This window comes from Ipomoea nil, unplaced genomic scaffold (assembly GCF_001879475.1).
Source record: "Ipomoea nil cultivar Tokyo-kokei standard unplaced genomic scaffold, Asagao_1.1 scaffold1568, whole genome shotgun sequence".
NCBI classification, from domain to species: domain Eukaryota; kingdom Viridiplantae; phylum Streptophyta; class Magnoliopsida; order Solanales; family Convolvulaceae; genus Ipomoea; species Ipomoea nil.
Window position 1 is genome coordinate 992,645 of NW_017617996.1, and position 72,089 is coordinate 1,064,733.

At 41.6% G+C, this 72,089-nt stretch overlaps 3 protein-coding genes and 1 long non-coding RNA gene across 8 annotated transcripts; 3 read left to right on the forward strand and 1 right to left on the reverse strand.

The window, feature by feature from the left end:
* Positions 1 to 3,042: 3,042 nt before the first annotated feature.
* On the forward strand, positions 3,043 to 4,403 carry LOC109189915 (protein RETICULATA-RELATED 3, chloroplastic-like). Its single transcript, XM_019340537.1, has one exon. It carries the CDS (start codon positions 3,178 to 3,180, stop codon positions 4,267 to 4,269), a length of 1,092 nt encoding a protein of 363 aa, XP_019196082.1. The 5' UTR covers positions 3,043 to 3,177; the 3' UTR covers positions 4,270 to 4,403.
* Positions 4,404 to 7,891: 3,488 nt separating this feature from the next.
* Positions 7,892 to 8,816, forward strand: LOC109189898 (uncharacterized mitochondrial protein AtMg00810-like). The gene is made up of 2 exons (XM_019340520.1): positions 7,892 to 8,306; positions 8,374 to 8,816. Exons 1-2 carry the CDS (start codon positions 7,892 to 7,894, stop codon positions 8,814 to 8,816), a joined length of 858 nt encoding a protein of 285 aa, XP_019196065.1.
* Positions 8,817 to 16,811: 7,995 nt separating this feature from the next.
* LOC109189914 (probable LRR receptor-like serine/threonine-protein kinase At1g06840) lies at positions 16,812 to 27,583 on the reverse strand. Of its 5 annotated transcripts, XM_019340534.1 has the most exons (22): positions 27,186 to 27,583; positions 26,719 to 26,821; positions 26,417 to 26,570; positions 25,976 to 26,047; positions 25,785 to 25,856; positions 25,101 to 25,244; positions 24,937 to 25,008; positions 24,749 to 24,820; positions 23,963 to 24,037; positions 23,736 to 23,804; positions 23,536 to 23,604; positions 23,355 to 23,426; positions 23,147 to 23,233; positions 22,918 to 22,986; positions 21,801 to 22,312; positions 21,108 to 21,266; positions 20,736 to 21,019; positions 20,356 to 20,407; positions 19,998 to 20,248; positions 18,858 to 18,992; positions 18,557 to 18,765; positions 16,812 to 17,054 (listed from the first exon to the last, which is right to left on the reverse strand). In XM_019340534.1, exons 2-22 carry the CDS (start codon positions 26,810 to 26,812, stop codon positions 16,982 to 16,984), a joined length of 2,796 nt encoding a protein of 931 aa, XP_019196079.1. In that variant the 5' UTR covers positions 26,813 to 26,821; positions 27,186 to 27,583; the 3' UTR covers positions 16,812 to 16,981. The 5 variants fall into 5 exon arrangements, with proteins under 5 accessions (XP_019196079.1, XP_019196077.1, XP_019196076.1 ...); XM_019340532.1 differs by lacking the exon at positions 16,812 to 17,054 and having other exon boundaries at positions 18,245 to 18,765; positions 26,719 to 26,823; positions 27,236 to 27,577; XM_019340531.1 differs by lacking the exon at positions 16,812 to 17,054 and having other exon boundaries at positions 18,245 to 18,765; positions 27,186 to 27,576.
* LOC109189916 lies at positions 21,273 to 21,713 on the forward strand. The gene is made up of 2 exons (XR_002055662.1): positions 21,273 to 21,478; positions 21,654 to 21,713. It is a non-coding gene; the product is annotated as an uncharacterized LOC109189916 (long non-coding RNA).
* Positions 27,584 to 72,089: the final 44,506 nt, after the last annotated feature.

A 72,089-nucleotide genomic window follows, 5' to 3' on the forward strand; every position in this document is an offset into this window, starting at 1 on the left:
TATCATGCTTCCCTCTGTATCTCTTTACATATACACAGAATCCGTCCCTCTCCAAAGTTTATCCACTTGATGACCAAGGAGCTCTATTGCTTCCCGATCAATCTTTCTAGATCCGTATCTTCTCCACAAAAAATAAACAAAAAAAAAATTATATCAACATTTTTTCTTACGAACCACTTTTCTTGTTTAAATATCGGAAAATACAAAAAAAAAAAAAAAACAAAAAAAAAACAAAAAAAAACAAAACAAAACAAAACCCAAAATGAAAAGAAAAAAAACCTAGATAATGAAAACCTACCAATGCAAATCACATATCAGCCTCAACGGTAGAATATCACAGAATGATTAGCAAAAGTCAATGAAATAATTAACTTTAGTTGGGGCAAATTATTGTGTAGACCATGGTCCACACAGTGTTATGTGGACCATAACAAAAAATAAATATACTAAATGTACATTATTTTTGTATTGAAAGTACATTATACAATATAATGCACACTCAGTACAAAAATAATGTACATCCCCTGAATACAATGTAAATTATTTTTTTTTACTGAATGTATATTATTTTTGTACTGAATGTACATTATTTTACAGTATACAAAATATGGTTCACACAACTTGGTCCACACAATAATGATTGCTTAGTTGGGGTTGTGACGTTGATGGGTTGTGTATGATCATATAAGGTGTATTTATATACAATGGATGAGATCAAAAGAGCTTAGTATTGAAATTATAAAATGGTAAGAGATCTCAAGAAAGGTAAAAGCTTTCAATTTTTCAATTAATACAAAAAACGTTATAATCCCAAAAAGGGTATAACTTTAATATTATAAAAAATACCATATTTGTCCAAATATTTGATATTACAAAAATGTCCCTGAATTTGGGCGAAAAAATGACATAGGAGGATTTTTACGCGCGCGCGCGCGCGCACACACACACACACACACTCTCTCTATATATATATATATATATATTGAAGACTTAATTTAATAATAATAATAATATTATAACATTGTCTTTCTTAAACCAAGTCGAAAATGTACGTTAACCATTCCAATCGTCTTCTTCAATTTGAAAAATGATTTTGTCTCCAAAAGCTCCGTAAAACTATAAATGCAACTTGACACTCACCTGAAGAGTACTTAATTTTGATTTATTTTTCAGTAACCAACGCTCTGTTTTTGTGATACTTGATATCAATGTGTTTGCTACGACCATGAAAGGTAAGATTTTTGGATAACGAAATTACAGACTTGTCACCAAAAATTGTTGTAGTGCTTTCTGCTTGTCTTGTAAAAACTCTAAAATTCTCCTCAACGAAACTACTTGAGTAGCACAATTTGCTGTTGTAATGTATTTTGTTTCTGCGGTTGAAAGTGCTTCAATTTGTTGCTTCTTTGAAGATCAATAAAATAGAGCAAAAGAAGACATATCCTAATGTTTTTTTTTTTTTTTTTTTTTTTTTTTTTTTTTTTCTAGTCTCAACATCTCTAACCCAATTACTTTCCAACAAATTCCACAACTTCATTAGTAGAGTAAAATATTCAATCATTACTCGTACCTTTGACATATCTCAACATTCGCTTTGTTGCAACCCACGATGTGAATCTTTTGGTTTCTCCATGAATCTGCTAAGTATTCCAACTCCAAAAGAAATATCTGACCTTGTAATCACTAGATAGCTCAAACTCCCAATTAAGATTTTATAAGTTGTAACAATCACATTCTTACCACACTCATATTTGGGCACTTTCAACTTTTAAGTTACTGGAGTTGAAACTAGTTTAGAGTTTTCCATTTTGAATTTTTTCAAAAATATCAATAGCATATTTCTTTTGTGATATAAAGATTCAACCATCTCTTACTAGCATCATTATGTAATAGTTTTAATGCTGTAAAGAGTTCAGTGGTCAACTTATAAGTCAGTGAGGCTATTTTCTCATATCTTTGGTCTGCTATATACTTCACTAAGTGGGGATAACATATTAAATTAGGATCCACACGCACTACTTCTGTCTCACCATTCAAATATTTGAACCTAGGCTTTTGCGCGAAATTACCACCATGATGAATAATTAATCCCACACTTTCATTCATCATGACAACAGAAATTCAATGCACATTGTATCAATGTATACACACAACTGTCATAAATAAGACTAAAGAAATGCAGGACCACACTTTATACAAACATATTACAACAAAAATGCAGTATAACACGATCCCAATACATGAAAATCAATGCAAAATATAAGCAAAAGCAACAGCAGCAGGACCACACCACATCATATTCAAAGCATATTCGCATATATTTTTCCATTAAGAAAACAGTATAACATATTACAATCACTACACTATTTGCATATAGATTGTTCTACATATAGAGTTCTACATACCTTACTCGTCCTTCGCATATATTCCCTAGGCCTTCCAGACGCTTTTCCTTCGTCGTCCACTGTTAGCTTGAATTGGGTAGTTGGGATGTAGGGATGTCGTCTAGGAGCCGTCGCGCTTAGGGATTTAGGGTTTGAGTGGTCGCAATTTTGGGGGATTCCGATTGGGTACTTGGGTTTATTCATCGCGATTTTGAGCGAATTGGAATTAGGGTTTGCTTTCATATTTCAATTTTGAGTTTATTTGAGCGACGTGATGAAATGGATGTCACCTCTACAAATTAAAACACGTCAACAACAAAACACCTCCACATCAGTAAGTTATAACCTATAACTTGAATGCAACCTATAAAAAAATTCTAGGCGAAAAAAAATTTATAATTTGTGCGAAACAGCAGTTATGAAATATTAGGGTGCGACATGAAAAATCGCTTTTTGGTTCATGGAACAGAATGACACTTGAGCCTTTTCCTACCGATATAACCTTATAAGGAGTAATTATCAAATAGTTTAAAATGTAAATTATTTTCACATAGATAAAATCTTAAGGGTAAATATTATTATCACAAAGTTCAGATTTTCTTGCTTAAAAGGAAACCATTTTAAATTGGGTCGCATATGGCATATATTTAAAGTTTAGATTTTTTCTTTTTTTGCAAACAAGTTCAGATTTTTCTAACTAGGCAAAAAAACAAAAATTGAAAGGCTTACTCGCTTTTTGCTGCTCGTTTTTGTTCTCTCGATTTCATTCTTGATTAGGTCGCCGGACTGGAAGATGTTGGCGGCGGCTCAGTTCACTCTCCCTGTTGGAGTTGGATTCAATGTTGGTCAGACCCCGAATCTCCGTTCCACCCCTCCAAGTCGACACCATTTTTCCAGACGCACTTTCGAATTTTCCGGCGATTCCGCTTTGCCCAATACCATTTACCATTCTTCCAAGCAGTTGGAGTCGGATGCGCCGTTGAGGATTCCTGCCGCTTTGGCCGGCGGCGGCGGAATTGGGCGGGGTAGCGGCGGCGGAAATGATGGGCGGGGGGATGGAGGTGGAGATTCTGAGGGTTTGAATTCTTGGTGGAGCGGGTTTGGGTTCATTGGGGCTTTTATCAATGGCTGGAGAGACCGGGTTGCGGCGGACCCGCAATTCCCCTTCAAGGTTCTCATGGAGGAATTGGTGGGCGTTGGGTCCTCCACTCTGGGCGACATGTCTTCCCGGCCGAATTTCGGGCTCAACGAGCTCGATTTCGTGTTTTCAACCCTAGTCGTAGGTTTAATTCTGAATTTTCTGCTAATGTATCTCCTGGCACCAACAACCTCCTCTTTACCCCAAGTTTTACCCTCCATTTTCGCCAATTGTCCGCCGAGCTACATGTTTCAGCCCGGCCCTTACTCCCTGATCGACCGGCTGGGAACGCTGGTGTACAAGGGGATCGTATTCGCCGCCGTCGGGTTTCCGGCGGGGCTGCTAGGAACCTCCATTACCAACGGGCTGATCAAGATGAGGAAGAAGATGGACCCGAGCTTCGAAACCCCAAACAAGCCGCCCCCGACGCTCCTGAACGCTTCGACCTGGGCACTTCACATGGGCATCAGCAGCAACGTGAGATACCAAACACTGAACGGAATCGAATTCTTGCTGGCAAAGGGGCTTCCTCCGCCGGCGTTCAAGGTGTCGGTGTTTATACTGAGATTGGTAAACAACGTTGTCGGGGGAATGACGTTTGTGATGCTGGCGCGGTTTACTGGTTCGCAGAAGGTGGGAAAAGTGGACGGTGTTGCTGCCGAAGATGGATTGGGTGCAGCGAAAGAGAAGCTGTTGAATAACAGCGAGGATTTACACAAGGAAGAGACTGTTTCCAGTTCCAAGTGAAACAGGTTTAGACTAAGTTTAGTTTATAGGCTCATTAACTTGTTTTCTGGCTGGTACAAAAGGGTATACTCTTTAGTGCTTTTTTGTTTTCAAATGAGAATATATGAAATTATTTAAACTTATGTGTTTATTCATTGTTTTTCTTCATTTAAATTTATAAGTAATTTTAGTGACTTAGTGGTAGTTTGGTAGATGACAATATCATTGAGTAGTGTGGTCATATGTGGGTATTGGATTGAGTCGGTTATATCTAAAAGTTTTAATTCAGTCAATAAGAATATTTTCTATCTGTTAGGACTCTAGTGTTAGTAGTTTAGTAGAACTTTTTATACTTGTCTTTTATCTCTTCTATATTAGTATTGTACAGATGATTATTCGTTCTAGTTAATCAATACAATCCTCATCTGGTATCATATCTAGGTTTCTTTCCATGGCAGCTTTGGGTAGGAATGACGATGGATCTGTTCGTGATTCTTCTGAACGGACCGTCTCCGAAGTTGCCTCCACCCCCATTTATCCGTCTCCGAGCTTATCCAGTGCTCATCACTTTGTGTCGATTAAGCTCACCGCTCATAATTATCTGTTATGGCGCACCCAGATGCTCCCGTTTCTCGAAGGACAGGGAGTGTTGGGATTTGTTGATGGCTCGCTGGAGTGTCCGGAGGCCGCCTCGCCGGAGTCCTCGACGGCGGACAGTGGCGGCACTGCCTCGGCAGTAGGGTCGCCGGTGGTGCAGTGGCGCCGGCAGGACAAAGCTGTCCTGTCTCTCTTGATCTCGTCCCTGTCGGACGAGATGCTCCCATTGGCGGTGGGCCGGCCGACGTCGCATGAGTTGTGGTTGGCAATTGAGCAAGAGCTCGGCTCGGCAACGCGGTCTCGCGCGGTTCGTCTGCTCAGTGAGCTACAGCGTTTATCGCAGGGAGCCTCATCGGTTTCTGATTATTTGAATCGGGCGCGGGTTTTGATTGAAAATTTGGCCCCTGCTGGGCGTCCGGTTCCTCTTGATGAGCAGAATATTTATGTCTTTCGTGGACTGCGGTTGGATCTCCGCCCGCTTGTTGCTCCGTTGACTCGTGGTGACCCGGTAACTCTCTCGGAACTTTCCGATTATTTGATTTCTCAGGAATATATCTGCGCAGGTGATGGTCCGGTTGGTGCGTCGGCGGCCTTGGCTGTTCAACGTGGTGGCCGAGGCGGTCGTGGCGGAGGCCGGTTCTCCCGAGGTGGCTCGGGCAGTGGGGGTTCCGGCGGCAGTGGCTCGGGCAGCGGCAGTCCGGGCAGTGGCAGCCGTGGTCGCGGCGGCCGGGGCCGTGGCCCTGGTCGCTCGGATGTCCGTTGTCAGATTTGTGACAAGGTTGGGCACTCGACGGTGAATTGTTGGCGCCGTTACTCTGAGTCATCCGGTCTTCAGGCTAATGTGGTTTTTTCTGGTAGTGAGGGTGGTTCGGTTGCCTCTCACCAGTGGTTTCCTGATACGGGGACTACAAATCATGCCACTCCTGATTCCTCTCAGTTGATGTCCTCGGCGGGTTATGACGGTCCAGACACTCTACGAGTCGGAAATGGTGAAGGTATGCCTATTTTTAGTGTTGGGTCTACTTCGATAGCCTCGTCTTCTAGGGTGTTTCGTTTAGATGATGTATTGCATGTTCCTGGTTTGTCTTCCTCTTTGATCTCTGTTCAACGCTTTGCTAAAGATAATCGTGTCTTTTTTGAGTTTCATCCTGACTGTTTTCTTGTGAAGGATCTCTTGACCAGGGAGGTGGTTTTTAAGGGGGGTACTTCTGGTGGCTTATATTCCTGGCCCGCGTCTCCTGCTCGTTCTGTTGCTTATGTTGCTGCGCGTGCTTCGTCCTCTACGTGGCACAAGCGGCTTGGTCACCCTCATACTCTGGTTCTTCGTCAGATTTTGCAGTCTTCTGGTGTTAGCAGTTTTAATTCTAGTGATTTATCTCGTTTATGTTCTTCGTGTCAGTTAGGGAAGTCATCCCGTTTTCTATTACCTCGTGTTGAAACTAAAACTACTCGTGTATTAGAATTGGTTTATACTGATATTTGGGGCCCTGCGCCTGTGCACTCTGTGAATGGTTTTCGTTACTTTGTTCTATTTGTGGATGACTTTACCCGTTTTATTTGGTTTTATCCGATGCGCTTAAAAACTGATATATATTCCATATTTGAACGGTTTCGGTCACTTGTTGAGCGCTCGTTTTCTCAGAAAATACTTTCTATTCAGTCTGATTTAGGGGGAGAGTACAAGAAACTTCACTCTACCTTTGAGTCTATTGGCATTCGTCACAGGCAGTCCTGTGCATACACACATGAACAGAATGGGCGGGTAGAACGCCGTAATCGGCATATAGTTGAGACTGGTTTGGCCCTGATGGCTCAAGCGTCTATTCCCTCTCGTTTCTGGGACTATGCGTTTGAGACTGCTGTATACTTGATTAATAAAATGCCTACCAGTGTCTTAAACTATGAGTCTCCTCACTTTCGTTTACACCGGTCCCCTCCGTCCTATTCTTTTTTGCGTGTGTTTGGGTGTCTGTGTTTTCCTTTATTACGTCCCTATAACCGTAATAAATTGGAGTACCGTTCTTCTCCTTGTGTGTTTTTAGGATACCCTGACTCTTTTCGTGGCTATCGTTGTCTGAATCCTATCACTAATAAGGTTTTTATCTGTCGCCATGTGCGATTCGATGAGTCCGTTTTTCCCTTTGCTGGCTCTGTTTCTTCGCAGGTGGTGTCTCGGCCTCCAGTGGTGCCGTGGGGTGTTGCCCCCATCGTTCCTGTTTCTTCTTCTGCTACGGAGCCTGTAGATGATGCGCCGGTTCCGGGTATGTCCTCTGGTCCGGTTGACTCTGTCTCCACTGAACGGACTGTTTCGGCCGTTCCTAAGCCTTCTCGTGGCCGGCCTCGTGGTAGTAAGAACAAGGTGGCAGGTCCGCGCTCTCATGTTTTGGCGACGAGGAGTCAGGGCCCGCAACAGCATGTGGCTCTCGTTTCTGCTACTACTCCTGAGCCGACATGTTACTCTCAGGCTGTGGCGCATCCGGAATGGCGTGAGGCCATGGATGTTGAGTTTAATGCTCTACTTCAAAACCAGACTTGGAGTCTGGTCCCGTACACCCCAGGTATGAATGTTGTGGGTTGCAAGTGGGTGTTTCGGGTGAAACGGAATGCTGATGGGTCTATTGAGCGACATAAGGCTCGTCTGGTGGCCAAAGGTTTTAATCAGGTCGCTGGTAAGGATTTCTTTGAGACTTTCAGTCCGGTGGTTAAGCCAACCACGGTTCGTCTTCTTCTATCACTGGCTCACTCCCGTGGTTGGTCCATTCGTCAGCTGGATGTCCACAACACTTTTCTAAATGGTAACCTGGCGGAGACAGTGTATATGCGTCAACCACCTGGTTATGAGGATAAGTCTGTCCCTGATTATGTCTGCCATCTACAGCGTTCCTTGTATGGACTGAAGTAGGTCCCTCGTGCCTGGTTTACCCTGTTGCATAATTTTCTTATTTCTGTTGGTTTTGTTCCGTCCAAGACTGATGTTTCGCTGTTTATATATTCTGTCAGTGGTGTGCAGCTTTATTTTCTTGTGTATGTTGATGACATTTTAGTCATGGGATCAGACTCGAGTCGTGTTGATGGGCTTGTGGCTCAGCTTGCGCGTACATTCAAGATTCGGGACATGGGACCCCCGTCTTTCTTTCTTGGCATTGAGACGTTGCCTCTACATGATGGTATTCTTCTCTCTCAACGGCGTTATATACAAGATATTCTTAAGCGTGCAGGAATGGTTGACTGTAAGCCGGTTTCTACGCCTATTTCGGTCACTCGGTCTGATGATGATGATTCTACTCCGTTTGCTGATCCTACCCACTACCGTAGTATTGCGGGTGCACTTCAGTACCTGACGGTGACTAGGCCAGATTTGTCATATGCAGTTAACAGGCTTTGTCAGTGCATGCAGTCCCCCACTACTGCTGACTGGGCGGTTATGAAACGTGTTCTGCGGTATGTGAAAGGAACTCTAGGTGGGTCTTTGTATTCGCAAGTTAGAGTCTCTTGCGTTGCATGCGTTCTCGGATTCGGATTGGGCAGGTAATCCGGATGACCGGAAATCTACAAGTGATTTTGCAGTATTCTTGGGCTCCAATTTAGTTGCTTGGTCTTGTCGGAAGCAGCGGACAGTGGCGCGGTCCTCTACTGAAGCCGAATATAAGGCGCTGGCTGATGTGGCAGCGGAGGTCACGTGGTTGGTTTCTTTGCTGCGCGAGATTGGCTTTCCTCCAGACTCTGCGCCGGGACTGTGGTGTGATAATCTTGGGGCAACATACCTCTGTGCTAATCCGGTTTTTCATGCACGAACAAAGCATGTTGAAATTGATTATCACTTTGTTCGCGATAAGGTTGCCAAGAAGGAGTTGCAGGTTCATTTTATCTCCACGAAGGACCAGCTAGCTGATATTTTCACCAAGCCACTTGCATCTGCTCGGTTTTCATTGCTGCGGGACAAGCTCAATGTTTCGAATGCTCCACCTTGAGCTTGAGGGGGAGTGTTAGGACTCTAGTATTAGTAGTCTAGTAGAACTTTTTATACTTGTCTTCTATCTCTTCTATATTAGTATTGTACAGATGATTATTCGTTTTAGTTAATCAATACAATCCTCATCCTATCTATTGATCACAATGGATAAAATAATACCGAGTGTTTGGATTTCATCTAATAAGATATGTTTGAATAGTTGATGGTCAGGTTTGAAACGAGTTTGGATTATAGCAAAACCCATGTATTCAATTGTGTGTGTGTGTTTTTGTGTGTGTAATGGGTTTTGACTTTTGAGTACTATATGGGTAGGAGTTTTTTGCACTTTTAGCTCCACGACTATAGTGGCACTGGCAGAATTGATCCACGACTTTTGAACCTTGCAATTTTAGTCCACGACTATTGATTTTTTTGCAAAAATGGTCCTTCCGGTCACTTTTCTGTCAAAATTTCACCGGAAAAAAAAATTCTCCATTTTTAGCCGGGTTAAAATTGACATTTTACTTATCTCAAAAAATTAAAAGAAAAAAATTGATATTTGACTACATACAATATTACTGGGCTACATACTACTGCCCCAGGCGGCGGAGTTCGTGGAGCAGGCAGGGCTGTCAGTAAGCGGCGGAGCGGCCGTGGCGTTCCCCGGGCTAGTTGGGTTATCCGGCAGCATCATTGGAGTGGTACATGTACTCCGCTGCCTGGGGCAGTAGTATGTAGCCCAGTAATATTGTATGTAGTCAAATATCAATTTTTTTCTTTTAATTTTTTGAGCTAAGTAAAATGTCAATTTTAACCCGACTAAAAATAGAGAATTTTTTTTTTCCGGTGAAATTTTGACGGAAAAGTGGCCGGAAGGACCATTTTTGCAAAAAAATCAATAGTCGTGGACTAAAATTGCAAGGTTCAAAAGTCGTTGATCAATTCTGCCAGTGCCACTATAGTCGTGGGACTAAAAGTGCAAAAAACTCATATGGGTAGTGGTATTTGGGTTTTGAACGAGTATATGTAATATCCGGCAAATTATATTGTGCACCGCGCGTCAAAACGACGTCGTTTTATTTAATGAAACGAAACGTCATATGTATCGCACCGTTCCGCGCCATTCCGTAAAAAATAACTCTGTTATTCAGTTTCATTTTGTATACACTGTAGTTTCATTTCGATATAACTACAGTTTCATTTCAATATAATTACAATTTCATTCGATATTATTAACACCCGAATATGTGAAAATGTTATTTAATTTTATTTTATATACATCATAGTTTCATTAAAACACAACTACATGATCAGTTCGATATAACTATAGCTTCATTACACAATACACACTCAAAAATGTGAAATGTTATTCAGTTTCATTTTATATACACTGCAGTTTCATTTCAACACACCTACAGTTTCATTTCAATTCAATTGCAGTTTCAGTTGATAATATAAAAATAATACGTGAGGCAATATCAGTTTAGATACACTGTAGTTTCAGTTCACCACAAGTATAGTTTCACTTCAATTGAATTGCAATTTCAGCGGATAATATATAAAATAATACGTGAGGCAGTATCGATTTAGATACACTGTAGTGCCAGTTGAAAATTAATACACCAAATATGCGCGCTCCGTTAACTGTAACGATGCGCCGTTTCTTTACTTTAAGAAACGATGCCATTTTGACCGCGGTGCACGTATACTGCGGTCCATGATATAACAACTGGTAATATCCATATGTATTCAGGTAGCTCTAAACATATGAGTACAAAAATGACTAAACATTTGAGTACTAAGAAGATAAGACAATATTATATGTAACCATGGTAGCGAATAAGGTAGGTAGGTGGTAGTAAAGAACTAATGGGCTATTTGGTTCACGGAATATGCCTGGAATAACATAGCATTCCCAGTAATAGACATATTCCTTTGTTTGGTAACCACTTGTATTCTCAGGAACATTGTTCCCGGGAATGATCTATTCTCCTTGCAAGGGGAATAAAGATTCCTAGGGGAGACCCTAGTATTAGGCTATTCCTGAGTTCTCAGAAATAGTCTAAAGTTTCTAGTTCCTATATTACCCCTCCTCCCCCCTCCCCCCACCGCCACCACCACCACCACCAGCACCACCACCGCCACCAACATCACCACCGACACTACCGCCCCACCACACCGCCGCCACCACTACCACCGCCAACATCACCGCTGCCACCACCACCATCCACCACCATCACCATCACCGCTGTCGCCACCACCACCGCCGCCACCGACTCTGCCACCACCACCACCACCATAACATATTTTTATAAGGGTATTTATGTCTTTTAAAACATATTTCATTTCTATTCCTTAAATCAACCAAACACAGTAATATAATTCCTAAAGTATATTTCTTCTTCGAACCAAACAATAGAATACAATTCTTATTCTATTCCTTGCCCATTTCATTCCTTATGGAATAACATTCCTATTACCTCAAAATTCATTCCGTGAACCAAACGTGCGGTAAAGGTATATTGATGGATAGTGTGATAGATGATATGAGTAGATAAATAAGTGGAACTTTGTAGGTAATAATAATAGCAATTATCATTGTACTATTCAAAATCTACTATACTAATATGAGCGAAAGAAAGTTAAGTCTATAATAGGTAGAAAAAATGGTCGTCAAATTATTAAATTAAATGAATGGTTCAAATTATTCAGATTTTAATTTTTCCTTCAGGTTTCTTAATTTATTCTTAATTATATGATTATCCGTTAATTTTTTCCGTTAAATATTATCTTCTTCGTTGATTTCCGTTAATTCACCGTTAACATTGCGTAGAAATCCTTATAGAATTCTAATATTAAAGTAACTCTAACCCACAAATCCTTATAAAATTATAACTACACCATTAGTCTAACTCTAATATTAAAGTCTAATATAGAATTATAACAACATCATTAGTCTAATTATTATAATATTAAAATCTTAATAGAACTCTAACCCACAAATCCTTATAGAGTTATAACTACACCATTAGTCCATATATTAAGCCATTGCCCATGGGTTAGAAGTACAAACCTAAATTATTATGCAACACAACATCAACGGGGAATTCTGAGACTTAGTCTGATCAGGCACAACATCAATGGAGAGGTATGTTTGTACATCTCCTATCATGTTTCTATACTATTATTATTTGTATAAACAAATTGGCGCTGCAATATGCTGGATTGCCGGCACCCCATCAAACTCAATATTCTCCCAGAATCCCCTAAAACTATATTATTATATAGAGTAAAAGACATTTTTTGTCATAGACTTAGGGGGGTGTATTCAATCATGACTTTCATAGAGTTTTAAAGACTTTTATGAACTTTAAAAGTTTGGAGGTATTCAATTCAAACTTTTAGAGAGTCTTTAAAAGTCGGGCGGTATTCAATAAAGATTTTTAAAGAGTCTTTAAAAGTCGTGTGGTATTCGATTAAGACTTTTAAAGAGTCATTAAAAGTCATGTGGTATTCAAAAAGTTATGAACTTTTGTAGACTTTTTAATTTTAAGACTTTTGTAGACTTTTCCTTCTCAAATATAAATAGTTGAAATCCAACCATCAACCCCAAGATTTCAAATTTTCTTTCTAACAACTTTGAATGTTTTCTCTCTCTATTTAAACTCTATTTTTTCTCCACATTTAAACTCTATAAACCTATCTAAATTCAATAAAATTATTTTTTTTTATTATCCTATATTTTTCTCATACCTAAACTCTACCAATTTTTCTCTCTCTCCTAAACTTTAAAATTTTCATCTAAAAATTCGAAATAATATTATTTTTACTTCATTATTGCTTGTTTATATTGATTTTTATTTTTTTCTATGAATTTTTTATCCCTAACTTTCTCTAATTCTCCCTAAATACATGAACAAAGCAAATTTTTCATCGTCAAATTTTAGTATATGTTTCATAATATTCATATAAATAATTATATATTTTGATTTTTATTCTTTTTATGTTTATATTCGTAATATATATTTTTCCTTTTCTTTTAACAAAAACGAATAGCGAATTACTGTTCACAACAACAATTTGGGGTTGCAAACAGTAGCACCTTATTGTTGTTTGCAGTCTCAAATTGCTATTGGAAATAATAGTTCTTTGCGTGATGCCTAGCAATATATCAAGTATAATTATATATATATTATTAATATTAGATTTTTATTTTTTGTTTATCTTATGCAACTTGTAATTATATTTTTAAATATTTTATTTGATCAATTCTTTTATTATAAATTTTATTGTTCAATATTGTTATGAATTTCTAATGAAATAGTTTTTTTTTTTTTTTGTTGATGTTTATTAATAATATATATAAGTAATTACCATATAAGTCTTAACATACTATGGATAAAAATAATAATGTTGAGAATGTTGATGTGGGTGTAATAAGAAGAATTTTATGATATATTATAAATGTTTTGTAAGAAAATTGTAAATGATAAGAATCAAAAAGTAAAATTGTAAAAAATGTCCTTCTATAATATGCCAATTATCAATGTCACCCTTGAATTATGAGTGGTGTAAATGTTGCCCCTCAATTATCAAAATAGTGCACATATAGCCCCTCCCGTAACGGACATGTGGTTCCCCGTTAGTGTACGACACCGTTAAGTCTGAATAAATATGTAATTTAATTGTTTTTTCCCTCTCTCGATTCGAAGTACCAGCAATGGACAGTGGTGAAGAACCACAAGTCCATTACAGGAGGGGCTATATGTGCACCATTTTGATAATTGAGGGGCAACATTTACATCACTCATAATTCAGGGTTGGCATTGATAATTGACATATTATAGAGGGGTATTTTTTATAATTTTTCCGAATCAAAATTATTGAAAGCTTGTAGGGATGTATTCAATTTAAAATTTCAATGACTTGTGTAGACTTTTTAAAATAAAAAGTTGATAAAAGTCTATGAATGTTTTTTATATAGACTTTTATAGAGTCTTATAAAGTTTTAAAAAGTTTTGAATGACTCTATGAAAGTCAATCAAAGTTTATTAAAATCTATCATTTTAAAAGTCTTTAAAACTCTACAAAAGTCATGATTGAATACACCCCCCTTATAGTGGCACAGACAATTTTAGTCCTTATTAAAAAAATTAGACAATTTGTGGACACTCTTATTGTGACGAGGACAATTTTGGTCCTCCGTTAATATTCCCGTTAGATAGGGGTTAATTTCGTCTTTTCAGACCTCCTTCCTTCTTCCCCTTTTCATCCCCGTTCTCAGCACATTGAAAGACTTAATTTTAGACCAAATTTGCAGTGAACATAGCAATAGATTTCTGTGCCTGAGGGTGACGATGATGGATAATTGTAACAGAAACTCAGCTTTCCCTTCGCCGCCGTAATTGCACTTCTTGATTGTCACGGCGTGTGTCTGTGCGGGTGTCTCGGAAAGCTAAACACTTTCAGAGGCTTTGAAATTCGAGTCACCTGTACAGTTGACTCGGAAAGTGTTTTACAGGTAACTCGAAAAGTGTTTTTTGTAGTAGTGACTTTATTTTTTTAAAGACTTGATTTAATATATTAAGATTATAGCAAGAGCTTATCACCTATCCATGGCTTCAGCTTCTTCCGATAGTAATAGAAAATACTTATTCTTAGAGAATATTACTTTGACCACCCGTCTTAATTTTATTAGATTTTTTTAAAAAAAAAAAAAAAAGTTATAACCCCACTACTTTTTAAGCCAATCAACTTATGTCACAACAATATGGAGTAAATCTACATCTACATCTACATCTACATCTACAATTCTAATAAGAGCCAATAATGTTAGGCCCTTAACTGGAATAAAAAAAAATGTCTGTACTACTAATTGTTTCTTAAAATGTATGGTTCATAGTATTTTGATTTTAGTATTTTTAATGATTTTTCTTATTTACCCTTTATTATATTATTTTCTTTCCTTAAATAATCTTAAATTCCGTTAGTATAAACTTTATTAACGGAATATTCCGTTAACTATTTATTATTCTAACTTACTTATTAATTTTTATAAGAAAGGTCTTAGGTTCGAACCTCATTCCAATTAGAGTTAGCATAATTGTTAAGCATATAATACGAATATGTTAAAATGTATTAAAAAATAAAATATAAAATTTAACATAAACTTTGGTCAAATAATTAGCTCGACTAAATACATAGTATTCAATGATTATAAATCAGGAACTTTGATAATCATTTGATTTTCTTTCATTAAAAATAAATAAATTTAAGTTCAGTTTTTTTTTTTTTTTTCGTTTAATTAATATTCTTTTGATTATTGAGAACAAAACTTAATATTTCAATTATGCTTTCCAATTAGAGTTAGCATAATTGTTAAGCATATAATACGAATATGTTAAAATGTATTAAAAAATAAAATATAAAATTTAACATAAACTTTGGTCAAATAATTAGCCCGACTAAATACATAATATTCAATGATTATAAATCAGGAACTTTGATAATCATTTGATTTTCTTTCATTAAAAATAAATAAATTTAAGTTCAGTTTTTTTTTTTTTTTTCGTTTAATTAATATTCTTTTGATTATTGAGAACAAAACTTAATATTTCAATTATGCTTTTATCAATGCATGAAAACTTGTAAAGAAATTTGTAAGATAATTTTAATATATTATTATAATAATATCTATTGTAACATTATATTTTGAATTATTTATTATCATCATCTATTGACAGCAATGGTTATTGACAAACTCTCAAAACAATTTGTCTCAACAACGAATAGAAATTTAAAAAAAAATCAATGATTTCATTATTGTGGATGAAAAATATGTACGCCACTTTATTCAATCGTTATGTTGTGGAATTGTGTCCACCTTCCAATGTGGACACAGTTCTATGTTCATAATTACTGAACTATATGTTTATAATTATAAAGCTATATATTCATAATTTTTGAACTTCATATTCATAATTATTGAACTCTATATTCACAATTACAACTCTATGTTCATAATTACTGAACTATATGTTTATAATTATAAAGCTATATATTCATAATTTTTTTTAACTTCATATTCACAATTATTGAATCTCTATATTCATAATTACAGAACTATATGTTCATAATTATGTTCACAACTCTATGTTCATAATTTCTGAACTATATATTCATAATTATGAACAATTTTGGAACCGTGTCCACCTTTGTCCCCCTTGCAAGGTGGACACGGTTCCACATCATAATTTTCCCACTTTATTGCTCTTATTACTCAAATTAAAAAATAAATTAGTAGCTACAACAAAAAATAATATATATATGCATTTAATTAATTTAGAATTAGATGTCTCACAACACATGAAACATGTAGGGAAAAACTACCACTTCCAAATATCAACATGTGCTTGTAAGATAAAGAGTTCATAGCACAACTAAGATCTCAGTCATATACACAACAAGACAAATCTAAAACTTCATACAACATAATCTCATTGCATGATGAATCCCTCTATGATACTACCAATAAATCAATTGCACATGACACACTACCAATAACATAAAAAAAAAAAAAACAAAAAAGACATGTACTGAAGATGAAAACAATAACAATGCTACCTAAAAGAGAATTAAAAAAATTTAAACCAAAAATAATATTTATTTAGACTATTGCTTTTAGACTTAGTACTTAGATTAACGTTATTACAAAGTTGCAAATATTTATTTTTGTGACAGTTATATATAATCAATCTCTCATATATTATCTTGCATTTATATACTTTAAATTACTGATTTAAATAAACAAATTCAACATTATTTACCTATGCATGAACATCTTCTATATAATATTACATTGATATACTTTGAAATACTTATTTAAAAATAAGTATTGAGCATTATCCTATTCGCGCAAAGCGGGTAGAAAAACTAGTATTAGATTAAAAAGAGAGAATAAGTGGCATTACGTGTCACTCCATAACTAGTTTGCAATAAAAAAAAAAAAAAAGAAGAAAGAAAAAAAAAATATGGGGAACAGAACACACTATTGCAGCAGTTGTGACATTATCTTAATCTTCTACCTATATTTTGATGTACAAGGTTTAAGATTGGTGAAGTTAGTTAGCGAGGCGTGATGGATAATGTAGCACCACTGACAAGATCGCTCCCGAAAACGTTGGATTATGATCCCGTTTGATCTTTACCAGTATTAGAAAACGATGACGCCATTATTCCATCAAACTTGAAGTTTGATTTTGGTGTGTCAACTTCTTCTTCTGGCATCATGCCAAGTAGACTTTAAAAATAGGCAAATTATATTATGCCGCGCGTCTTTTTTTAAAATGAAAATTAACAGTGTTTATTTCCGCCGTTTCGCACTCTTTTGCAAAAAGTAACTCTGTTGTTCAGTGTCATTTTGTATACACTGCAGTTTCAGTTGAACACAACTACAGTTTCATTTCGATATAACTATAGTTTCATTCGATATTTATAGACTCAAATATGTGAAAATGTTATTTAATTTTATTTTATATACACTATAGTTTTATTAAAACACAACTACATGATCATTTTGATTTAATTACAGCTTCATTGTACAATATACACTTAAATATGTGAAATGTTATTCAGTTTCAGTTTATATACACTGCAGTTTCATTTCACTATAACTACAGTATCATTTTGATATAACTGCAGTGTCGGTTTGGATATACTGTAGTGTCAGTTGGTGTTTAATACACCAAACAAACGGACTCCGTTAACTCTAACGGCGGACCGTTTCTTTACTTAAAGAAACGGCGCCGTATATGGGCCGCGGTGCATAATCGATTATGCACCGCGGTCTATAATATAACAACTGTTAAAAATAGGCTCAAAGTAGGATTTACTTTGGGCAAATTATATCGTGCACCACGGTGCATAATCGATTATGCACCGCGCATCAAAACGACGTCGTTTTGTTAAATGAAAAGAAACGAGATTTGTTTTTTCGCCGTTTCGCACCCTTCCACAAAAAGTAACTCTGTTATTCAGTTTCATTTTGTACACACTGCAGTTTCAATTCAACACAACAACAGTTTCATTTCGATATAATTACAGTTTCATTCGATATTTATAGATCAAATATGTAAAAATGTTATTTAATTTTATTTTATATACACTATAGTTTTATTAAAATACAACTATATGATCAGTTTGATATAATTATAGCTTCATTGTTCCATATACACTCAAATATGTGAAATGTTATTTAGTTTCATTTTATATACACTGCAGTTTCATTTGATAATATAAAAAATAATACGTGAGGCAGTGTTGGTTTAGATATATTGTAATATCAATTGGTGTTTAATACACCAAACATATGGACTCCGTTAACCGTAACGGCGGACTGTTTCTTTACTTAAAAGTTGTAACCCCACTTTTTAAGCCAATCAACCTATGTCACAACAATATGGAGTAAAAATTGGATTAAAAAGAGAGAATAAGCGTCTACGTGTCACTCCATAACTAGTTTGCAAAAAAAAAAGGGGAACAGAACACACTCTATTGCAGCAGTTGTGACATTATCCTAATTTTCTACCTATATTTTGATGTACAAGGTTTAAGTTCAGTGAAGTTAGTTAGCGAGGCGTGATGGATAATGTAGTACCACTGACAAGATCGCTCCCGAAAACGTTGGATGATGATCCCGTTTGAACTTTACCAGTATTAGAAAACGATGATGCCATTATTCCATCAAACTTGAAGTTTGATTTTGGTGTGTCAACTTCTTCTTCTGGCATCATGCCCAGTATGGTCTCCAGCTCCCTCACAACATCATGCATCGACGGCCTCTCGTCCTGCTTCTCACTGCAACACCGCAGCGCCAATGCCACGAATCTTTCTGCACATTCTGAGGGGAAAGAACCCATTCTGCTGTCCACAATGGAGAACAGTGTGCCAGATTCATGAACCAAGTTCACCTGTCATTCATGATTTTATATATGAAGATTGAATAGTGTTTCCCAGGTGAGGAAATGCAGACTAGTGAGTGTAGCAGAAGATGTGCACATACCTCGCGAACAATATTTTTTCCATGCGATATCGGACGCATGCCTGTCAAGATCTCCAAGAACACAACCCCGAGGCTGTAAACATCGCTTTTGTCTGTCAATTTGCGCGTCAGGAAATACTCGGGATCAAGGTAACCCTGCACATCCAAACACAATGTTTCAAGCCAACTGAACTGTTGGGCGGAGGCCGGTAAAGGGCTAAGTCCATCAATTGGTGGCTAGGGGAATTGTTGGGCGGATGCCGGGCCAAGTCCAACACCAATCACTATTGGTCCACACAGCTGTGTGGACCATACTATAAAATAATGTACGTTCAATACACAGATAATGTATTTTAAGTATATTAAAAATGTACTCCCTCCTTCCCATTTTACCTGTCTTACTTTCCTTTTTAATTTGTCCCAAAATAGTGTCATCTTTCTAAAATTGAAGATAACTATCCCTCTACATTTCCCAATTTACTCTTTTGACTTTTCAAATTCTAGAAGTATAACTGTACAAAATTGAACATAACTATCACTCTACATTTCTCAATTTACCCTTTTGACTTTTCAAATTTCTAGAGGTAAGTATAATTGTACTTTGTACAAATAATACATACTTTTGAGGACAAAATTGGAAAGTTAATAACATTTGTTATGTTGTATTAAATACCGTGCAAAAAGCAAATGAGACAATCAATTAGGGTAGGAGGGAGTACATTATATTCAGGGAAAATACATTATTTGAGTATTGAAAGTACATTATTTTGTATAATATACATTTAGTACACGAATAATATACTTTTAGTATATTAAAAATATACTTTTTGTTATGGTCCACACAATAATTTGCTTCTTGAAAATGTGATCGACGGTCTATAAGGAAATAAAGTTGAGCCTTTGTTACTAGCTATAATTTTTGACGCGGTGGTAAGCACTTGATTCTAACAACTAACAAGTGATATTCGAGCCAAGTTACAGGTGGATGGTGCTAGGAAGGGAGGATAATACAACTAGATATGAGATAATATTAATCTTATCTTCAGCCCTGCAGATTCTTCTTATGCTACTAAATTCCCAATTTTCAATGCATATTATGCATACAAGTGAAAGTTATTATCTCCCTCTACCTTCTTAATGATTAAGAGAGCCGAAACTTACCGGTGTTCCCTTGACAATGGTTGATACGTGATCGGGTAACATCCCTTCATCATTCAGGACAGGGGCGAGCCGCGACAATCCAAAATCTGCAACTTTAGCTGTGAGTTTAGAGTCTAGGAGAATATTGCTGGCTTTGATATCTCTGTGGAATATTGGCGGGTGAGCTTCAGTGTGCAGGTATAGGATACCCTTAGCTGCACCTAGCGCTATGAGTAATCTTGCTCCAAACATCAAATTTTGCTTGCATTTGGCTGTAATAATACATAGACGAGATTATAAGTTTCGGAACAAATTCAATCATCATTATAATATAGAGCAGATCAGCAGACTAGAACATAAGAAATTACTGTTTCCATACCAGAAAGCCAATCTCGTAGCGTACCATTGGGCATGAACTCATAAACTAGCATCTGCAAATTCACCAAGAAGAGACTCGAAATAAACTTAATTGTACATTTTTGTTTATATGTATTATATGTTGCCAATTACTTTTGATGGACTCCAAAGTCCAAACAACACGTGGACCGTAGTCTCGCTCTGATACCAAATTGAAACATATGCTCTATCTCAACTAAAAGACTAAGCTGATAGTTGGATTGCACATTTATGTTTATATGTATTATATGCTCAACATGGAATGGTCGAATAACAAAAGACAAACAATAGAACACGTATAACATAAGAATTATTCGAAGAATTGGAATTAGAGAAATTTTGAGGAGCCTTCTCTACCCATACCTGCTCCTCTTCTTCATCGCAGTATCCAACGAGTGAAACTAGATTGCGGTGATGCAACCTTGACAACAATTCGATTTCCGTCAAGAATTCCTTTTGTCCTTGTAAGGATCCTTCTTTTGCTCTCTTGATAGCTACAACTGATTTGTCAGCTAAATTTCCCTTGTAAACGGTTCCATAACCACCTTCGCCGACTTGAGTTGAGCTATCAAAATCGTTAGTCGCCAATGCCATTTCTTTAAAGCTGAAGCTTTTAACACCATCGATTTTGATATAGAGCTTTGAGGCTACAGAAGTCGTGTTCATAGTGATTGGGAAGCAGTCGAGAGATATTATAGACACAAGATAAAACAACTAGATGATCAGAAGACTTACAAAAGCGTTTCCTCGACAGGTTTCTTTGACGTCTAGCATGCCGTCTTATAATTATAATAGTAGTAATAGTGGAAATTATTGCAGCAACAATAGCAGCGGCAGCAATACAAGCTATAAGCACACCCTTCTTCGTACCTTTGCCTTCAGAATCAAAATTGACTGTGGCAGTAGACAGACCAGTAGACAAGATAAATACATCAGTAAAATAATATCTAATATGGGGATAACCCTGACCGAGATGGCTAAGGATAAAAACTTGTAATCACAAGGTCACAAGTTTGAATCCCAGTCCTCTTGGTTTGAGCCGGTCAGCTATGGGCAACCTAGGCTGGTTTACCTACATGTGGTCCTTTGCCGGCTAGGGTCACAAGGTGGAGTTTACACCCAATGCAGACCCTCGGGTTTCCCTTGTCACCCAAAAAAAAAAAGGTACTTTGCCGGCTAGGGTCACAAGGCGGGGTTTACCCAGTGCAGACCCTCAGGTAGTGGCTATGGGTTTCCCTTGTCACCCAAAAAGAAAAGTACTTTGCCGGTTAGGGTCACAAGGCGAGGTTTACCCAATGCACACCCTCGGGTAGTGGCTGCGGGTTTCCCTGGTCCAAGCCATACAGATATTTCAAAGGGTGTGGTTAAAAATCATGATTCATGAACATTCTACCAGCAAAATAATGATCACAAGCTTAGACTACTTACGATACGAGTATGGCCCAAGTAGAGTGAAATTAAGGAGTTCATAAGGTCCAAAAAAGTCGGTTCCAGGAAAACCCCAATCAGCAAAAATGTCTCTGATGCGGAGAACCTCACTTTCATTAAATGTGTGGATGCTACCAACCATAGGGAAAAGCTTCAAATACATCCTGAGGCGAGGTCCTTCTTCCCAGGAACACGAATCGATGAACAATTGATATGGTTCTAGATGCAGAGCACGAGTTACATAGAGCTCAAATTGATCAAAAAATGGAGTCATGTAAGAAAAGCTAGGACTTTTAAGTCGATATCCAATTCTTAGAGGCGAGGCACAGAAGCATGCGGTAGGTGACGCAGGGACATATTCGTAATAGTTGTCAGTTGGGCAAGCTCCAATAGGACATGTAACACTTGAATTTGTCATAGGATTATGCTCATCGTTTCCTCCACTTCCAGGTCCACAAAATTGGCCAATGTTTCTCATACTTGCGTTGTTGCAGATGGGATTCCCTTGAAGCCTGGGAATAAGTTGCCAAATTTACTTTTGACACAAATAATTAAATGCAAACTTCAAAAGAACTATTGGATTTGCCTCTGATACACTAACAATGATTTATAAGATACCAAGAAACTGAACTAGAAAATCCTCGAGTTCTGAGAGGAGTTATAGAAATAGACAAGACCTACATGATTGGATCACAAGAAATATATTGCATAGGGGGTAACCCTAGCCAAGATGGCTAAGGATACAAACTTGTAACCACAAGGTCGTGAGTTCGAATACCAGCCTTCTTGGTTTGAGCCGGTCACCTATGGGCAACCTAGGCTGGTTTACCCAGTGCACACCATCGGGTAGTAATTGCGGGTTTTCCTCATCACCCCAAAAGAAAAAAAAAAGCATAAACAATTTGGACATGCTTCCATATGGGTTAACGAGTAGCATGTGCTCCATCTCAACTAAAAGCCTAAGCTGATAGTTGGATTGCACATTAATGGTTATATGCTCAACAGTATAGGCATCAACTTTCTTGATTTAGCTCTGACTAAAATTTCATGCTTTATTTATTTATTTCCCTTATGCTCACTTTTCCATGTTTTATAGTGGGAGAAAGAAGAATAGTACCTTAAAGTGACGTTCACGGGAGGATCAAGATCTCCTAGAATGTTTGAAAGCACATTATTTCGAAGATCACTAAGTCCACAAAATCCATGAACAAAAGAGTTAGCGAGGCATTTCTTTACATTTAACAACCAAAACACATTGTTTTTACCTTGGTACAAAACAGAAGCCTGGTGAACACTAAAGAATAATTATATCAAAGACCAACTTAAAATTTATCTTAAAACCTTACATCTTGAGTCTGGAATTTGTGCTAAAGGACTTGTTTTTCCAAATGTCGGTGGCAAATGAACCACTCAAAAGGTTGTTCTCAAGTGACCTGGAGAGAAGGAAGAAATCAGCTTCAACAACTTAGTACTGGTTGAGCATTACAGCAAGAGAAGTGGTTATAATTACTAATGAATTCAGTATTCCAAAAGTACGAAGATCAAGATCCTCACAGTCTTTGGAGATAAGGAAGATTTGAGAAACTCCCAGGGATAGATCCATTAAGACGATTGTTTGACAGAATACTGCATAAGAAATTGGTCGAAAATACAATGAGAAAGATGTGAACCAAAAAATGAAATATCTAATTTCTTGAACTTGAGATTTGACTAGTCTGTGAACCAAGGTGCATACATATTTGTCATATTGTTGGAGAGCTTTTCCAACGGTATAGATCCAGAGAGGAGATTCCAGCTGAGATCTCTGTAAATTAATAAGAAAGCAAGAAGCTAGATAATTGGAGCCCATCACACATAGAATCATAAAGAAATAAGCATATATAGAAGTCGAAGAACATTGAGAGAAATAGAAGAACAAGTACAATGTAAACTCACAGATAGTATAGGGTCGGAATTCTGCTAAGATCAGGGATGATTCCTTGCAAGCTGCAATTCCTTAGACTCCTGTCGAAACAGAAAAAAGAGGCACAAGAAATTGCCATTAGGCAAGTTAAAAAGTTAAAGGAATCTAAGCTGATGACTCGTATCAAACATCATGCAATAGCTGCAATAAACATAATTGTGTGTTTTCTGTACACGTAGAATGGTCAAGGAGCACTTACAACTTGGCTAGTTTTGGCAAGTTTCCATATGAAATTGGAATCTCAGAACCACTGAAATTATTATTATCAAGTTGCCTGCGCATGAAAAACCAGAACATCAATAGATAACAAATACTGTGAAGCAAATTGCATGAAGCTTCCAGTGAACAAGAAGACCTTCTCATTTGCCGGAAACAGAGGATAATACATTGTAAAATTGTTTTGGAAGAATGGAAGGTCAAACTTCAAGTATAAGGCATGTTTGATAACTGGTTATGATTTAAAAATTATTATTGTAGTAGTAGTGGGATGACCACTTCCTTAGGTAGTTAGAGTACTTTAAGGTAGTGGGTAGTTTTTATCCTGTATAAATAGATGCCTAGGTATTTGAAGAAGGGACTTTGGGAAATTGATAATTTTGGCTTTCTGTTAAAGGAAAGATTGGGAAAAGAAACACTCCAGAAAAGCTTCATTTTTCATTCTTAAGTTTCTAGGCCTGTGACGGGGATCCTAGATATCCCGGGCCATAACATTTGGTTGTATCACAGGGTGCTGGACTTGGCCCTTCACCGGCCTCCGCCCAACAATCCCCCTAGCCACCAATTGCTGGACTTGGCTCTTTACCGGCCTCCGCCCCACAGATATGATAATGCATCATGAATAGTCTCAAAATGTTTGACTGAGGAGCTCATTTAGCTAACTATGCTGTTAGACAACGAATCGTTAAGATTCTCTCACTTTTCTTGTTAGATACACAAAATTGTTCAAACAAAAGGTTTATTTGAAACTTATATACGAGGTACTTACAGTATTCGCAAGTCAGCAAGTTTTGACAACTCAGGTGGAAGATTTCCTGAAAGATTATTGTTGTCCAATAGCCTGTTAAACAAAGATAGAAACTAGTATTAAATTGAATGTCAACATATGTGTCTGACCATCTATGTTATTTGTGAGAGAGAGAGAGAGAGAGAGAGAGAGAGAGAGATTAAACTCACAAGTGAATAAGAGTTGACAAATTGGACAACTCAGGAGGGATTTCACCAATGAGTGAGTTATTGTTGAAGTGGCTGCAGATGTATAAAATTGTGAGACAGATAACAAATAGTTACTTTTGAACTTGTTTTCAGCTCAAAGTAATATTTTGTCGAGGAAAACTCACATATGTCTGATACTATTCAAATTTGAAAAGGATTTTGGTATTACTCCAGATATCTGGTTCTGGTCTATCTGAAATCTATTTAGCTTTGGAAGATAGCCAAGCTCATCAGGCAAAGATCCGGACAAATTGTTCCCATTTAGAAGCCTACACAAAATAACATTGCATTAGGGTCAACAAATAAGATGGTTCAGGTTGTAGATCAATAATTTTCACAAGCATGCAAGTTTCTACGGGCATCCTCTGTCAACAATATTTGGGTGCAATACTCAGACTAATCCCTGTTCGCACCGGGCTGGCCTAGTTAAGGGGCAAAGTGCTGTCCAATTTGGGTGCAATACTCAGACTAATCCCCGTTCACACTGGGCCGACCCAGTTAAAGGGCAAAGTGCTGGCCAGATTGGTTTTTCCATACGAGAAGGGGTTCAAACTCCCGACCTCTTTTAAGAGACAAGAGTACACGGCTACTCACACCAACCAAGCTGGTCAACCATATGGATACTATTGGCTTCAATTACTCATCTAGTAGTATAGATTTTATGCACTCAACGCACTTATAAGGCCAAAACTAGATATGGATCTTTTGGATGTACTTGGTTGCAGACTGGGGCCCAGGAGAGAGGCTGGATCAAAAAGCATGGACTAAATATAGAACAAAGGAATTCAAAATATACGTGTTAGACTTACAGTAGTCTCAAAGATTTGATGTTTCCTATCTCCTTTGGTATACTACCAGTCAACTCATTCCACATGAAATTTCTGCAGAAAATTGGAGAATGCAAAAGCATAAGCAAAACAGATGGAAAAACAATAGGAACGGTATGGAGCTTTTTGGGAAATGGGATATATAAACGCAAAATCTGCCTCAATTAACTCACAAAATTAGAAGATGAGAAAATAATCCCAGCTCCGGTGCTAAATTTCCAGACAGATTCATGTTCATTAGATGACTGCACATCAAAGATGAGGGTGAAGGTGGGCATTACTTTGGCTGCAATAGAAGAACATCTCAAGACCCCTCCATCAGAATTAATTGTGATGAAGAATGGCATAATTTTTGAACATATAATATAACATAAACATAAATGTGCAATCCAACTATCAGCTTAGGCTTTTAGTTGAGATGGAGCACATGCTTCAATTTGGTATCAGAGCCATGCCAAAGGTCATGGGTTCCGACTATGGTCCACGTGTTGCTTGGAGTCCATCAAAAGTATCGGCCCACACATGTGAGGGGGCTGGAGCCCAAAAGCATATAATATTACCGAACTTGATCAGCAAAAGGTTAAAGAAAATGCAAATGCACAAGAATGACCTACATCTCCCTGATATGAAAGTAGCCATCGTCATCTCTAGCTGCAGGGAAACAAATAACTCCAGTCCAGTTTGACGTGCAAGGATCTCCCTTCTTCCAATTCTTAAGATTCTTCACGCCATCAATCAAACTACTCTTCACTGTTGTCAATGCCGAGACTGCCAAAAGATGAATTTTGGTAAATTCACGGAAGCTAATCATTCAAAGACACAACAAATTGATCTTGAATGTGTACATAATTCAATAAGAGACCAAGCAAGATAAATAGCATTAACTAAACTTGAGATTTATGAAAAGAAGCTCAACCTTCAGCCGGGTCAGTAACTTGAGCAACCACAAGCTTCAGAAAGCAAGCAAATGCCACAACAAAAACAAATCCATAAGGCCTTAGTCTGTCCATCTTGAATCCCTAGAAGTCAGATAGCAATCAATCATTTCCCAATCCAACTTCTGTAAGTTAACTCATATAACTATGGAATGAACAGCAAATACATAGGAGTATAGGACCTCCTCTCAGGTCAAACAAAGCTTGATTAAGTAGTATTTCAAGTTTTCATTCCCAATCATATTGCTGAAAAATTCAAGGGAATTAAACAGGGGAAAAGAGAAATTCAAACCCATAATCATAGCTCAAAGAGGAAAAAAGGGAGGGGAGAGCATAAAGACACAAAACCAATTATTAAATGATATCCAGAAGCAGATCAAAGCCCCTTCTTTCCAACTCAAATGCACTGAAAGGCAACATTGGAACACTGAGTTAAGAACAAACATACCTTAAATTAAAGCAAGAGAAGGGAGGAGACTGGAATGAATGGCGATTCTTTTCCAAGTCAATAATTGAAGAAAGCGTCTCATGCCAGAGATTGTGCAAAAACACACCCCAAACTCAAAGTCAAAATGAAACCCATTTAGTGGGAGATAAAAGAAAAACATCACAATCAAGAAAATGGCGGTGGACTTTTATACAAAACACCCCTCCAAAATCACAATCCTCATCTACCCTCCCAACACTACTTTTCTTCACAGTTTGTTCATCCATCCACATACAGTAGTCTAATATGGACAGAGACAGATGGAGAAAGATGCCCAGAGAAAAAAGTAATAATCTTTTGTTGATATTTATGTATTATTATTATTATATTAATTAATAATTAATTCTTTACTAATATTTCGGAAAACCAACTTATCGTTCTGACATATGGGTCGTCGCAACGACACAGTCGTTGACGACTTGTAGTGGCGTGTTGCTGCTGCCTGCTGGGAAATGGACATCCAGTCATTTCCATATTTGTGTGTTCTGTTTTTTTTTTTTTTTTTTTGAAATTTTCTTGGGAATTATCCCAACATAATAAAAGTTCAATATCGTGTCGTAGCGGGAAGAGCTTTGAGAATATTGGTTCATAAGTACTCCCCTAATTGGTTTGTTTATTTTCTAAAAATAGATTTTACAGATGCTGTCATGCTGACGGCTTTGTTCTTCTTCGCAGCTGCTCGCCTAGCGGCGGCCACCAACTCCTGGACTTGTCTGTCTCTGCTCGCAATTTGCCAGCCGAGAGAGAGAGAGACAAGAATTTAAAACCAACCAACTTTAATAAAGCAAATCCCACAAATATTAGTAAAATGATAATTTTGGTTTAAATGTTTAATTTTGTCCACAACTATTGTTTTGGTATTTAAATTTTTACTTACTACTATTGTTTTAATGCCAAAATTCATCATATCGGTCACCTCTTTGTTTAAAACATGTCAAAATTTAATTTTTAAAGGTATTTTCATCATTTTCAATTAAAGATCTTAATTTGAGCATGAATAAAGAAATTTTAAATTCTAAGATCAATCTCAATTTACAGTTCTCCTCCTCATCCTATCTTATTCCTGCTCAAATTGAGATCTTAATTTGAAAAGGACAAAAATACCTTTAATAATTTCATATTGCAACATATCTTAAACGAAGGGGTGACCGACATGATGATTTTGCCATTAAAACAATAGTTGTGAATTAAAATTAGTACTAAAACAATAGTTTTGGATGAAAATTAGTAAAATTTAAACATTTGAACAAAAATTATCATTTTGCTAGTACTCGTAAAATCAAAATTAGTATTTGCTCAACACACACACACACATATATACACGCGCTCTAAATGGTAAGCTTTTTATTGAATGGATTTTAGCTTTTTTTTTAAAAAGATTGGAATTAAAAAATCAAAATTAATGCAGCTTGCAATACTAATAAATCAGTATGAATCTTGAAAATAAATGTATTTCCTTTTGAGAGGAAAAGAGTTGTTGGTTTTGTGACTATCGAAGTAGTTAGTTGGCGAGTTAGCACTATCAGAAAAATGATACTAGTTATCGGAAAAATGTTTTACTCTCAATTTACTCGTGTATACTTAAAAAAGCTTAATCCTTTTTACAGTGCCTTCTCAGATTTTTTATACACGCTAGGAAGACTGAAACGCCTAGCCTATCATTAATGCCATAAATGAAGTCATAAATGCTTTAAATGCCAAAATGTCTTTAATCAGGAGAAGTTATGACGACTTCCCATTTCCATTGTGACGAACCGTCTCCCACAACAACCGGTCTCATCATTGCTATTAACTCCACTGATTGCCTCATTATTGCACTCTCGCCGAGTACTCAAATTACTCTACCTGCTGCCCCCTTCCAGCCAACTCCTTCTGTCACTCGGCTGGTCCTCCTTAAGCCACGCAAGGCTAGTTAACGCATCCATCCTGTTATTCTATCCGACTGACCACTCCAACCGCTCTACCCTTCTAGTCAAATGGCCCCTTTAACCGTTCAGCCCTTCTACTCGTCTGGACTCTCCAACCTTTCGTCTTGACCTGACCGCCTGGCTAGCTGAGTCACCCAACCTCCCCAGGTCGACTGGCTAACGCTCTCATCCAGCAGCCGTAAAGGGTGCCTTTCACTCCCGATCGAGTGGTAGAATGACAGGTCCGATTCCTTCACTCATGCCTTCTCATATCCCATTGCTTGTCTTGGTTGCCTTCACTTTACTATACTATGATCAATTCCCTCGTCTATAATCTTCATTCATACCGCCCACTAACGTCAACCTTCCGGGCTCGGGTCCATATCCAATCATCTAGTCCATCACTTTTCTGTACTTGCAAAGCTTGGTACGGGAAAGTACTGCTTATTCATCTATGGATTATAGCGCCTTTGTTGTCTCCTTTCGCAAGCATTCGATCAACCTTAGCTTCAAAGCCTATTTTGCACTCCTTTCAAAAGGAAGGAAGTTTGACTGAGCGTCGACTCCTTTTCCAGGTCTCCAACCAACCTTCACAACAACTACGATCTTTTTTCGGACTCCTTTTACAAGAAGGCGCGATTGACTGAGCGTCAACTAATTTTCCAGACTTCCAGCAACCCTTAACACCAATTGCGATCTTTTCCCGACTCATTTTACAAGGAGGCGCGGTTGACTTAGCACCGACTCCTTTTCTAGGCCTCCAGCACACCTTAACACCAACTGCGATCTTTTCCCAACTCCTTTTACAAGAAGGCGCGCTTGATCGAGCACAGGCTCCTTTTCTAGGCTTCCAGCCAACCTTAAGACCAACTACGATCTTTTCCCGACTCCTTTTACAAGGAGGCGCGGTTGACTAAGCAGCAACTCCTTTTCTATGTCTCCAGCCAACCTTAACACCAACTGTGATCTTTTTCCAACTCATTTTATAAGAAGGCACGGTTGACTGAGTGCCGACTCCTTTCCAGGCCTCCAACCAACCTTAACGCAACTACAATCTTTTCCTGACTCCTTTTACAAGGAGTCGCAGTTGGCTGAGCGCCGACTCCTTTTCCAGGCCTCCAGCCAAACTTAACACAAACTTTGATATTTTCCCGACTCCTTTTTCATGGAGGCGCGGTTCGCTAAGCGTCGACACCTTTTCCAGGCCTCTACCCAACCTTAACATCAACTATGATTTTTCTCGACTCTTTTTACAAGGAGGTACGGTTGATTAAGCGTAGACTCCTTTTCCAGGCCTCTAGCTAACCTTAACACCAACTGTGATCTTTCCGACTCCTTATACAAAGAGGCGTGGTTGATTGAGCGTCGACTCCTTTTCCAGGCCTCCAACCAACCTTAACACCAACTGCGATCTTTTTCTGACTCGTTTTACAAGGAGGCGGGGTTAACTGAGTGCAGGCTCCTTTTCCAGGCTTCCAGTCAACCTTAATACCAACTACGATCTTTTCCCGACTCCCTTTACAAGGAGGCGCGGTTGACTAAGCACCGACTGCTTTTCTATGTCTCCACCCAACCTTAACACTAACTGTGATCTTTTCATGACTCCTTTTATAAGGAGGCGCGGTTGACTGAGTGCCGACTCTTTTCCCAGGCCTCTAGCCAACCTAAACACTAACTACAATCTTTTCCCGACTCATTTTACAAGGAGTTGTGGTTGGCTACGCGTCGACTCCTTTTTTAGGCCTTGCCTATTTATTTTATCAAACCCTTTTAGCTTCCCGTGTACGCTTCATGTCGCTTCAACCGTCACATCTTCTCTTTCCCACCATCCGATCTTTTGCGACGTGTTGCTATCTCCTCAACCTTTCTCATCCTATAAATAACCCCCATTCACTCTTCATTTTTTACTTTCACTTTCATTGTTTTCCGGTGAAGAACTCTCCTTTGCTTTCCATTCATCCTTCGACGAGCCTTCGATTAGTCTCCAGTTGTCTTCTCCATCACTTTCCTTCTCGTCTCGTTCCTTCTGTCGTTTTCTCGTCTCTTCTTGTTTAGGTTGGTTTCTCGCTCCTCCTCTTTTTTAATTGTTTAATATTTTCCTTGCAATGTCTTCTTCGTCCTCCCATTCTGGTGACCATGAAGGGGTCACTTCCATCCCCAACACGGCAACACCTCTACCTTTAAGCCAACTTCTCAGATGGGTTTCACTTCGACTGTGACACCCCGAAATCCACATTCAATTAATGGATTAATTGAGTAATTAATCCTATCTCAATTGGTGAATTAATTCCTAAAATCCTGAAAATTCAATGCTTGGGGATTAGTAATTGACTAGTCAACCCCAAAGTCAAAGTTGTACCTTGAGCTTTGTAAGGAGTTCCCTTGTTCCTTACACTTCTTAATGTTAGTAAGGGCATTCTTGACCTTTCACTTGTTGTTGGTAATGTAACCTAACCTAGTATACCACCTTAATTCTCTCCTTACACTTTTCTAAAAATCTAGCTCCACCATCTCTCTAAAAGGTGAGTAGCTTTTCTTCCAAGCCAAGTTGGAACCTTGCCAAAACTTCAAGAGTTGCTTCCAAGATTCAACCTTTCTTATATTTGGGCATCTAGGAGGGTAAGATCTAAGTTCATCTTGTGTTTTTGGTTTTATATAAGGTGCCTTTTCTTAAAGATAGGATCTTTATGATCTTTTGGTATGTTCTTGAAGTGGGTTTGGAAGGTGAGCCTAGTGAGGAACTTGTTGAGGTGTAAAGTGAAGTCTTTAGTTTACAAGAGGTAACCCATGCTCTACAAAACCTATTTTGCTTACCTATATGTGAATATTTCTTGGATTCTACATGTGTTTTGCTATGAATTGTGAGTGTTTATGCATTGTCTTGTGAAAATGCATATCTAGAGCTTGTGTTTAGGGTTCATTTGTGCCATTGCTTGGAATTTCCTTTGATTCAAGTCATTTTGTTATATTTGGTGAGATTTGGCATGTTTTGGACTTGAATTTGAGTTTGGAGATGAAAATCCGCGAAGTGTTGTATTGTGGTACAGAGATGTACCCGTGAGCGGAATGGCGGGTAGGCGTCCAACCCGCTGCCCACCCGCGGGGTATATTGGTCAGGCAGCCTATACCCGCGGGCGGAACCGCGGGTAGAGGCCTACCCGTGGGCCTACTCGCGGGTACACTATGTTGGTTGCTGGGGGATTTGTTCCCCGTGATTCTTTTGACTCGGTATTTGGTCTTTTGACTTCCCGATGTTCTTTTGTGGAACTATTTGAGTGTCTTCTTGATGTTTTGTATGTCTAGAACTATATGATAGGTATCCATGTAGGTTTTGGTGTCTTGAATCGTGCTAAGTGTTCAACATTGTGTTTCGTTGAACCGTGATGAGTCTTGTGTGTTCTTTGGAACTACCTTTGGTTTACCCGTTTGATAAGCATGCTAGTTTGGTGTTTAAATGCTAGCATGTGTGTTGTTTGTACCTTCCTATTGGTTGATGATAACTTGTGTTATTCATCGTTGTTGTTGTTGGACTATGATCCATTCCTTGATTGAGTATGGTTTCATATCTTCGTTGTGATCCGTTGATTGATTCCTGTTGAGGTGTGATGTGTGTGTGGCTTTACCTGGATTGCACGACTAGTGGTATGGGACACTAGTCACCAAGGTATTGCAGCGGTCCTCGTGGTGGCCATGACGTGATTATGGAGTTTGTGACCTTTGTGTAAGGTTCACGTATTTCTTGGGAGGCATGTGTTGCCGTGTGTTTGTACGGTACCCTCGTGTACTATGAAATCGGTGGTCTCGTTGGCGGTCGTTGGCGGATGGGGACGACGGTCCTCGGAGGGAAAAGGTTGGACTTGGTTGTACAGGGGTCCTGGAGGTAATGGTTGGAAGAAGAAATAAGGTTGGGGGTAGCCATAAGGTTGGAACCGGGCATAAGGAAGGCATATAAACTCGTGATGGGTGATGTCACGAGGGCTTGTGTAGCCGTTGTTGTGAGTTCTTCTCTTGTGATGTGTGTAGTCACAAAGGCAAGTGTTGCCTTGGCATGTGTTGCCGTGGGTGAGTGTTATTCCTTTGCGTTGTGCATGTCGGGTTTTGATCTATTGTGTGATGATAGATCATACCTTGAGACTTCTTGTGAGTCGTGTTGTTCTTTGTGGTCTTGGGATGTGTTCCCGTGTTGTTGTTGAGAGTGTTGAGTCTTGTGTTGACTATTGCTCTTGGTTTTGCACTTATATATTTATGTATTCCGTTTCGAAAATGGCTTTACAACTTATACCTTATCTATGTATGTTATTTCACATGTATTGGTGGGTTACCAGCATTATTCGCTGACCGGGCGTCGTCCCATATTTTATTGTGTTCTTTCAGGTGATGTCTAGACAAGTGCGCGGTCTAGTGCTTGCTAGTGTAGTTTCTCCCTCTTGTTTTGTGGCCCGTGTGCCAGTTTAGTTGTAGACCTTTGAGACTATGGATTAGATGTAAACAATGCAGATATTGCCGTAGCGTTCATCCTTTTTGGTGAACGTGGCATAACACCCCGTGATTTGGATTTATGTTTATCTAGTTATCTTTCAGTCTTCCGCTGTGTTTGTTGCTTAGTTCAGTTATCTGCATGTTTAAGGCTTTTAAATAGCTTATTTTTAGGGGGTGTTACATCGACTGACCCTCTCAACCCTACTACCTTACAGCTGCCCCAGTTCTTCCAACGGGTATTCAGCGAATCCCCGAACTCTTTAAGGATGTGGGACAACCGATTGAGTATGAGTCCGTCCTGACAACTGTCGATTTTGACCTTATGAGGTCTCTTCTTAGGCCGATTGAGTATCAGTCTGCCTTTTTTGCTTCTTAACCATATGCCACGCACTCAATCCCCCCTTACAATGAATCTTTTTCATCAACTGTTCTTGGTCAACCGAGTCGGCACCACGGCTCCCGGTTACCTCCAGGTGTCTCAACCAGGAGGTCGTCAGGTGTTCGAAGATTTAGCTGACTTGCACAAAAAGTGGAAGCATGAATTCTTCTTTGTTCGCCATGATCCTCCACTCAACCACTACAACTTCCCACTTCACTCGAGGGCTTTGTAACACCCCACTTTTCTAAAACCTTATAATCAAATACTTAACTCAAAAAGGATTACTAACAAGCATAGTAAATCTACTAATCATCAAATAAGAGGTGTCACCGCCACAACCACCAAACACGGTGATTGCACAGGCAAAGAAAAGATCTAAACAAGTCAAGATTTACTAACATTAAACAAACTAGGGGATAAAACCCCGGTGTCCAGCACCATAAAAAAAATCACTAGCTAAGTCTAATACCAAGTCTCAAAACAACATAAATGATAAGAGTTTAGACTACAACTAGCAAACTAAGCTAATCTAGCCTAACTTGAACGCTCTCAAGAACTGGGCCTACCTGAAAGGGGTTAACAAACAAAACAAGTAGAAAATAACCCGTTACCACGAGACTAAGTATAACGCCACTCAACCCTGTAAAATACTATAGAATATACTTTTGAAAGAACATTTGTTTCACACATTAGATCAAGTATTCTCAATCACTTAAACAACATTCAAACATACTCAACAGTAATTCTATATGCTTGCAACCTAATTATCAAATAACTTTCTCAATCATTTAACTCATCAATAATCTCATGCTTTCACATACATATCTTATCATGGCGAAATGCATTAATCATGCTCAAACTGATGGGTAATAATATACTTAAACTTTAACAAGCAATCTTATGCTATCATATAACTCAATAAGCAATCTCATGCTATCCTATAACTTAATAAACAATCTCATGCTATCATACTTTAAATGCAAAATGTGCAAATCATGAAACAAAAGATTCATGATGCTTTCTATTTATATATGAAGCTATATATATATATATATATATATATATATATATATATATATATATATATATATATATATATATATACTCTCGCTCTTAAGTATACAGAAATACTTTTACTGTGGAGGTTTCTGTTGAGTCACATTGACTCGTTGTTAGGAATAAATTGTGAAGTTTTGATGAGCCAAATGTATTTTGAACAATTTAGTAGTCCCCAATTTTATTTTGTTTGAGTCAGTTCTGGTTCACAAAGTATGATGCACCCTTGCCATGAATCCTGCGTGAATACCTTGATGCTCTTATTTTGCTTGAAGAATAGTAAAGCGGGATGACAACTTAACACATTTATAAAGCATTGAGATCATCAAGGGATAAGATGGATGAGATGGAAGAAAACTTGTTGAAGCATACTAAATGATCCGTGGTTCAATTTTTATTGTGAGTAGATTTGGAAATAGCTTAGACAGGTTGTGCTATCAAGCCAAATCTTAGACGAGATGTGTTAACAAGCCAAGTTTTTAGACGGTCGGGATATGATGTGTTCTTAGACATGCTATGGAATCAGGAGATATATCAAAAGGTCAACTAGTAGAGATGGAAGGAGTCTTGCAAAACTACCATATGATGCACAATTTGATTCTCACTTGAAGCATTTTTGGCGTTACACAGGATGACTTGAAGCATTTTTGGCATTAGACATGATGCAAAGTTAGACGGGCTACCAAGTTAGACAGGCTAAAGTCTTAGACGGGTTATGACATCATCTTTAGACAGGCTAAGGAAAAACACTAAATACTACACCAATGCACCGAGAACAGAATAATTGCCCAAAATGAATTTTTGAAGATGAGCATTTTTACGAATGGAACCCGAAAGAACCCGATGGAGGTTGATTCATGAAGGAGATCTTTTATTACTCAAGCAAGAATCAGCAGGCTAATTAATTGATCAACTTGACATATCAGATCAATAATGCAACAAAGTCAAGCCAGAGATTATTCAAATTTGGAGGCTACATATTTCATGAAAGCTTTTGTCAGAAACAAAGATAAGCAACAGCAATTTATTCAAATCTTCTGAAAGACGGTGAAATGACTTCTACTTAATGTTGCAGATCAAGTTGATACAATTATTAGATCAACTACATTCAAAATGGACGATCAAGATCAAAAGTTGATCAACGGGCAAATAGCTTTCTGTAACACCCCAGATTTTTAAGACATTTAAAAACTCACAAAATAAAGGTATTATCTCATTAAATCCCAAAACGTAATACAAGTGTACGGGGTGCTATGCCACACCTGAGCTAGAGAACCCAGGTGCACAGGCTAACTAACTAATATCCTCAATAATGTAAATGCATAACATGGCACGCAGGCCGGAAAAAGGGAACTATCTACTTCTACGTTCCGAGTTCCAGCGCGCTCCAGTGACTTATTCTTCTGTGCCTGAAAGCCAAATATATATCTGTTCAGCGAGAAATGCTGGTAACCCACTCCAACGCGTTGAAATACAATACATATAGAGATATATATAGATATACGAAAACCATTATGAGCATGAAGATATGTCCTACGAACTCTAGCTTTTAAAACCGGGAATGACTCGACAGATAAGGCCAGACACAAGTAATAGTTATAACGAGCATATGCAGTTCACAACAGATAAGGTAGATAAGGCAAAGCATAAACAATAATCATAACCCGACATGAACAATCCCCAATGTAAATCCCTTAGTCACAGCCCCCAAGACTCTCATAATCACAACTCATTCATATCACAACACATAACACACTTTGTTGGCGCCACAGGACCAATCGCATGCCCATACATGAGGGTCAGCGCATATAGCTCTGACACGGCCCCGCAGCACCATGCCCCGTATCGCAACACGAGAAGGTCGATCGCAACCGACCGATGAACCGCAGCTCATCATAATGTTTGATCGCAACCAAACAGTGGACCGCAGCCCAAGAGAGTGTCATCTGACCGCAGCCAGGATAAAGGACGAACCGCAGCTCGTATAGAAACGTTTGATCGCAACCAAACGGTGGACCGCAGCCCAAGAGAATGTCATCTGACCGCAGCCAGGAATACCCATCTGACCGCAGCCAGCTTCTGAACCGCAGCTCAGGATAACCAATCCGATCGCAACCGAATTGGGGTAACACACACACATAACACATAGCAAGCAAATGCAACCCACATTACACATTGGGAAGGGGGATAAAGCGTATAACAAACCTATGCGTGATCCATCACATACTAAGAATAGTCCTAAGGGGTTCATACTTCTTTCACCTAGGTCAACGGGATACCCATTCAACTAGCATGCGATATAACGGACTTATAAACCTACGAACGGTACCCGAAACATCAAACTAGACATAGGCACGACAAACGGGGTCCGTTGGGACACCACGGGGATCGGGGAAACATCAAACGGGGAAGCCGGGGTCCCGAGGTGGGAGAAATTCCAGCGGGTAGCCGGTGGGTGGGGTCCACCCGCCGGCTACCCGCCGGCTGACACTGTTCCGGGCAGCGAGTGCCCGGCGGGCAGCTGCCCGCTGCCGGAGCTGCCCGAATTGCCGCGGGTAGGTGGTGGGTCCCCTACCCCTCACCTACCCCCCACTGACTCTTTTCATCACTTTTCGCCCCGGGAACCGTTGTGGAACCCGAAACCATGCTTAGACAGTTTTCAACGTAATTAACGACAACTCATAGACAATTAACGAATCAATTACGATAGACGAACGACACATAACCTAACATGCTTTTCTAATCATAATCAACACCCAAACATGCGATTTCCCACCCGATAATCCAAGAATAAGATCATACGATACAACCTAGGGTTCTAATCACTTTTATATCCACAAGAATACGATTCGTCTTCTAATTGCAAGATTCGGTAGGAACAACACATATCATCAAGGATAGCAATTAATCATCAAGAACAACATAATCATCAAGAACAGCACATCATCATCAAGAATCCCAATTAATCATCAAGAACATCCCGATTATCAAGAAACTCCCAATATCAAGATTACCAAGATTCCCCATAGAATCATTAAATCAACATCAATAATAATCATAGTAATTCGCCATTCACAATCATACGGGGGAAACCCTAAGGGGAAATCATAGCTATGAAAATAGGTTTTGTTGAGACATGGGTTACCTCTTAGCCTTAATTAATTCCTTGGCTATGAAGGATCTTTCTTTAAGCTCTCTTGCTTTCTTGATTTCTTCTAAGGGAATTCTTGGAGCTCTCCTGGGGTGGTGGGGCGTCTAGGCGTGTGGGGGTTCTAGGTGCTCCCTAAGTTCCCTATTTATAGATCTAAGGGTTTATTTAGAGTTTATTCCTATTGGGGTTAGGGGTTGGGTTTATATAATTGGGCCCATGGGCTATGGTGGCCTTTTTCCCTAATTAATCATTATAATTTATTCTTTCTCCTGGGTTATTAATTAATTAATTAATCAGCTGGTTTTAGGATTCGTTACACGGGGTGTTACACTCTCCCCCCCTTAACAGGAAGCTTCGTCCCCGAAGCTTGGCCCTGGGTGACAAAAAGAAAGTTTTCCCTCAGTTACCTGGAGTGAACAGCTCGGGGTACCGCTCCTTCATCGTGTCCTTAAGTTCCCACGTGGCTTCCTCGGTCCCGTGGTTGGTCCAGAGAACCTTCACCATTTCCATGACTCGGTTCCGGGTATTTCTTGTTTTGGTGTCCAGGATTCTTACGGGTTTCTCTTCGTATACTAGTGACTCGTCGAGGTCCACGGTCTCGTGTTGGAGTACGTAGCTTGGATCGTGTATGTATTTCTTTAGCTGAGATACGTGGAACACGTTGTGTACTCGTTCTAGCTCGACGGGTAAGGCGAGACGGTAGGCCAAGTCTCCGATTCTTTCCACAATTTCGTAAGGGCCGATGAACCGGGGGCTGAGTTTTCCTTTTCTCCCGAACCTCATTACCCCTCGGGTGGGCGAGATCCTTAGCCAGACCTTGTCTCCGAGGTTGAATTCGGCTTGCTTCCTCTTTAGGTCGGCGTAAGACTTCTGGCGGTCTTGGGCGGCCTTCATCCTTTCCTAGATGTGTTTGACCTTAGCTATGGTGTCTTGTAGGTATTGGGGGCCCAGTGTCACCGGGTTGACCATATCTTCCCAACATAATGGGGTTCTACATTTCTGACCATACAGTGCTTCGTATGGTGCCATGCGAATGCTCGCGTGGTAGCTGTTGTTGTACGAGAACTCGATGAGGTCTAGGTGTTCTTCCCACGTCCCTCGGAAGTCGAGCGTGCAGGCTCTTAGCATGTCTTCGAGGGTTTGGATGGTTCTTTCGGTTTGGCCGTCTGTGGTGGGGTGAAAGGCTGTGCTTAGCTTTAGTTGCGTCCCCAACGCCGCTTGTAGTGATTTCCAGAATTGCGAGAGGAACCTGGAATCTCGGTCGGACACAATGTTCCGGGGAACTCCGTGGTATTTCACTACCCGGTTTACGTAAGCTTGGGCTAGTTGCATCATCGTCCATGTTTCTTTCATGGCAATGAATCGTGCTGTCTTGGTTAGTCGATCCACTATGACCCAGATTTTATCCTTTCCGGTTTTCGTTGGGGGTAGCCCTCCGACGAAGTCCATGGATATGGAATCCCATTTTCCTTGTGGTATTTCAAGGGGTTGTACGAGTCCCTTGGGTTTGCATCGTTCGGCTTTTACCCTTTGGCAATTCAGACACTTGGCCACAAAGTCCGCGATTTCCTTTTTCATATTCGACCACCAAAACGATTTCTTTACGTCTTGGTATAATTTGTCACCGCCTGGGTGGACGGAGTAAGGGGAGTTGTGTCCTTCCTCCAAGATCCGCTGTTTCAAGTGGGGCTGCGTTGAGGGTACACACCACCTCCCTTTGTAGCGGAGGTTGCCGTCTGGGTGTGCTTCGAAGGGGCCCTCTTTCCCTTGAGTTAGGTCGCGGCGGATTTTATCTAGTTCCGGGTCTTGTTGTTGTCCCGATTTGATTTCCTCGAAGAGGGTGGGCACGGCCTGCGTGTTGAGTAGATAGGCATTGGGGCGAGTTTGTCCCTGCCCTATTATTTCCAAGCGTAGCCTTTGGAAGTCCCTGTACAGATGGTCCGGTAGGACCCACGTGGTGTTAAGGGAATGATTCGTCTTTTGGCTTAGGGCATCCGCCACCACGTTGGCTTTCCCCTCGTGGTATTGAATATCTAGGTCGTAGTCCTTTATGAGTTCCAGCCATCTTCGTTGTCTCATGTTTAGGTCTTTTTGAGTAAAGATGTACTTCAGGCTCTTATGGTCGGTGTAGATCTTGCATTGTACCCCATACAGGTAGTGCCTCCAGATTTTCAGTGCGAATACGATAGCGGCTAGCTCGAGGTCATGGGTGGGGTAATTCTCTTCGTGGGTTTTGAGTTGCCTGGATGCGTAAGCTATTACCTTGCCATCTTGCATTAGTACGCATCCTAACCCCTTCTTGGATGCGTCGCTGTAGACTTCAAACCCTTCTGATCCGGAGGGTATGGCTAGCACGGGTGCAGTGGTTAGTTTATCCTTTAATGCTTGGAAGGCCGAGATGCAGCCGTTGTCCCAACGGAAGGGGGTTTCCTTTTTCATGAGCTTAATGAGGGGTTGGGCTATCTTGGTGAAGTCGGGTACGAACCTCCTGTAGTAGCCCGCTAGACCTAGGAAGCTTCGGACTTCCGAGAGTGAGTTCGGCGTGGTCCATTCTTTAACGGCGCGAACCTTAGCGGGGTCCACCCTAATCCCTTCTTTGGTTATCACGTGGCCCAAGAAGGTTACGCTGTCTTGCCAGAATTCGCACTTGGAGAATTTAGCGTAGAGTTGGTTCTCCCTGAGGGTTTGCAGAGTTATGCGGAGGTGCTTCTCATGTTCTTCTTTATTTCGGGAGTAGACTAGGATGTCGTCAATGAACACGATGACGAAGTCATCCAGGTGAGGTCGGAATACTCGATTCATGAGGTCCATGAATATGGCAGGCGCGTTAGTGAGGCCGAAAGGCATTACGGTAAACTCGTAGTGGCCGTAACGTGTCCGGAAGGCCGTTTTCTGGATGTCCGGTTTGGCCACTTGGATCTGGTGATACCCAGATCTTAGGTCGATCTTTGAGAATACCCCTGCCCCTTTGAGTTGGTCAAATAAGTCATCTATTCGGGGAAGGGGGTACCTATTCTTTATAGTAACCTGGTTGAGTTCTCGGTAGTCGATGCACAGGCGCATGCTCCCATCCTTCTTCTTAACGAATAATACCGGTGCCCCCCATGGGGAGGTGCTGGGTCGGATGTAACCCTTATCTAGCAGTTCTTGGAGTTGCGTTTTCAGTTCCTTCATTTCCTTTGGTGCTAGCCTGTAGGGTGGTTTAGAGATCGGGGCGGCGCCCGGTATGAGGTCTATGGTGAACTCGACTTCTCTGGCCGGGGGTGCCCCGGGGATTTCGTCTGGGAAGACGTCGGTGAACTCGTTTACCACTGGGATGGCTTGTGGTTCGGGTGTTTTGGCGTTGAGGTCTTCGACTGAGCATAAGAAGGCCTCGTTTCCTTGGCCCAGATACTTCTTAATTTTCATCATGTTTATCAGCTTGATCCCTGGATCCTGGCGGGCACTGCGGTACGACACCCTCTTACCGTTTGGCCCTCGTAGGACCACTTTCTGCTCTCCGCACAGGATTTGCGCTTGGAACTTCCCTAGCCAATCCATGCCCAAGATTACTTGCATCCCATCTAATTGAAACTGGATCAGGTTACTGGGAAATTCCACTCCCTGAATGGTGATCATTACACGCTCGTACATGCGATCACATTTTATGACCTCGCCTGAGGCCACCTTGACTTGGAGTCGGACCTTGGTGGTGGCGTTAAGGCCGAGCTGAGCGGCGAACTCGGTTGCTATAAACGAGTTGGTAGCCCCTAAGTCAAATAATATGATGGCTGGGGTGGCGTGTACTAGGAAGGTTCCGAAGACTATGTTGCTATCTCCGATCCTGGCCTTGCTTAGGGTGAGGATCCTTCCCCGGGTAGTCGGCGCGATGGTTTGGTCAAGTGGGGCGGTTTTGGGGTTCTTAGGTTCCTTGGCGAGAATTGGACGACTTCCTTCGGGTTTCCTTTTATACCCCAGTTGCGTCCCTGGAGGCGGGTTCGCTACCTGTTGTAGCTGACATGCCTTGGCATAGGCCTCTCCGAGGGTCTTCGGTTCTTGGGTGGCCAAGGCCCTCTGGTGTTCGGGCTTAAGGCCCGTTAGGAATTTCCTGACTTTGATCCCTTCGGTGGGTACTAGCTCGGGGGCGAGGCGAGCCAGTCGGCAGAATCGTTGGTAGTATTCTGAGACCGGGGCCGTTCCCTGTCTTAGATTGAGAAATTCCTCGCTCATGGCGGCTTTCAGGTGGTTGGGGTAGAACTGTTCTCGTAACTGCGTCTTTAAGTCCTCCCAGTTGAACCCGGGGTCTTGTTCGTACATAGGCCCCTCGCGGGCCCACCAGCTGTCGGCCTCGCGCCTGAAGTAGAAGGAGGCTATACTGACCCGGTGGCGTTCGGGGCATTGGGTCGTCCTGAACACCTTGTCGAATGTCTCAATCCATTCCTCGAGGGTTGTGGGGTCTTCGTCTCCCGAGAGGGTGGGTGGTTGATGTGCCGAGACTTGGTGGTGGATTTCCAAGTTCTCGTCTGTCGGCAGAGGTCGGGGAACGATAGTACTCAGTGCCTGGGCAATTTGGGTCAGGCGTTGTAGGGTTTGAGTCAAGATTTCTTGAGAGGGGTGTCTCGGTGTTCCTGACTGTTTCTTCTTGGGTGCCATCCTGGTGATTAAAGGTTGATGTTATTTTGTGTTTCAACTTGATATAATAAGTGGGGAAGAGATTTCTAATATTAGAGAGGGATGAAGTGCGGGGTGACGTGTAGGTTTCACAATCTCACTACGCATCCTACGATTCCTGGAGCCTATGTTCCTAGATACCTGGAGTTCAAGCCTAATGTCCTAAAGTCCGGTCTTAAGAGTTTTTTCCTAGGGTCAAACTTAGGCTCAGATACCAACTGTAACACCCCAGATTTTTAAGACATTTAAAAACTCACAAAATAAAGGTATTATCTCATTAAATCCCAAAACGTAATACAAGTGTACGGGGTGCTATGCCACACTTGAGCTAGAGAACCCAGGTGCACAGGCTAACTAACTAATATCCTCAATAATGTAAATGCATAACATGGCACGCAGGCCGGAAAAAGGGAACTATCTACTTCTACGTTCCGAGTTCTAGCGCGCTCCAGTGACTTATTCTTCTGTGCCTGAAAGCCAAATATATATCTGTTCAGCGAGAGATGCTAGTAACCCACTCCAACGCGTTGAAATACAATACATATAGAGATATATATAGATATACGAAAACCATTATGAGCATGAAGATATGTCCTACGAACTCTAGCTTTTAAAACCGGGAATGACTCGACAGATAAGGCCAGACACAAGTAACAGTTATAACGAGCATATGCAGTTCACAACAGATAAGGTAGATAAGGCAAAGCATAAACAATAATCATAACCCGACATGAACAATCCCCAATGTAAATCCCTTAGTCACAGCCCCCAAGACTCTCATAATCACAACTCATTCATATCACAACACATAACACACTTTGTTGGCGCCACAGGACCAATCGCATGCCCATACATGAGGGTCAGCACATATAGCTCTGACACGGCCGCGCAGCACCATGCCCCGTATCGCAACATGGGGAGGTCGATCGCAACCGACCGATGAACCGCAGCTCATCATAATGTTTGATCGCAACCAAACAGTGGACCGCAGCCCAAGAGAGTGTCATCTGACCGCAGCCAGGATAAAGGACGAACCGCAGCTCGTATAGAAACGTTTGATCGCAACCAAACGGTGGACCGCAGCCCAAGAAAATGTCATCTGACCGCAGCCAAGAATACCCATCTGACCGTAGCCAGCTTCTGAACCGCAGCTCAGGATAACCAATCCGATCGCAACCGAATTGGGGTAACACACACACATAACACATAGCAAGCACATGCAACCCACATTACACATTGGGAAGGGGGATAAAGCGTATAACAAACCTATGTGTGATCCATCACATACTAAGAATAGTCCTAAGGGGTTCATACTTCTTTCACCTAGGTCAACGGGATACCCATTCAACTAGCATGCGATATAACGGACTCATAAACCTACGAACGGTACTCGAAACATCAAACTAGACATAGGCACGACAAACGGGGTCCGTTGGGACACCACGGGGATCGAGGAAACATCAAACGGGGGAGCCGGGGTCCCGAGGTGGGAGAAATTCCAGCGGGTAGCCGGTGGGTGGGGTCCACCCGCCGGCTGCCCGCCGGCTGACACTGTTCCGGGCAGCGGGTGCCCGGCGGGCAGCTGCCCGCCCGTCGGCTGCCCGCTGCCGGAGCTGCCCGAATTGCCGCGGGTAGGTGGTGGGTCCCCTACCCCCCACCTACCCCCCACTGACTCTTTTCATCACTTTTCGCCCCGGGAACCGTTGTGGAACCCGAAACCATGCTTAGACAGTTTTCAACGTAATTAACGACAACTCATAGACAATTAACGAATCAATTACGATAGACGAACGGCACATAACCTAACATGCTTTTCTAATCATAATCAACACCCAAACATGCGATTTCCCACCTGATAATCCAAGAATAAGATCATACGATACAACCTAGGGTTCTAATCACTTTTATATCCACAAGAATACGATTCGTCTTCTAATTGCAAGATTCGGTAGGAACAACACATATCATCAAGGATAGCAATTAATCATCAAGAACAACATAATCATCAAGAACAGCACATCATCATCAAGAATCCCAATTAATCATCAAGAACATCCCGATTATCAAGAAACTCCCAATATCAAGATTACCAAGATTCCCCATGGAATCATTAAATCAACATCAATAATAATCATAGTAATTCGCCATTCACAATCATACGGGGGAAACCCTAAGGGGAAATCATAGCTATGAAAATAGGTTTTGTTGAGACATGGGTTACCTCTTAGCCTTAATTAATTCCTTGGCTATGAAGGATCTTTCTTTAAGCTCTCTTGCTTTCTTGATTTCTTCTAAGGGAATTCTTGGAGCTCTCCTGGGGTGGTGGGGCGTCTAGGCGTGTGGGGGTTCTAGGTGCTCCCTAAGTTCCCTATTTATAGATCTAAGGGTTTATTTAGAGTTTATTCCTATTGGGGTTAGGGGTTGGGTTTATATAATTGGGCCCATGGGCTATGGTGGTCTTTTTCCCTAATTAATCATTATAATTTATTCTTTCTCCTGGGTTATTAATTAATTAATTAATCAGCTGGTTTTAGGATTCGTAACACGGGGTGTTACACTTTCATTGGCTATAAATTGTCCAAGCAGACTTGAAGACAAGAGAACGAAGCAGATTGCAGACAACAATACGAAGCAAAAATCAATCATCAAGAAATATTTTAGAAGTGCAATATTGAGCTATATTTGTTGTAGATTCAAGTCTGAGAGAGAAAAATCTTTTCTCATTGTATTGTGGAGGGTAGAGTAACTAGAGAGAGTGAAAAACCCTGTGAGAGGGTAGCTTTGTGCGTATCACTCGTTGTAAAGAGAAGAGTAACAAGAGGAGCTTGTGAAAACCCTGGGAGAGCGTAACTTTGTGCGTAGTTCTCGTGGTGTAGGAGTACAGCTTGGTGCGAAGTACTCGGGAAGGCGGAGTAACAAGATAAACTTGTGAAACACCTTGGAGGAGTGTAGCTGTAACACCCCCTAATTTTCCAAGCTATTTAAAGCCTTAAATATGCAGATATCTAAACAAAACATCAGACACAGCGGAAGACTGAAAGAGGAATATATAAACTGGAAGTAAAAGGGGTGCTATGCCACGCTCATCCAGAGATGAACGCACAGGCTAACATATGCATAATTCAACATCTAAAACCATACATGTTCAAGTACTAAGTCTATACTGGGCTCACAGGTCACAAAACACATGAGAGGAGCTACACTAGCTGGCACTAAACCGCGCTCTCGTCTAAACATCACCTGAAAGAAACACATAAAAGATGGGACGACACCCGGTCAGCGAATAATGCTGGTAACCCACCAATACATGTGAAATATCATACATAGATAATATATACGTTTGTAAAGCCTTTTGCGAAACGGAATACATATATATAAGTTCAAAGCCCAAGATAGAAGTCAAACACAAGACTTAAGCACTCACAACAAGATAAGGGAACACATCCCAAGACCACACGAGATACAATGACTCACAAGAACGGCTCAAGGTATAATCTACCAACACACAGTAGATTAGCACCCGACATGCATAACACAAGAGGTAGGACACAACCAACGGCAACACATGCCTTTGTGACTACACACGTCACAAAATAGAAAAATACACAACGGCTACACAATCCTTCGTGACATCACCCATCACGAATTGATATGCCTTCTTTATGCCCGGTTCCAACCTTATGGCTACCCCCAACCTTATGTCTAGTTCCAACCTTTACGTCCAGGACCCCTGTACGCCAAGTCCAACCTTTTTCCTCCGAGGACCGTCATCCCCATCCGCCAACGACCGCCAACAAAACCACCAATTTCACAGTACACGAGGGTACCGATCACACACATGGCAACACATGCCTTGACAACACATGCGTCCCAAGAAATACGTGATCCTTACACAAAGGTCACAACTCCATAATCACGTCATGGCCACCACAAGGACCACTGCAATACCTTGGTGACTAGTATCCCATACTACTAATTGTGCAATCCAGGTGAAGCCACACACACATCAGACCACAACAGGAATCAATCAACGGACCCCAACGAAGATATGAAACCATACTCAATCAAGGAATAGATCATAGTCCAACAACAACGATGATTAACACAAGTCATCATCAACAATAGGAAGGTACAAACAACACACACGCTAGCATTAAAACACCGAACTAGCATGCTTATCAAACGGGTAAACCAAACGTAGTTCCGAAGAACACACAAGACTCATCACGGTTCAACGAATCACAATGTTGAACACTTAGCACGATTCAAGACACCAAAACCTACATGGATTCCTACCATATAGTTCTAGACATACAAAACATCAAGAAGACGCTCAAATAGTTCCACAAAAGAACATCGGGAAGTTAAAAGACCAAATACCGAGAAGACGCTCATTTTATTTCGTGCATGCTTTTATCAACTGCGAACTAACCCGTTATTATTGTGACACCCCAAAAATCCACACTCCAATCCATGAATTAATTGAGTAATTAATTCTATTTCTCTTGAGGGATTGATTCCTAAAATCCTGATTTTTAATACTCAAGGACTAGAATTTGACTAGTCAATCTTAAGTTGTGTTGTACCTTGTGCTTATAGAGGAGTTCCCTTGTTCCTTACACTTTCTAAGAGTTAGTAAGGGTATCCTTGTCTTTTCACCAAGAGCTAGTGTTGTAATCTAAACCTAGAAGACTTCTTCATTTCATTCCTTACAATTCCTAGAAAAATATCTCTACCTTCTCTCTAGAAAAGAGGAGTAGCTTGTTCTTCAAGCCAAGTGAGACCTTTGTCAAGATTCCAAGTTTTGCTTCCAAGATTCAATCTTTCATCTATTTGGGCATCTAGAAGGGTAAGATCTAAGCTTGTCTAGTCTTTTTGGTTCCATCTTAGTTGTCTTTTTCTTAAAGGTAGGATCTTTATGATCTTTTGGTTTGATCTTGAAGTGGGTTTGGCTAGTGAGCTTAGTGGAGAGCTTGTTGTGGTGTTAAGAGAAGTCTTTTGGTCTTCAAGAGGTAACCCATGCTCTACAAAACCTATTTTGCTTACCTATATGTGATTTCTTGGATTCTACTTGTGTTTTTGCTATGAAATGTGAGGGTTTATGCATTTATCTTGTGATATTGCATATCTAGAGCTTGTGTTTAGGATTCCTTTGTGCCATTGCTTGGCATGTTCCTTGGTTCAAGTCATTTTGTTGTGTTTGGTGAGATTTGGCATGTTTTGGACTTGAATTTGTGTTTGGAGGAGAAAATCCCCGAAGGGATTTGTTGTGGAACAAGTGTGTTCCCGCGGGCGGAACGGCGGGCGGGGCACCACCCGTCGGCCTACCCGTGGGTACAGCCTCGTGGGATATTGTTCCCGCGGGCGGGACCACGGGTGGGGCACTACCCGTGGGTCCACCCGCGGGTACATGGTTGTGGTGATGCCGGGATTTGTTCCCCGTGATTTGGTTGTCGTGGTGTTTGATCTTTTGACTTCCCGTTGTTCTTTTGTGGAACTATTTGAGTGTCTTCTTGATGTTTCGTAGGTCTAGAGCTTTATGGTAGGTATCCATGTAGGATCTTTGGTGTCTTGAATCGTGCTAAGTGTTCAACATTGTGTTTCGTTGAACCAAGAGGTGTCTTGTGTGTTCCTCGGAACTATCTTGAGTTTCCCCGTTGTTAAGCATGCTAGTTCGTTGTCTTAATGCTAGCATGGGTGTTGTTCGTACCTTCCGTTTGGTTGATGATAACTTGTGTTATTCATCGTTGTTGTCGTTGGGCTGTGACCCGTTCCTTGATTGAGTGTGTTTCATACCTTCTTTGCAATCCGTTTATTGATTCGTGTGAGTGGTGGTGCGTGTGTGGCTCTACCTGGATTGCACGATTAGTGGTATGGGACGCTAGTCACCAAGGTATTGCAGCGGTCCTCGTGGTGGCCGTGACGTGATTATGGAGTTGTGTTCATTCGAGAAAGGTTCACGTGATTGAGGGATAACATTGTGTTATCCGGGCATGTGTTGCCGTGATTGGTGGTGGTTCGTTGGTGGTCTGTTGGTGGGGGACGACGGTCCCGGCGGAATAAGGTTGGACTTGGCTGTACAGGGGATTTTGGAGGTAATGGTTGGAAAGAAGATACAAGGTTGGGGGTAGCCATAAGGTTGGAACAGGGCATAAGGAAGGCATACCAACTCGCGATGGGTGATGTTGCGAGGGCTTTTAAAGCCGGTGTTGTGTGATCTTCTCTCGTGACGTGTGTAGTCACGGAGGCTTGTGGTGTTTTGGCATGTGTTGCCGTTGGGTGAGTCTTTATCCTTGTGTGTGGTTAACCTTTGTGGTTGGGATGCGTTCCCGGTGTTATCCTTGTGAGTGGTGAGTCTTGTGTTGTCTTTTGATCTTGGCTTTTGACTTATATATATGTATTCCGTTTCGAAAATGGTTTTTATATCTTATATCTACCTATTTATGATACTTAACGGTATTGGTGGGTTACCAGCATTATTCGCTAACCGGGCGTCGCCCCGATGTTTATCTTTGTATATTTTAGGTGTTGAGTAGTCGAGCGCGATCTCTAGAGCCTGGTAGCTTAGCACCTATATCTTTAGCACCGCTGTGTTTTTGTGGCCTGCGCGCCAATGGTTTTAGATTGTTTTTAGACTGATATTTTGGGTTAGTGTGATACACTTGCAGATTGTCGCCTTAGCGTTACCTAGTGTGGTATACGTGGCTTAACACCCCTGTTTGGATTTCTTTTATCCAGTTTCCGTTTATCTTCCGCTGTGCTAATCTTGTTGTTAATCTGCATGTGTTAAGACTTGTTTTTAGGTCTTGTTTTTGGGGGGGTGTTACAGTTGGTATCAGAGCCTTGGTTTAGAGCCTAGGAAGAGTTAAGTCTAGACTTTCTAAGTGTTTAAGTGTGTTTTGAGACCTCTAAGCGACCTTAAGAAGCTAAGTGTTAGGCTTAGGACTCTAGGTTGCGCGGTGAGCTGTGTGTTGCTTTCTGTCTTGCTTGCTTGCTTGCTCTTTTGGTAACCTTGTTGTTGCAGCAGAAGTGCGATGCCTCCTCGTCCTCGCGCTCGCTCCCCAGAGACCCCGACCAACGAGCAGCTCGCTCAGAATCTCCATCAGCTGACGCAGACGATGCAGTCGCTCAGTGAAGCTCTGTTGAACAACAATCAAGCTATGCCGCCTCCGCCTCCTGCTGGGCACCGCGATGTGGGTCGTTTAGTGTTCGGGCATCGGCCGCCTTCCTTCGCCGGTGAAGAAGACCCTGTAGTCCTTGAAGAGTGGCTACGGGTGTCCGGGCATCGGCCGCCTTCCTTTGCCTTCTTGATCTGTATGATTCTTTCCCATTAACTATCTGATGTTGGTTGAATCGTAGAGCTCAACTGCAACCTTAAACCAAACGCAAACGATAGAACTTTCGTAAACTGAAGTCTTTACCAAAGTCAACACCGGAAGGCCTTCCAAGGTTCCTGGCCCAAATATCTGGTCATGTCCTTACTAGAAGCTCAGTTGGTCGAATCTTGCTCACTGTTGCCAAACATGCAATCTTCATACGGTTGTCGCTTACAGCCACTTGGTCTTTTCTTGTCTTGATTAATGGTAGGTCTTCCCTGAAAACTTTGTTGCCGGACGAGCATGTCCTACTTATGGAGGTCCAACGGTAGAATCGGTCTTTAGGTTGATCTCTGACTGTCCTTCTTTTTTTTTTTTTTTTTTTTCTGTTCAAACTTCTCAAACAAGATTAGCTACTTCTCGGTCCTTCCTGGTTTTAGGAAGATCTCTCACCAGGAATCATCAGTGCAGAGTCTCACTTGCAACATGGGAACACTCGGTGATCAGGTTCTTCTTTGTTTCACTCTTGTCGGTTTTAGTCTTCTGATGGCCCCAACGATTGTTTGCAACTCGCTTACGGCTTCACTTCTTCTTGTTGTCAAACCTCCTTACCAAAAGTCTTCATGCTAGACATAACTTTCCGGGTGTGCCGAAAAGGGTAAACGCTACCCTCATTTACCAACTATTACTCAACCTCTTCACGTTTCACAGGATCAGGCGACTTGTCAACAACGATGTTCCTCTCTTCCATGTACCTTAGAGGTCCAAGCTTTTCATGTATGGCCATCTTGATCTTTATTACTTCCAAGTTCGTTGCTTAGAACTTTCCTGATCTTGGTTTCTCTGAAGGTAGGTAGAACTACTTCTATATTGGACACTTCGATCTTACACTTCAACTCTTCGCGCTTTAGAGGAGGTCCAAGGTTGACTTGTAGCTCTTTAACTCTGGTAGGCTTCAAACACGTTGATCCAAAGGCGACCACTTGGCGTATGTTGACATCTTCTTAGAGCGTCTGCGACCGCTCTTGACTCCCCCTCGCGAGTGAGGGTCTTCTAAACTTAATCTTCGAACTCTAAACGACGTCTTGCTTCTTATCGGACTACGGTTGCACGAAACAGTGACTTCAACTCTAGGGTTAGCGTAGAACTGATGACGATGTCGCGCACGAGAGACGATGTCACTTGCTTGAATGAGATTTGATGTAGCTGACTCCCGGTTGCGAGTAGAGCAATCCATCTTCTTTGCGTTGACCACGTGCTCAGCTGCAACCATCACGACTGGACTAACTTATGTCAGCAGATCTTCGGTCTTCTTACTCTTTAGTCGCAGTCTTCGCCAAGACTTTAACGAACCCAGATCGAGGCGACTTACCGAGAAGGTTCACACCAACCGATATGAACAACTAAAACTACTAACGCTAACAACAAAACAAGATAAGAGAACTACACAGATACAAAAGGTAACACACAACCTCACCGTGCGTCCTAAGAATCCTATACTTAGGTACTTAACCACTTAAAGGCTTCACTAAGCAACTTAAAGTCTGAACTTAGAGTACTAACCTAAGCTCAACTTAGGTTCTTAAGGTCCAACACTTAACATCCTAGGCTCTGATACCAACTGTAACACCCCCAAATTTCAACAATTTTTAGAACTTAATTTAAAGGAATTAACGGTCTAAACATCAACATAAGAGAAGCGGAAGCTAACTACATCAATCCGGGAGATGCTATGCCACACCTATATCAAACATAGGTGCACAGGCAGATACTACAACTACAACAGTCTAACGATTCAACTACTTAGGCTCACAGGCCTCAACAACTATTACAGGAAGAGATTACTCTATCTACAGGCCACTAGCGCGCTCTCCAAGGCTACCCAACCTGTAAAGCAAAAAATAGAAATGGGACGACGCCCGGTCAGCAAATAATGCTGGTAACCCACCAATACATGTGAAATAACATACATTGGTAAGATATAAATTTGTAAAGCCATTTTCGAAACGGAATACACATATATATAAGTGCAAAACCAAGAGTAATCGTCAACACAAGACTTAACACTCTCAACAAAAACATGGGAACACATCCCAAGACCACAAGGACAATAACAACTCAAAAGGATAAAGACAAGACCATTGGCAACACATGCCTCGGCAACACATGCCTTTGTGACTACACACGTCCCAAGAAGAGAACTCACAACCACGACTACAAAAAAAAAAAAAAAAAAAAAAAAAACCACGACTACACAAGCCCTCGTGACATCACCCATCACGAGTTGATATGCCTTCCTTATGCCCGGTTCCAACCTTATGGCTACCCCCAACCTTATATCTAGTTCCAACCTTTACCTCCAGGACCCCTGTACACCAAGTCCAACCTTTTCCCTCCGAGGACCGTCGTCCCCTCTCCAACAGATCTCCAACAGAACCACCGATTTCATAGTACACGAGGGTACCGATCACACACACGGCAACACATGCCACCCAAGAAATACGTGAACCTTACACAAAGGTCACAACTCCATAATCATGTCATGGCCACCACGAGGACCACTGCAATACCATGGTGACTAGTGTCCCATACCACTAATCGTGCAATCTAGGTAAAGCCACACACACATACATCACACCTCAACAGGAATTAATCAACGGATCACAACGGAGATATGAAACCATACTCAATCAAGGAATGGAACACAGTCCAACAACCACAATGATGAATAACACAAGTTATCATCAACTAATAGGAAGGTACAAACAACACACACGCTAGCATTCAAACACTGAACTAGCATGCTTATCAAACGGGTAAACCAAACGTAGTTCCGAAGAACACACAAGACTCATCTTGGTTCAATGAAACACAATGTTGAACACTTAGCACGATTCAAGACACCAAAACCTACATGGATTCCTACCATATAGTTCTAGACATACGAAACATCAAGAAGACACTCAAATAGTTCCACAAAAGAACAACGGGAAGTCAAAAGACCAAATACCGAGTCAAAAGAATCACGGGGAACAAATCCCTCAACAACCACAATACGTACCCCGCGGGTGGGCCCACGGGTAGGGCCCTACCCGTGGTCCTGCCCGCGGGTACAAGCCCTTCCACAACATGTACCCCGCGGTTGGGCGACGGGTGGGCTTCCTACCTGCCGTTCCGCCCGCGGGTACACCCCTATACCACTACAAAACACTTCGAAGATTTTCAACTCCAAACTCAAATTCAAGTCCAAAACATGCCAAATCTCACCAAATACAACAAAATGACTTGAATCAAAGGAATAGCCAAGAAATGGCATACAAGAATCCTAAACACAAGCTCTAGATATGCATTTTCACAAGACAATGCATAAACACTCACATTTCATAGCAAAACACATGTAGAATCCAAGAAATATTCACATAGGTAAGCAAAATAGATTTTGTAGAGCATGGGTTACCTCATTCGCTTAACATCCAAAACAACGCCAACATAGGCTAGGCTCAACTCATAAGCTAAACGGGAACCTGAGAATTAAACCGGATCTCAACTATTAACACAAGTACTAATTAAAACTAATTAAGCTTATAAAAGGATTTTAATTCTAGTTCAACCCTAAATTACCCACAAGCTCAACCATCTAGGCTAGGCATCCTATTGTTTATTTAATCACAACATTATTTTTCTAATAACTAGTAACCAAGCTTAAGGGATAGGACTAATAAATAAAACTAACAACTTAATTAGCTAAGGTGGGGATTGAACTCGAGCCAACAACAAACATATCCACCCCTCTAACCACTAAGCTAAAAGCTTATTTAATGATCCTTACACATCATTTTCTAATTAAACAATAACAAAGCCAAGCATTAAAACTAACCAAGCTAAGGATTCAAACCCTAGCTTAATAACTAATAAACCACAAGCTTAACCAACTAGTCTAAGATGATTCTTCTTACTTAAACAACACTAAGTCTATTTAACACTAACTAATTAACAACAAACAAAGAAAAGAGCAGCTCACTGTCTTCTTCTTCGTCTTCTTCAAGAAGTTGCACCTGCGGGTGGAACACGCTGAGAGCCACTACCCGCGGTCTTCCCTCTGCTAGCTGCCACGCCGGAGTATCACCACCCCACCGGAGAGCACCGCCGACGATGAGAGAAAGGAACACAACCTCCGGGTAGCTCCGCCGCCGTGACACACCTCCACCGTCAAGAGCTGCCGGAAGCTTCTATGGACTGCCCGAGTCATCACTGCCAGAGGAGAAGCTCACCGGAAACGTTGATGCTCTGCCCGTACTGAAGACCCAAGCCGCCACCATGAACCTAGCTTACCTGACTTCGCCGGAAATCCGAAGGAGAAAGAGAGACCGGAGACAATGTTGCTGCTTCTCTCGCATGCTGGTTCTGACTGGTCACGCCGTAGCTAGGGAAAAGGAGAGGAAGGATGGTGGTGTACGTTGCTTGTTAGTTCACTGCGAAGAAGAAACAAGAGAGGATAGGGGGGGGGGGGGGGGGGGGTTGATCGTTGGTTTCGGGCAGAAGACACAAAGGAAGGGAAGGATGTTTGGCTACTAGGTTTTAGGGAACAAGATACACATACACATATACACTTTAGGTTATATTTAGTAGGCCAGGGATATTATTTGGGCTTAGGCTAGACTTGGGTTGGGTCAAGGTTTAAGATCACACTTGGATTGGGTAACTCTTTTGGGTCAAGGTCATACATACATATATATTTTGGTCTTACAAAATAATAACACTTATATTTATATAAACACATGGGCTTGACTAGTTGGGTTCAAGGCTATAAGGAATACCTTTGGGTTCAAGAATACTTACTAGGCTTTAGGGGTTAAAATCATTTTGGGTCTAGACATATTTTGTACAAAAATACTGGTTCACCATAATAGGTAGACCCGAGCCCGTTTTAAAAGAAATAGCTATATAAATATTTTTATTTAGAGTATTTATTATCGGGACTATAATTTATTTTTAGGAAAATACCGGGTGTCACACCTTTCCACACTTCTGACACGCGAACATCTTAGCTTGACTCCGGGCTCCACTCGGGTTGGTCCTTGAGGTGGGGGAGGTGCGATCTTGGCTCGAAAATCCTGTCTTGGCTTCTTGAAGTTGGAAGATCCACCACTCTCGTTCCTCTTCCTAGCATGCTCAAAAGATCCGCGTTGCAACTGTTGCACCCGATATAAGTCTGCAGCACTCAAGTAAGCCTCCTTTAAGGTCTTCGGCTTGCTCACGGTCAAAGTCTTACGAGCCTCGTAGTTCAAACCGGCTACAAACTTCTCAACTTTTGCGAGCTCGGTGGGGACAAACATCCTAGCGAAGCGAGCGAGCTCCAGAAACCTCTTGTGGTACTCAACCACCGTCGGAGAACCCTGCTGGAGGTGTAGAAACTCCTCATACATAGCAGCTCGAACATGTGCCGAGTAGAACCGCTCTCGCATCCGGTCCTTCAAGGCCATCCAGTCGAAGTCGGGCTCCTCAAGACAAGCGGGTCCCTCATGCACCCACCACAAGTCCTCGGGGCACCCAACAACCGAGAAGATCTTGTCAAAGGTTCGCACCCACTCCTCGAGCACGACAGGGTCTTCCTCATCGGCAAACATCGGTGGTCTATGGCCCGACACAAGGCGTCCAACATCTCTACGCCCGGCAGGCTGTGGTGGCGGAGCAGGATGATTGTTGTGCAACAGGGCTTCACTGAGGGTCTGCATGGTCTGTGTGAGGTGTTGTAGATTCTGGGCTAGCTGTTCATTCATTGGGGTCTCCGGTGTGCGAGCACGCTGACATGGAGGTGCCAAGGCAAAGCTTCTACAACAACAACACTGCTACGAAACAAAACAACAAGCAAGCAAGCAAACTATAAACGTGATTTGATCTTTCCTATTGTGGATAGCAACTTGTGTTGACTATCGTTGGTGTTGGATTGTGATCCTTCCTTGTTGAGTATGGTTTCATATTGTTGTTGTGATCCATTGATTGATTCCTGTGATGAAAGTGTGTGTATTGGCTGTACCTGGATTGCACGATTAATGATATGGGACATTAATCACCAAGGTACAGATGTGGTCATCGTGGTGGCCATGATATGCTTATGGAGTTATGATCTGGGCTTCAGGCTCTTGTGATTGGTGGTTGTGTGATTGAATTGAACGGTACCCTCGTGTACTATGAATAGGTGGATATGTTAGAGATTGTCGGAGTGGGGACGACGGTCCTCGGAGGCATAAGGTTTGACTTTGGAGTACAGGGGTCCTTGTAAGACCCCCTACTCAACGGATCACAACGAAGATATGAAACCATACTCAATCAAGGAATGGGTCACAGCCCAACAACAACAACGATGAATAACACAAGTTATCATCAACCAATAGGAAGGTACAAACAACACACACGCTAGCATTTAAACACCGAACTAGAATGCTTATCAAACGGGTAAACCAAATGTAGTTCCGTAGAACAAACAAGACACATCATGGTTCAACGAAACACAATGTTGAAGACTTAGCACGATTCACGACACCAAAACCTACATGGATACCTACCATATAGTTCAAGACATACGAAACATCAAAAAGACACTCAAATAGTTCCACAAAAGAACATCGGGAAGTCAAAAGACCAAATACCGAGTCAAAACAATCACGGGGAACAAATTCCACAACATTCACACTTGTGTACCCGCGGGTGGGCCCACGGGTAGGCCTCTACCCGCGGTTCCGACTGCGGGTACAGGCTACTCCACCATTGTACCCCGCAGGTGGGCGGCGGGTGGGCCTCCTACCCGGCGTTCCACCCGCGGGTACCACCTGTACCACAAAACCAACTTCGCGGATTTTTCATCTCCAACTCAAATTCAAGTCCAAAACATGCCAAGTCTCACAAAATACAACAAAATGACTTGAATCAAAGGAAATGCCAAGCAATGGCACACAAGAACCCTAAACACAAGCTCTAGATATGCATTTTCACAAGATCATGCATCAACACTCACAATTCATAGCGAAACACATGTAGAATCCAAGAAATATTCACATATAGGTAAACAAAATAGGTTTTGTAGAGCATGGGTTACCTCTTGTAGACTTAAGACTTCACTTTACACCTCAACAAGCTCCTCACAAGGCTCACTTTCCAAACCCACTTCAAGAACAAACCAAAAGATCATAAAGATCCTAGCTTTAAGAAAAGACACCTTAGATAAAACCAAAAACACAAGATGAACTTAGATCTTACCCTCCTAGATGCCCAAATATAAGAAAGGTTGAATCTTGGAAGCAACTCTTGAAGTCTTGGCAAGTTTCCAACTTGGCTTGGAAGAAAAGCTACTCACCTTTTAGAGAGAAGGTGGAGCTAGATTTTTTGAAAGTGTAGGGATAGAATGAAGATGGTCTACTAGGTTAGGTTACAATTCTAAGACCATGTGAAAGCTCAAGATACTCTTACTAACATTAGGAAATGTAAGGAACAAGGGAACTCCTTACAAAGCTCAAGGTACAACTTTGACTTTGGGGTTGACTTGTCAATTATTAGTCCACAAGTATTGAATTTTCAGGATTTTAGGAATTAATTCACTAATTGGAATAGGATTAATTACTTAATTTATCCGTTAATTGAATTTGGATTTGGGGGTGTCACATCCTCTCCCCCTTCAAAGAAGCTTCGTCCCCGAAACTTGGGTACGACGAATTAAAAGCAAACGATGAAACGGAACAACATTGTGACAAGAGGTTCAAAAACAAGCTCTTGTGGTCAAAACTCAAAAGATCCCACAAGAGTTTCAAAACAGTAATGAAGGCATATTAAATCAAGGATTGACAAGAGTTTAACAAACGGATGGATTGAACATCAAGAACTCTAGCCCCAACACAAACACCAACTTCTAGTCAACAACTAAGAACTAGACAACTAACTCCCAACACCAACTACTAAGCTAGCTAAACAACAAGGCAACAAGCTAAGCAAGCAAGCACACAAGGCAAGCAACAAACCACCACCACACTAACAACGGCTAAAAGGAAACAACAACAAGGAAAAAGGCGAACGGGATTACCACAACACAAGCTAGAACTCCTCACTCTCCGACTCATCGGCCTCTTCAGACTCCTCGGCCTCCTCAGACTTCTCTTCGTCTTCGTCTCTGCGGCTCGAACTGGCCTCAATCTGGTCTAGCCTCTGATGCATGGCACCGAACTGCGTCTTCATATAGGCGAAACCCTCCTCGATCATGCGGTTCTGCTGGCGAAGCAAGGCGACAACGCACTCCTCGTGTGCCATGGCATCATGCTCCTTCTTCATTCGAGCTTCTTTCCTTCTCCGATTCTCCTCACTATCTGAATCACTCTCATCAGCTTCGGCAGCTTCTGGTGCTCCCACCAAATCCTCACGGTCAGCTTCATCTTCAGCTTCCTCATCACCTCCCAAACTCTGAACGGCGAGGCTCAACTTCCCGGCATGGATTCCCAGCTCGGTTGCCAACTCTGCTTTTTCTTCAGGTGCTTTCCTTGCCACTTCTTCAAACGTGATATACTCGCCATCATCTAGCTGAAACAGATTACAACTCCGAAGATTGGTGGCATCCAACACCATCTTCCCCACAGCCTTCGGGAGACAACCATCCACACTTACACCTTTTTTAACCAAAATCCAGCTCAACACCATCCCGTACGGTAGGCTTTTCCGATTGTGATTCCGATTGTGATCGCGTACGGTAGGCTTTTCCGATTGTGATCCGATTGTGATCCCGATCAAAGCTGGCAAGTTGAACTTAACCATATTCTTGAGACAAAAGGCAAATGTGCACTCCAACTTTCCCAAATAACTGCTTTTGTTGTTATTAGGCAACAAACAATCCGATACCAACATAACCAAGATTCTCTGTTCCGCAGACAACCACTTTTTCTCCGGCCTTGAAGCTTTACTGAAACCACTCATACGGCCCAACAGATAACTTAAATAGTCCCGGTACACCATGGTATCCGTACTAATTCAAGAATGACAACTATACTGAGTAACTCCTGAAGCAGTCAAACTCAAAAGCTGAGCCAGCCTCTTTTCAGATAACACAACCTTCACACCTCTCACTTTAGAAGTGATCTCAAGCTTATCACCTTCCTTTGTCACAACCATGTGACGATAAAATTCCTTAACCAAACTCAGGTAAGTCTCGGCCCTTATGGCGAGAAACTCATCCAACAAACCCTGGAATCTAAGCATATCCAACAAAGAATTGGGAAAAGATTCCGGATCAAAAGCTTTGATAAGAATATTTTTGTAAGTTTTGATGAAGCCAAATGTACTTTAGATCCCCTTAGTTTTTAGGTCTTTTAGTACAGGCATCATAAATCAGAATAACGAGTCAAAAGGAATCTACCATAGGAAGAACAAAATTAATTTGGGAAATTAATTTTGGTCCTACGAGTATTCATCCGAGAAAGAAACATAAAGAAATGATGTTGCAAAGAATAACCGGATGAGCCTAACGGCGAAATGGTAGAAGTCTTTACTCAAAACGATCACATTCGAGATTGATTCCCCTAAGGACTTATTTTTTACTAGTCAAATTTTCGGACAAGCACAATGTCCAAAAGAGCACGATGTTCACCAAGGAGCACAATGCTACTAAGGAGCACAATGCTACCAAAAGAGCACAATGTATTAAAAAGAGCACAATGTGCTAAGGAGCACAATGCTACCAAAAGAGCACAATGTATTAAAAAGAGCACAATGTGCTAAGGAGCACAATGCTACCAAAAGAGCACGATGCGGACAAGCATAATGTGTGCTAAAGAGCACAATGTGTGCTAAGGAGCACGATGTGTGCTGACAAGCACAATGTGTGCTAAGGAGCACAATGTTCAAAAGGAGCACAATGTATCTAAAGGAGCACAATGTTCTACAGGAGCACAATGTGAACAAGCACGATGTGTCCAAAAGAAGCACAATGTGACCAAATCAGAAAAGCACAATGCTCAAGTCAAGGAGCACGATGTTCAAGTCAAAGGAGCACAATGTGGCAAAGAAGCAAGATGATCAGAAAATGGATTAATTCGAAGGAATTTATTCCAAGTCTACCCACATGCCACAAGAATCCAAAATTGCCTGAAAGACATTTGATCAGAACGGAAAAAATATTTATGAAGACATGAATATAAAAACTTATCCTAGAAATAAATTCTATCAGATGAATTTATTTCAAAGATACGTTGGATATTCAATGTGACAAGAAAAATAATATTTTAAAAACAACTAGAAAATCAAGTTGTGATAAAATATTATTTGTCAGGCAAGTTGACAATCAAATCAAAATTGAAGACCTACTATTGTCAACAATATCAGGCTATGAAGATTCAAATTTCAAATATCAAATTATCCCACTCCAACGGATATATTTGATTGCCTATAAAAAGCCATGAAGACTTGAAGACAAAGTGTGTGTGTGAAGCAGAGGTGAACAAGATAGACACGAGATAGAAGTGCAATACACACAAAAATTTAAAAGTGCAAGTGCTCAAATATTCTTAGAGACTTAGTCTGAATAGTCTCAAATCTAGTTGGAGAGAGATACAATTACCTTTGTATTTGTAATTGTAAAAAGAGTATAGCTGTGTGCAAAATACTCTAGTGAGTGTAGCTGTGTGCAAAACACTCGTAGTTGCTAAGTGTAGCTGTGTGCAAGACACTTAGTTGGCGTTGAGTATAGCTGTGTGCGAAATACTTGGAGTTGAGTATAGCTGTGTGCGAAATACTCGGAGTTGAGTGTAGCTGTGTGCGAGACACTCGGAGTTGGGTGTAGCTGTATGCAAGACATCCGGAAGAAGTGCTTGTGTAGCGCTTATTCACTATTGTAACTGTGTGTGAAAAAATAGTGAATTTCTCCTAGACGCGAAAGGAGAAAAGTGGACTAGGAAGATTACGCCACTTCCGAACCACTATAAATTGCCTCTCTCATTTACATACCACACTTACATAATTTGCTCTACCTATCTATCTTATCCGACTAACCCGTTTACTATTCATAATCAATCTTAATCGTTCGGGTTTAGTGTGTCTTCACGTATGCATGTGACTCAAACTTCTCGAGCTTAAATAATGAATTATTCTAAGCAAGTTTGACGTGTTGCATGTAACATTCGTTACACGGTCGACGTGATACGATATTTATTTACAATCTTGAATATTGTTATTATATATTGAGTGAACCATCTCCTTTATATATTCAAGATCCCTCTGTCACTTTATTCATCTTACATGTGTATTTAAATTATTGATTGGGCATAACTCTTTACATACTACTTATTCCGCTGTGCAGTTTAAACTTACTCTATTTACTTGTTACTTAGAGTGGAAGTTACCAAAGAGTTATTTATTTCGAAAAAAGCTTGAAAGTCTATTCACCCCCTGTAACACCCCGTGTTACGGCCTTCAATCCAGGATTAATTATTTAATTAATCCCGTTAATAATAATTAAATATGATTTAATTCGGTTAGGTTTCCCTTTAATTAATTAATAAGGCCCACCATGAACCGTGGGCCCTTGCCTAAATTAGAGCCTTAAGCCTATTAGGAATAAAGAAAGTAAACCTTTTACTATTCAGATTCTGATTAGGAATCCTAGACCTAGTTATCTATTAGGAATAAAGGAAGTAGGTCTTACACTATTCAGCTTATGATTAGGATTCTCTTTAATTAATTAATATGGTCCACTATGGACCATGGAACCCAATCCTTAGTCCCAAAAGGAATAGAATTAGCAAGCCTATAATATTAGTTCCTAATTAGGACTCCTAAATATATAAATAGGGGACTTAAGAGGCACCTAGAATCCCCACCTCAATAAACGACTCACCATCCCAAAAGAGCTCCAAGAATTCCCTTAGAAGAAATCAAGAAAGCAAGAAAGCTTAAAGAAAGACCCTTCATAGCCAAGGAATTAATTAAGGCTAAGAGGTAACCCATGTCTCAACAAAACCTATTTTCATAGTTATAATTCCCCCTTAGGGTTTCCCCATATTATTGTATATTGGCGAGTTATGATGATTATTATTGGTAATTGATGTGATGATCCCATGGGGGATCTTGATGATCTTGATATTGGGAGATTCTTGATAACTATGGTGTTCTTGATAATTATGTGGAGTTCTTGATGATTATGTGTCGTTCTTGATAATTGTGTGATGCTCTTGATGTTTATGTGTTATTCTCACCGAATCTTGCAATTAGAAGACGAATCGTATTCTTGTTGATATAAAAGTGATTAGAACCCTAGGTTGTATCGTATGATCTTATTCTTGGATTATCGGGTGGGGAAATCGCATGTTTGGGTGTTGATTATGTTTAGAAAAGCATGATAGGTTATGTGCCATTCGTTTCTCGTATTTGATCCGTTAATTGTCTACGAATTGTCGTTAATTGCGTTGTAAAGTGTCTAAGCATGGTTTCGGGTTCCACAACAGTTCCCGGGGCGAAAAGTGATGTAAAGAGTCAGTGGGGGGTAGGTGGGGGGTAGGGGACCCGCCACCTACCCATGGCCGTAAAACACCGCCCGGCAGCGGGTGGCCGGCGGGCGGGCAGCTGCCCGCCGGCGACTCGCTGCCCGGAACAGTAGAATCCGGCGGGTGGCCCCCACCCCGGCTTCCCCGTTTGATGTTCCCCGTTCCCCGTGGTGTCCCAACGGACTTCGTTTATCGTGCCTATGTCTAGTTTGATGTTCCGGGTACCGTTCGTAGGTTTATGAGTCTATTATATTGCATGCTAGTTGAATTGGTATCCCGTTGACCTAGGTGGAAGAAGTATGAACCCCTTAGGACTATTCTTAATAAGTGATGGATCACGCATAGGTTTTGTTATACGTTTTCTCCCCCTTCCTAATGTGTAATGTGGGTTGCATGTGCTTGCTATGTGTTATGTGTGTGTTACCCCAATTCGGTTGCGATCGGATTGGTTATCCTGAGCTACGATTCAGAAACTGGATGCGGTCAGATTGATACCCTTGGGCTGCGGTCCACCGTTTGGTTGCGATCAAACGTTTCTATACGAGCTGCGGTTCGTCCTTTTTCCTGGCTGCGGTCAGATGACATTCTCTTGGGTTGCGGTCCACCGTTTGGTTGCGAACAAACATTTCTATACGAGCTGCGATTCGTCCTTTTTCCTGGCTGCGGTCAGATGACATTCTCTTGGGCTGCGGTCCACTGTTTGGTTGCGATCAAACACTATGATGAGCTGCGGTTCATCAGTCGGTTGCGATCGACCCCTCCGTGTTGCGATACGGGGCAGGGTGCTGCGGGGCCGTGTCAGAGCTATATGCGCTGACCCTCATTTATGGGCATGCGATTGGTCCTGTGGCGCCAACAAAGTGTGTTATGTGTTGTGACATGGACGAGTTGTGATTACGAGTGTCTTGGGGGATGTGACTATGGGATTTATATTGGGGATTGTTCATGTTGGGTTATGATCATTGTTTATGCTTTGCTTTATCTGCTTTATCTGTTGTGAACTGCATATGCTCGTTATAACTGTGCTTGTGTCTAGCCTTATCTGTCGAGTCATTCCCGGTTTTAAAGCTAGTGTTCGTAGGATATATCTTCATGCTCAAAATGGTTTTCGTATAACTATATATATCTCTATATGTATTGTATTTCAACGCGTTGGAGTGGGTTACCAGCATCTCTCGCTGAACAGATATATTTGGCTTTCAGGCACAGAAGATTAAGTCACTGGAGTGCGCTAGAACTTAGAAGTAGATAGTTTCCCTTTTGGCCTGCGTGCCACGTTTACGTATTTACGCTTTGAGGATATTAGTTAGTTAGCCTGTGCACTTGGGTTCTCTAGCTCAGGTGTGGCATAGCACCCCGAACGCTTGTAATTATATCTTGGGATTTAATAAGATTCTACCTTTATTATAAGTTTTAAATGTCTTGAAAATCTGGGGTGTTACAGTTGGTATCAGAGCCTTAGTTTGACCCTAGGATAAAACTCTTAAGACCGGACTTTAGGACATTAAGCTTGAACTCTAGGTATTTAGGAACATATGACTCAGGAATCTTAGGACGCGCGGTGAGATTGTGAAACCTACACATAACCTCCCCTCACTTTATCCCACACTAATTTAAGGAACCTCCCCCTACGCTTACCACACCAGGTAAGGGTGCGAATAGATAAGTTTACATCCACAACTGGGTAACGTACACTTACCCGATAAATCGCCTCGTCCTAACTCCCGTCAAAAGACTTGACAAGGACCCTGACCAAAGGAAAGGAAGATTTGGATGACTACTAAGAAGAGGCGTTACAGTCAGGACTGCTAAAAGGGACGGACTGCAATACGCACCAACCCAGGGTAACCACGATAACCCCCGAGTCAGACAAATGACATGCACCTTCCGACAAGTTGCCTTATCTCGGCAAACCCGGGTTGCGGCTACAACAAACAGGAAGGAGAACTAGGACACCTATTAAAGTAGCGAAGGAAGGACACCATTAGTCGAATCCTTGGGTGCAAGGTAAGTATATCGCGACACTTTACGACCCCACCACCCCAATTTAAAATATCATCCGCCCTGAAACCCCAGCATCTTGATACCCCTATTTGTTGAAAACTCCCACCCCGAATCCTTAATTACCTTAAGAGAAAATTCGCAACCGTCATGACCTTGCTCACCCTTCGTTGCGCTTAACCCAAACCCTCGGAAACCCTAAATTGTTATTGCCCTTACTCTAAGTTCATATCCCCACTCCGTTTGGAAACCCTGTTAAAAACCGTAGAGCAGCATAAGGCCCTTACCCTACCCAGGGGCGTGAAGAACCGGCATTCATTGATTCAATATTAAAATAAGTTGTTAGATAGGAATCGGCGAAGTAGGTGGAGGTTACGAATACGTATCACCCCACCCTTGCACGAAAACCGTGAAGGCTTCACGAGAAACCATAGCCTGTACGTACGCCACCGAAGAACGCCATACGTTGACAAGAGCGGGCAAACAAATACGTTCAATGTGTCAGGGGCCCTCGCTACAGAAAACATCGTCAAATAGGTGCAACAGGCCGAACCTCAAGGAGGACATAAAGCCTTGCTAAGAATTTCATCCACCAAGGAAGGGATGAAACCCAATAGAACAAGAAAGACTAACTCGAAACCCCCCTTACCCTTAAGAACCCTCGGCAAGGATTAGGAGTCAAGACCTAGGGGTTTGACCCACTAAACCGACTGGGTCAAGACTTCTGGACATCCGAGGGGAACGTGCACGGAAACCATCACGAGAATTCCCCTGGAAGCCATAGAGACGAAGGGGACTTCGACACGGGAAGAGAAGATCAAACGAAAATCATAGAATCAAACAAAGCCAAGGAAAAGGGATCACCAGTTCGACTGCACGCCACAACCAAGCCCCTATCAGGCATAATCACTCGAAGCCAAGAGTCCTTAGCCCCTTTCCCTCCCCTTGCCAATCAAGTACCATTTCGTTAAAGAATCCGTCCTATCACTCCAAACCTCGCTCTTGATCCCTCATTACAGACAAACCCGTACAAGGTGGCAACCTTCCTTCCTGTATTACAACCTTGAGACATCAACCATATCCGCCCCTCGACTTTGAAACCTAGCCCTTGCACTTCTTACACCCCTTTAAACCCAGACCAAGAAAACATAGATATATATATGTATGTATATCTACCTCTAGAACTCGTGCTTAAGGATCAATGAACATTGTACGATGGGTCATCCTATGTATCCAAGTCCCTTTTATTGTGCACAAGGGCATGGGACTTGTCAGGACATGAATCTGTGCATTTTTGGGGTCTTTCCCGAAGGAATTGACTATTCCTAGTCACTTTCCCGCGGGTCCCCAACGGGTCCTTGACGGGACCTTGGCGGGTCCTTGGCAGGAGCTTGGCAGGCGGACGACCGCCCACCTCGCGCCCACTGGTACAATGTGCTGATTTCTTAACCCCTCATTTTATTGATTTGTGGCGCACTTGTGTGCCTCGATTGAGGAATGTGAGTCTTGGTTACGGAACCATGGACCACCCAAACATAGTGTCTTACGTAAAAGACCTTGACGCACGAGACACCATCGGGAAATCACAATCAATTACATTGCACGAGTAATTGAAGTTGGATCCTACGATACAACCGACTAGGGATGTTTGGCGTAAAGGATTGCGCAAACCAAGGAGGCGAGTTGGGAACTCGTGCAAAGAACCCACGAAAACCTTAAAAGTCAAAATGCTAAGGATGGACCGGGACTCCTCCAAACCATGGACATCGTTCGAGCAAATCAGAGGACTCCTTACAAGTTGTATGGAATCAAGAACTACGTAGCCCATGGTGCTAAGAAAAAGGGTGAAGAACACATTCGCGCCAAGACTTCAAGGGTCATTAAGGACCCACAAGGAAATGAGGTGACTCGTAAAGTCGCCGAGTCATCCCACAACGAGATTTGGTAACCGACTGCGCCTTAAAAGAAAAAGGGCACGCAAGGACACCTTCATCATTAAAAATAACACAAACAGGGCACAACAATGCCGAACCTCGGGTAAGACATGAAGTCTTACTAAGAATTTCATCCACTAAAGAGGAGATGAAATTCAATAAGAAGAGAAATTCAACCCAAAGTCCATCGACTCCCAAGAGACTTTGGGAAGAATTTGGGAAGTGCGCCCTAAGAGATTGGCTTGGTTGACCCAACTCGGTCAAGACCTTGGGCGCATTAAAGAAGTAAGTGTTGAATCACCACGAGAAATTCCCTCAAGAAAGAAGAGAAGGATGAAACCTTAGCCTGGGAAGCAAGGTCTAACAAGGATCTTAAAGTCAAGCAAGCACCAACACCAAGGAAGGAAGATCATCAGCTCGTCGGCGCATCGTGATCAAAGCATCTAACCATATTATTCACTTGGGATCGAGAAACCTTAACCCATCCTAGCCGAATTCCTTTCCCTCCCTCGGAAAATCGGCCCCTTCCTTATTTCAAAACCCTTTCTACCCTTCAGACCCCATTCTCAATCCCATGTTTTAACGATTCCATACAAGTGGCAACCTCACAACCTAAGTTGCAACCTCGAAAACTCGATCCTAATTCCTGAATTCACCGTGTCCTCAAGTTTGAAACCCACTCTCTTAGCCTTGTAAACCTAATCGTTCCCAAAAACCCAACACACATAGGCGTGCAAGTATACAATTTCCACGTGGAATACCTTCTCTATAGGACCACGGTTCTTCTGTTGACTCGTTAACCCTGCAATGATTTCCAAGCTTCGGGGACGAAGCTTCTCGTAAGGGGGGGAGAGTGTAACACCCCGTGTTACGGCCTTCAATCCCGGATTAATTATTTAATTAATCCCGTTAATAATAATTAAATATGAGTTAATTCGGTTAGGTTTCCCTTTAATTAATTAATAAGCCCACCATGAACCGTGGACCCTTGCCTAAATTAGAACCTTAAGCCTATTAGGAATAAAGAAAGTAAACCTTTTACTATTCAGATTCTGATTAGGAATCCTAGACCTAGTTATCTATTAGGAATAAAGGACGTAGGTCTTTTACTATTCAGATTATGATTAGGATTCTCTTTAATTAATTAATATGGTCCACTATGGACCATGGAACCCAATCCTTAGTCCCAAAAGGAATAGAATTAGCAAGCCTATAATATTAGTTCCTAATTAGGACTCCTAAATATATAAATAGGGGACTTAAGAGGCACCTAGAACCCCCACCTCAATAAACGACTCACCATCCCAAAAGAGCTCCAAGAATTCCCTTAGAAGAAATTAAGAAAGCAAGAAAGCTTAAAGAAAGAACCTTCATAGCCAAGGAATTAATTAAGGCTAAGAGGTAACCCATGTCTCAACAAAACCTATTTTCATAGTTATAATTCCCCCTTAGGGTTTCCCCATATTATTGTATATTGGCGAGTTATGATGATTATTATTGGTAATTGATGTGATGATCCCATGGGGGATCTTGATGATCTTGATATTGGGAGATTCTTGATAACTATGGTGTTCTTGATAATTATGTGGAGTTCTTGATGATTATGTGTCGTTCTTGATAATTGTGTGATGCTCTTGATGTTTATGTGTTATTCTCACCGAATCTTGCAATTAGAAGACGAACCGTATTCTTGTTGATATAAAAGTGATTAGAACCCTAGGTTGTATCGTATGATCTCATTCTTGGATTATCGGGTGGGGAAATCGCATGTTTGGGTGTTGATTATGTTTAGAAAAGCATGATAGGTTATGTGCTATTCGTTTCTCGTATTTGATCCGTTAATTGTCTACGAATTGTCGTTAATTGCGTTGTAAAGTGTCTAAGCATGGTTTCGGGTTCCACAACGGTTCCCGGGGCGAAAAGTGATGAAAAGAGTCAGTGGGGGGTAGGGGACCCGCCACCTACCCATGGCCGTAAAACACCGCCCGGCAGCGGGTGGCCGGCGGGCGGGCAGCTGCCCGCCGGCGACCCGCTGCCCGGAACAGTAGAATCCGGCGGGCAGCCGGCGGGTGGCCCCCACCCACCGGCTACCCGCTGGAAAATTGCCCCACCCGGGACCCCGGCTTCCCCGTTCCCCGTGGTGTCCCAACGGACTCCGTTTATCGTGCCTATGTCTAGTTTGATGTTCCGGGTACCGTTCATAGGTTTATGAGTCTATTATATTGCATGCTAGTTGAATTGGTATCCCGTTGACCTAGGTGGAAGAAGTATGAACCCCTTAGGACTATTCTTAGTAAGTGATGGATCACGCATAGGTTTTGTTATACGTTTTCTCCCCCTTCCTAATGTGTAATGTGGGTTGCATGTGCTTGCTATGTGTTATGTGTGTGTTACCCCAATTCGGTTGCGATCGGATTGGTTATCCTGAGCTGCGGTTCAGAAGCTGGCTGCGGTCAGATTGATACTCATGGGCTGCGGTCCACCGTTTGGTTGCGATCAAACGTTTCTATACGTGCTACGGTTCGTCCTTTTTCCTGGCTGCGGTCAGATGACATTCTCTTGGGCTGCGGTCCACCGTTTGGTTGCGATCAAACGTTTCTTTACGAGCTGCGGTTCGTCCTTTTTCCTGGCTGCGGTCAGATGACATTCTCTTGGGCTGCGGTCCACTGTTTGGTTGTGATCAAACACTATGATGAGCTGCGGTTCATCGGTCGGTTGCGATCGACCCCTCCGTGTTGCGATACGGGGCAGGGTGCTGCGGGGCCGTGTCAGAGCTATATGCGCTGACCCTCATATATGGGCATGCGATTGGTCCTGTGGCGCCAACAAAGTGTGTTATGTGTTGTGACATGGACGAGTTGTGATTACGAGTGTCTTGGGGGATGTGACTATGGGATTTATATTGGGGATTGTTCATGTTGGGTTATGATCATTGTTTATGCTTTGCCTTATCTGCTTTATCTGTTGTGAACTGCATATGCTCGTTATAACTGTGCTTGTGTCTAGCCTTATCTGTCGAGTCATTCCCGGTTTTAAAGCTAGTGTTCGTAGGATATATCTTCATGCTCAAAATGGTTTTCGTATAACTATATATATCTCTATATGTATTGTATTTCAACGCGTTGGAGTGGGTTACCAGCATCTCTCGCTGAACAGATATATTCGGCTTTCAGGCACAGAAGATTAAGTCACTGGAGTGCGCTAAAACTTAGAAGTAGATAGTTTCCCTTTTGGCCTGCGTGCCACGTTTACGTATTTACGCTTTGAGGATATTAGTTAGTTAGCCTGTGCACTTGGGTTCTCTAGCCCAGGTGTGGTATAGCACCCCGAACGCTTGTAATTATATCTTGGGATTTAATAAGATTCTACCTTTATTATAAGTTTTAAATGTCTTGAAAATCTGGGGTGTTACACCCCCCCCCCTCTAGACTTTCACCACCCTATCGGGACCAACAAGCTTTACCTTCAAGAACGAGGTAATGGGCATCCCCCCATTCCGCTTTTCTAGCTAAGCTTGACCTTCTAGGCATGGTTGATGATGACCCAAAGCTCAACAAAAAGATGCCCACAACTTTCCTCTTCTCTTCACTCACTCCCCGCGGTTCTCTCTCCCTCTCGCTGCTTCTTTCTCGGCTCTCGGTGAACAGGGCAGCCCGGCGAGGCTTCGGCAGGCGGCGGACAGCGGCGGCTGCTGCTGCGTCGGTGGTGGTGCGACGGGCTGCAGGCGGTGGCGACGGGTTGGGGGGGGGGGGGTTCGGTGGTCACGGGTAGAGAGAAGAAGAAGGGAAGAAATTGGGAATTTAGGGATTGTGGGAAAAATTGGGGAAAAAGATTATTTAATTTGGGGATTTGGGTAAAGTGGAAATTTATGGTTTAGATGGAATTAAAATTGAGTAGGTTTTAAGGAAGAGAATTAGTTCAAGTGGTTTAGATGTTGGGTTGACAAAAAATAGGCCCGAGTGTGAAACTCAAGGGTTACAACTAAATATTTTGGCTTGGCTTTTAAGCTACACAAGAAAGGATTTTTTGTATGGATTTACTAATTTCAATTTTCAAATAATACTTGGGAAAATTTTAAAGGATCTCTCAAAAAGGATAGTCACAAGAATGACCGGATACAAGGATTGTAGGATTAACCCAAGCACACTCATTCCAAACATGAATAGCCAACTTCACAACGAAACTTATTTGCAAAGCTAAGGAAGTCACTTAACAAGAAAAGCTTACACCTAACACCAAGAAAATCATTACCAAAGAAAAGCATGCCAAGGATTGCCAAGTAACTCATACAGACAACAACGAAACACAAGGTAACACTCAAGACAACAAAGAACACGATACTCGCGAAAAACAAGGATAAGCTAGGTAAGAATTACCTGCCAACTCTTCTTCCACCAAACCCTCAAACTCAGCCTGCGATCGTGCCATCACGAAGACCCTCCCAGGTGGCCTAGCTCCAACTGCTCCACGACCCGAACAACCACGACTTTGTAACCACGATCTCCACATCGGTAGCACCGGAACGCTTGGCCATTGCAATCTTGGCCCGCGTGCACCTTTCCACATATACGGAAAACAACCGTCTTGGCTTGATCCCGATGCTCCATTCTTTTAGGTCCTTGAGGCGAAGATGACACGTTCTTGGCTTGAAAACTCGGTCGGGGCTTCTTGAAGGTGAAAGAACCTCCGCTCTCAACCCTCTTCCTGGCTAGCTCGTACGATCCCCTCTGAAGCTGTTGAACGTGATACAGATCTGCTGCACTCAGATACGCATCCTTAAGGGAACTTGGCCTACTCACTATCAACGCTTTTCGTGCCTCATAATTCAGACCGGCAACGAATCTCTCAACTTTTCTCAAGCTCCGTAGGCACAAGCATCCTAGCAAAGCGCGCCAACTCCAAAAACTTCTTGTGGTACTCAACCACAGATAGGGATCCTTGCTGCAGGTGAAGGAACTCATCAAACATGGCGGCTCGCACATGCGATGGGTAGAACCTCTCGCGCATCCTGTCCTTCAACGCGGCCCAACCAAACTCAGGCTCTTCAAGGAGGGTCGGACCTTCATAGACCCACCACAGATCCGCTTCTTGGCAAAAGTAGAACGTTTCCAGTTCTACTCTTTTCTCTTCGGGGCAACCCACAACGGTGAAGATCTTGTCGAACACCCTTAACCATTCCTCCAAGACTACCGGGTCTTCCTCACCAGCGAAGGTTGGCGGCCTATGCCCCGACACCAAGCGACCTATATCACGGTGCCCAGCAGGTGGAGGAGGCGGCACAGCGTGATTGTTGTTCAGCAAGGCTTCACTAAGTGTCTGCATTGTCTGTGTCAGCTGATAGAGATTCTGAGCGAGCTGCTCGTTGGTCGGGGCTCCGGGGTGCGAGCTCAGGGACGAGGAGGCATCGCAAACTTCTACAACAACAACACGGTTACCAAAAGATAACAAACAAGCAAAGAATAGAAAGCAACACTCAG

Bases quoted from the DNA above. Each gene is read 5' to 3' on its own strand.
- LOC109189915 (XM_019340537.1), top strand. From the start codon at position 3,178: ATGTTGGCGGCGGCTCAGTTCACTCTCCCTGTTGGAGTTGGATTCAAT.
- LOC109189898 (XM_019340520.1), top strand. From the start codon at position 7,892: ATGGGATCAGACTCGAGTCGTGTTGATGGGCTTGTGGCTCAGCTTGCG. The intron at 8,307-8,373 runs GTGGGTCTTTGT...CGGATTGGGCAG, and splicing joins GTATGTGAAAGGAACTCTAG to GTAATCCGGATGACCGGAAA.
- LOC109189914 (XM_019340532.1), bottom strand. From the start codon at position 26,812: ATGGACAGACTAAGGCCTTATGGATTTGTTTTTGTTGTGGCATTTGCT. The intron at 25,009-25,100 runs GTGAGTTTTCCT...ATACATCTGCAG, and splicing joins TTGAATAGTATCAGACATAT to CCACTTCAACAATAACTCAC. The intron at 24,821-24,936 runs GTGAGTTTAATC...TTTGTTTAACAG, and splicing joins TTGTCAACTCTTATTCACTT to GCTATTGGACAACAATAATC.